The 72,089-nt window shown below is 37.2% G+C and overlaps 1 protein-coding gene across 1 annotated transcript; it reads right to left on the bottom strand.

Moving 5' to 3' along the window:
* Positions 1–43,997: 43,997 nt before the first annotated feature.
* On the bottom strand, positions 43,998–45,116 carry LOC137259360 (uncharacterized). The gene has a single exon (XM_067797036.1). The coding sequence runs from the start codon at positions 45,114–45,116 to the stop codon at positions 43,998–44,000; it is 1,119 nt and encodes a 372-aa protein (XP_067653137.1).
* Between the last annotated feature and the right edge of the window lie 26,973 nt (positions 45,117–72,089).

Below are 72,089 nucleotides of genomic sequence, written 5' to 3'. Positions count from 1 at the left end.
AAACAAACATGACTCAAAAGAAGATTGATTGCCATCAAGCAACAACTCAGTATCATCCGCATACTGACTCATATAATCCTTACCTTTTATCTGGATACCCTTAATACTTTTACTTGAACGGATCATGTTAGCCATTATTTCAGCACAGAGGATGAAGATGTATGGAGACAAAGGATCCCCTTGACGACAGAAAACGTTGGATATTGAACCAAGAATAGACATGCAAATATGTACTGTAGGTTTCCTTTAAAGCACCAAAACGTGAAGCATTTGTATTTAAAGGACTAAGAGATGAGTCAAAGGTTTTTCAATATCAATGAATAAAAACATACCTGGTATATTGTACTTATCACAACAGATCATAACATCATAAATTAAGCAAAGCTTGTCACCAGTGTATCTTCCAGACATGAAACCAGTTTGATCTTCACTGATAATAAAAGGGAGCTTTGCTTTAATTCTGTTAGCAATACATGCTGAAGCCAATTTATATGAAACATTTAATACTGAGATTGACCTCCAAATTCTTAAAAAACCCTTCGGCCCTCAAATACAAACGATAACACCCTGCTTCTGTGGAACAGATAATTCACCACAGGAGAAACCATAATTTAGAGATGATAAGAGAAAATGACCAATGTCTTTCCCCAAAAAAATTATACAATTCTGTGGGAAAACCATCAGAATATGCACTATTTCCATTAAGCATATTCTCAAGGCTTTTAATAACTCATCTGAAGTTAATAAACCTTCCATTTTCTGTCCTTCATCTGGCTCCAGAGTTGGTAAAGTGTCCCTATCTATCACAGAATCAAGATCACAAACCTCCACACAGTCCTCTCTACTGGCATAGATTATCGAAAAATGAGCAGCCTCAGCAAAAATTTGACTTTGCTTTGCTAAAATTAACCTATTTTTAACGCCAGCTGTGACATATTTACTGACAAAATTCTGTTTTTCTAGGTTACAAACACACTTGCTAACCCTTTACCCTTCCATTATCCATATTGTCCTTGACCTTACATTACACCAGCCATTTCGTAATTCCTTATGTTTTCCAACTCGTTACGTTTCTCCCCTAAAGCATTAAAGTCAATCTTAGCAGACTTTTCAATTGTTTCTATTTCCTTGATGGGATTAATTCTTGATTATCATTCCTCTTTTGAAACTAGTACTGGAATAAGAAATGCTTTTCCCTCGTATTTCCATTAACAGACCTTCAAAGAAGAGTTTATAATTTAATGAATTGAATTTCCTTGTCCGAGACATTTTTGAATTACTCTGCCTCATGCTGACCGTCAGCATTCAACCCTCAAAACTGTATCCTGAACTAACTCAGCATGCTCCTTGTCTTTTAGCAAAGAAGTGTTAAATTTCCAATAAGTGTTACGTTTTTCAAGGAAATAGGGACAGGTGGCGCTGATTTCTACTCTATCTGTCGGCCCATATGTTAACTCGCGAGTTTGGGGAATCAGCTCGCTTGGCAGCTAGGAGGTGTAACTATACCAACCCACACACAACACGAGAACCTGAGTAAATAAACAAGGAGTTTATTGCGCCACAGTCACAGGATGATTTTTACATAATTAGGTACAAATAATTCTTAGAACATATTGACAATCAGTAATCAGTTGCCGAGATACATTATCATTACATGCTGATATACAAAGTACACAATCATCATACGTCGATGTACACGACACATACTACATAAATCAAGATATATTTCTAACACATAACATCAACACAATTTCGTTCATACATCTTATAATACTAGCATATCCAAAACAACATTACGCAGTACATAATGAAATGCACAGTGTCGAACACACTCTATACATTATACCAGGATCATTCAACACGGGAAAGTATTTACTCATAATACAATAATTTAAACAATACACGACAAGCTCTACGACAGCCACGAAAACCACTATTATCAAACAGACAAAACATTAACAGCAATACAGGGTGCGATTTGGGTTTTACAGCGCTTTTAACAATATTTCAGCAATAGCTTAGGACACCAGAAATGGTTTAAGACATTGTGCCCACGTGGGGAATCGAACCCGGGCTTTCAGCTTGACGAACAAACGCTCTAACCACTAGGGTACCTAGCCGCTCCTGAACAGAGCAATAGAGAGTAATACAGTCTAAAATATATTAACGACCACGTTCCACCTAAACATAACGACCTTGCCAAGGATCTTAACATGTGGTCACTATAGCAAAAATGTTTTACAGAAAACATTGAACAGTAATGGTAACGATTTGCCAAGGTAGAAGAAAGTAAAGGGTCTTACCTGAGTAAATAAACAAGGAGTTTATTGCGCCACAGTCACAGGATGATTTGTGACTGTGGTCGTCCCTGTTTTATACCCTTTCCCAGTTGTCATAGCTAATCGGGTTTACTGATAATATTGCTGATAAGTTGTTGTATCTAAATACTATTGCCTAATTCGAGTACCGATAACGTACCTACTGCGAAGTTAAGTTACTCTATCTGTCAGAATTACATAAAGATTTTCATAACGTATTTGACCACAACGGCGTTGACAAGCGAAAGACACGATGCATCTGCTGACACATACAAGATATTGGTCTTGGACATTCCATATCAGTGTGACCACGAGTGAAGTACACGATAAATTGGATTAGCCTATCTCTATCTGTTGACACTTACAAGATACTGGTCTTGGACCTTCGTTATCAGTGTGACCCTTGGCAGACTGAAGATGTGGCACGTGTAGCATTTCGATATTTCAATAAAATATTCTGTCATAGAATCTTTATAAAATATTGTGCATTTCCACCATGTTAATACATATATTTACACAAAATGTCCAACACAAGGAGGGGTAATAGGGGTAGACTACATCCGAACACCATGCTAACTCGTCTAGAGGAAGAAATAACGAGATTGTAACCTCAGGGGCCTTATCTGATGCAGACGTTTTAACCAACACAGCGAGCACCCCGGCGGGTAGGGTTGCCATTACGACTGACGACAGACAGGTCAGATCTCAAACTTTCCATAGCCTCTCATCTAAAGGAGCAAACCTCTGACCTCATAAATAAGATGGACAGTGTGAATTTGGACATAAAGGAGCTTCACAATAAAACCTCCAATGTCTTCGCGTCCGTTCAATACAAGGGTGAACAGATAGACAGCATAAAGAAGGAGATGAGTGAAATGAAAGCTGAATTTGACAAACTTATCCTAACTCAGGAGCTAAACTCTAGAAAATGTAACTTAGGCACGGGGGGGGGGGGGGGGGGGGGGCAGCTGCTGTGTACAGAAATTTTAGGGGGGTCAGCTATTTTGCTTTTAATTTATTATTAAATAGGGGGTGTCATGTGTTTTGTACATAAATCCTCATCGCCCCCGCCCCCCAGTGATGAATTATGAACGGCCCCTTACTTATGTATGGGGTGCGACAAAGACCCAGGGTCCGCCTCCAGGGAGATATTTCGGGAACTACGGGTGGAGGCATCCGATAGCATTCAGTTCGCGAATGTACACAGGCTTCCACGCAAGAGTACGGACTTTGCCAGTTTTCGAGCAACGATGCCCAAACCTATCGTTGTTACATTTGTGACAGCTGAAGACAGGCAGAAAGTCTTTCAAAGGTTGGGCATCCCTTAAAGAGAAAACGATTAGGATTCGGACGGATCCCCCTGTTACTCTAAGAAACAAGGGGTCGCCTTGCAAACCGGGCATTCGAGTTGAGGAAAACCCATAATGTACTAACCAGGATCCAGGAGAAGGGGACATATATATTCCTACAGATCAGGAAGAGCGCCAGTGATCCATGGAGGACAATCGGAATCGATGAGATCCCATGATTTGGATATTGATGATGGATGGTGGGATAACTAACCTGAGCACGTCAGTGCTTGATACATATTACAATATCCTTTAGGACTAGATTGAACTCTTACACAGTGTTGGAAAGGTTAGTAATGCCGTAATCAAGTGTGCATATTTTTAATTAGGATGATCAACCGTGAAAGTGAGTCTAATTTGTCACTGCTTGTGCATTGGTGAAAGGCTACGACTCTTCTGTGTTTTTAAACATTACCACGTGCAATTCTATTTTTAGCATATATTCACTGCGGATATAACACCCGGAAGCTTTTGAGGAGTGTGTAAATAAACAGTCCTTACGTGAGTTGATAAGTAGCGTATAACGTCTTTGACAGATTTACATCTCCCATATACATGTATGCATTGATATACTGCTTTCTTGACTTGTTAGCGGACACGCATCTGTTTGGGTTTAAGGGTGAGTTGGTCAGACTAGCAATATCAATTTTGTTTGTCAGTTATGTTCGATCTCCACCCTGAGGTATGTTTATGCTTTTATCAGCTGGCACGGTTGTTGCCACTGGCTTCTATTTTGGGTATGAGTGCAGCGTCAGTGCCTCCACTGTTTTCTATTTCTGTACACGTTTTGGTTTGTACTTCTTGTGTTTACTTCCAAAAAGGGACAGGCCCAGTGTTTCCACAACTTTACTTTTTTCTTACACTTTGTTATGTTAAAGCAAAACCCTGTTCCCGTTGTTTGAAAACTGAGATTAGGCATAACCAGTCATTTTTTATTTATGGGAATTTTTCAACAAAATTTGGTGTGTTACTACAATGAAGCTTCAATAATAACAAAACACTTTGATTTTCATATTAAAATAATTATTGAAAAGTTCTTAGATTTACAAGAGACCCACCCAGAGAAAAAAAATGAACATTTTTTATTCAGCCATTTTTTTTTGAGTTAGGAACATACTAAAAATATTTCGGCGCTTCAAAAAATTTGCTTTAGTATTCTAATTCTGTAATGGTATCTTGACTATCCATTTTGGTGATGGAAGTCACATAACATATTTACAACATACAGTATGGAAATCTGGCCTTGTAAGAGTAGCCTCATATCAGTAATTTTCTAAACGTTTTTGCATTTTTTGTACAAAGTTGTCATGATTAATGTCTAAAGGTGAGTAAAACATCATCAATATAGGCATACATATTCGCTGTCATTGTACAACAGGCCTTTCTATCCCTAAATGGTGACAGTAAAATTTAATAGAAAAAAAATACAGCTTTTATAAAAAAAATACGTTCGACCTTAAAATTTGAAGGTCATATGATACAAACATATGTAAATGTATTTAGATAAATATCTAGTGATATACCTGTAAAAAGTTTACGTGGAGCTACGGCAAGGGATAGTTTATCAAAATACACTTTGTTTTCGACAAAAAAAAAATTATTAGCATTCAAACAGCCGTTCCATCAGAGAGTTACCTCATTTCTTTCCAGCCACGTACTTGCTAAGGTAATTTTAAAAAATATTTATACACTTCTGAAAAATATTGGTATGAATTGTACTTGTTTATTGGCACCAAAGACTGTATTTTCTGCAACAACAGTAATATATCAAACACATACAACTGCGAAATTCGTAACTGACAGAGTGGTACCCAACTCAGCTGTTTCAACACCATCAAAAAAATGTAGTAATGACTAGGAAAAGACAGTAACTGTATACAAGGCAAGTTTGATGTTTACTAAAGTTTGTCAAAATAAGTAACAACCACGTAATACATCAGGACTTCCTTGCTCCTTTCTTAAGACAGAAGCAACCACATAAATTTTCTGCAGACAACATAGTACCACAAAAGTTGAATAAATAAAGTTAATCTCCTACAACATAATCCATAAAATATATATCACTGGGTTAAAAACTTTTGGCCCCAGTGACAAACCAACCCCAGGTAAACCCCTTTAATATCATTTAAAATATCACATACATGATGGATTAACACCATATCTGATATTTAGGGGGTCAGACTTGTTCTTTCAACTCTATCACAAATTATCAAAAACAATGTAAAGCAGGTATAAATGCCTCAAAGAAAATTAATCCTAACGACAGCATACAGGTCAAGTTGCATGTTAATCATGCAAATCTGATGTAACACTAGCCAACAATTCTGTGTCATTCTGCAAAACATAAGTAGCCTGCCATTTCCTCTATCTTCTGTTCAGCCAGGCCCATGCAACTGAAAATGGAGATGATAAATGTACAGCAGGAAATGTCCTCATGCTCATCTGTCAAGTGCTACTAACTTGTGTATACAAACAGTCAATCACATTTTAATTCACTCACTGTCAATAGTATTTAATTTTTGATAACCATGTCAATTTCATAAAAAAGTACGTCTACTCCATCAGTGTGCACGCTATTTTACTTATACCAAATATGTGATAAAAGTGGATTGATAGGCGGTAATAAATAGCTTACATTCGGTCATTAGTTCAGGATGTATCATATCGCAAGTATGAAATATGTTGTCACTCACCTATTTCGCACCAAAGATGATATATCCACACTTGTTGACAAGTGGGATCGTATTTGAATTACAACCTCAGCTGGCAGGCTCTGTATGCATCCTTGTTCCGGAGTCTTTCAACATTAACGGGTGGAACAGCTGGGATGGTTGCTTCTTCGCAAGCGAAAGTTACTTCCTGTATAGACGGTTAGGTCGTTTCCAGTTTTATTTCGAAATCAACACGTTTTCCCAAAAATACAATTACTAGAGCAATTTGAAGTTGAATGATTCTTCTAACTATGAAATTTCTTACCAACATGTGCGCTATGCATAAATATGTTTTTTTACACTTCGGAAGCTTTTACCTTCACAAAGTCAACATTTGACGTCACATTTCTCAATTTATGAAAAAAAGGGGTGTCTGGCTTTGTTTTCCTCCTTTCCATTGGTTCATGTTTTTTGTGCTTACGAGAAGAGCTGCTTCGATACTAAGATGACAAATAAACCGCGAGCAGCTTTTCCCTATTTTTTTGAAAAAAGGTGCTAGCATTTGACTGTGGTTAAAACTAAGAAAATTAGAATGATTTCAACAAACTGTAGCGGCTTGGCTGACACAAAAATAAGGACACAAGTCATGAATCTGTAGTGAAAAAAAATCATATTCAATGAATTGTTTTCATGACATCCATGTGGCTAACGAAGATGCAAATTGAATTAAAATTGAATGGGTTTGCAGAGTATAATCGCACCATTTAGATCTAACTCGAGAGGGGTGGCTATACCTTTTTTTATAGTGACAATGATTTCACCATACACAGAACGTTAGAGGAAGAAAATGGTATTTATATCATTGATGATACAATCGTTAAAGATAAAAGATTCACTCTTACAAATCTGTATGGAACTAACAATGATGATCCAAATTTTTATGAAAACTTTTTGACAATATTTACAGTTTTGATAATGAATACATGGCTATTGTTGGGGACTGGAGTTTGGTTACTGATCCTGCCATTGATTTAGAAAATTATAAAAAATATCAACAATCCTCATGCCAGAAATACTGTGTTGGACAAAATTGAACACCTTGATCTCAAAGACACCTGGGGAGAACTAAATTCTGATCTAAGAAAATGTACCTGGTCGAGAAAAAAAACCCAAACAAGCAAGGTTGGACTTTTTGTTAATTTCACAAGGCTTAGTTAATATGTCACCAGATTCTGATATCATACCTGGCTATAAAACGGATCATTCAGCCATTAGCTTTCTTTCTCAAACACAATTAACCAAGAAAGAGGGAGGGGCTTTTGGAAATTTAATACATCTTTACTCTTACATCTTGAATATGCTGATTTAGTAAGATCAGTCTTGAGGGATACAGTTGAAGAATACTTAGATACTGAATCTGCTGGTGAAAATGTTGATGATTCTGATATTAAAACTGAAGATTGGTGACAGCTTATTTATTCTTGGAAACATTTCTGATGATAGCCAGAGGAAAATCAATTTCCTTTTCATCCTTTCTCACAAAGAAAACAGCAAATACGACCAGTGAATTGGAAATTAAAATCAAAGATTGTCAAGACAACATTAGAAAGGATTTCCAAAATGTCACTAAGGCCGTCCTAGCTGAACTTCCAAAATTACAATTGGAACTGCAACAAATTGATGAAGAGATAAGAGGAACTCAACTTAGAAACAGAATCTTATGGTATGAGGAAGGAGAGAAAGCAACAAAATACATTTGTCATTTACAAATTAGAAACTATGTTAGCAAATCAATAAATTATATTATTACAGATAAGCATATGGAAATTACTGACAGTAAAACAATCGTAAATGAACTGAAAGAATTCTATAAAATCCTTTATTCCTCTGACAGGATTTGTGGCAAAGAAGTACAATTTTGATGACTGAAGATGTCAAGAATGAAATCTTTTTCCTTTCGCAGAAACGAACGAAACCAGAGCTAGTGTGAGAATGTAACGTAAATGGATTTCATAAAAATTAATGACTGCTTAGAAAATAACTGTCATCGTCTTTTTAGACATTAAAACAGCTGAACATCACATCTTTTGTTCACGAATTTGGAGTAAAATTGAAATTATTCTGTCACTTCAAAAAAGCACAGCTTTCGGAGTTCAATTCTACCTACTGTACTGCAGGTAATGTTTCAGATCAGTTTGTTTGACATGTCTGCCTAGTTGTATCAAAAACTATTTCATGTGTCTCAGTCCGTGGCTCCACCAGTACAACTTTTAGATATTGCACCAGTGCAACCTGAACTGCTAAATGTACCTCATGTTTATGGCCATACTTTTACATACTTGCACACTGTCTATGTTTATATTTTACTGTTAAAACAGACTTCGTCTGGGAAACAGACTGATTTTATGAAGTAATATGAAATCATCATACCAGACCCAGAACAATTTTGTTGCAGTGATGTTGTGAATATGGATAATCAAAAGTGACAGGTAATTAATTGTTGAGCAGGAGGTGCAACCTGTGTTAGTCTGTGACATCAAGGTAATCATGTAAGATGGCACAAGGGACAATTAGATTTCTTTTTCCTAATACTGAGCTCTGCAGTGAGTGGTATGTGTTGTCCAGTTTGGAGCTATATCATTAAGATATCAATTAGAAATTTTTCATTGCCATGTGTATATGGCAAAGACATATTTATCAAATGCTTCCAGGTCCCAAACGAAAGATTGCTCTGTCCTTGGCATTTTGTTATTCAAAGAAGACTGCTCTCGACATTTCTCGTTTTATGATGGTTTAGGCTATTGAACACTAAATAATTGGAGTATATCATTATCAGACACTTCAAACAGAAACAATCCTTGAAAGTTCAGTAGATTCATTTCATATTGTGACATTGCTCCGAAACCCAGGAAAAGATAACATAAGGTAGGGTATTTTTCGGTTTACAAAATATGAGGCCTGCTTACTTTCACCAGAGACCATATAAATTATTACATATTTATATATATATGATAACATTTTCTGATAAATATACTGTTACTCCAACATCATAAATGACTTGTGATTTAAAATTATTCACCAAACAAAAATATCTCATCACCCATTTGTATTTGATGTACATGTTAGCAAGATATTATAAAGAAATAAAATACACAAAATAATATGAAACATCTATCCATATATTTTATGGTATACATTTAGTTGTATTAAAGTATTAAATTGTCAGTTTTCCACATGACTGAAAGACATTAATTAAAATTTGGTTATTTACACGTTGCTGATGCAGTGACACATCCTGAGTCTTTGTCCATGAGTATCTGGGAGAGAAAAATACTTGTCACATTATTAATATCAATAAAGATATGAAAATATATTTTTAAAAATTAAAGTTGTAGCCAGCTTTGAAACATAAAGCATTGACAAGTCCTTCATAATTATTCAGCAAGAACGTTAATTTATTCCTAATTCTGAACTTGTTCTGAAGTGAGACATATAATTTTTGCATACATGTAATATGAACGCAATATTTAATAAATCATCCCCGATTTCACGTGACACTATAACTAAACATGTACTTTTAATTTATAAATCGTGTATCTTGCAGTTGCTACTACACTACATCGCCATAACAAAAAGAAATGCATGAATGTTACATTGAAACACAAACGCCTATATCCTCGCACCGGTTGTTGAGGCTGAAGTTTTTGTGTCGGAAAATGTGAAGAAAAGAACAAGCGAGAATCAACACGCATCACAATTATATCTTTATATTCAGTGGACAATAAAGTAATGTGGCCAAAATCAACAAAAATTCAAATAAAAGATTCTGAAAAAAATGCATCTTTGGTCTTCATAGACTACTGTTTCCGGGTCAGGGGAGCATACAAGGTTATACTGGTTCGAATTAAGTGCGAATTATGTAGTCAAAAATACTCTCAGAAATTGCTATGAGCTCTGATTATTCATTTTAACAGGTTAATTGTGCTAAATGTGGGTTTGCTTGACGAAATATCTCAAACTTTTCTGTTAATATTCAACAACGAATGAATTTCACCAGGCAATCCCTGTCTGTGACATCACATCCAGTGACTTCTGCACTTACAAGTTAGATTTCACGATATGAATTTTCGTCTGTCTCTAGTCATACTAAACGGAAAATGATAAATGAAACACTTGAAGAATGAGAAATTCTCCCTCTTCCGCCAGATCTTACACGAAAGAGTCCTGTAAACATTCTTCTGACCAAAAGAGCTATGGAGGTGGACGAAGAGCGCCATGTTTGTTTTTCGTACGCGTAACACGATCTGACACCGGCTTTTTGCAGTCTTGTGCAAAAATTAGTGAATTATAACTGTTAGCACCCATGAATGTTTCTAAATCATGTATTGTAATCTGCTTTTTCATGACACGTTTAAATAAACGTTAATAGTGCCATTTCAGGAAGACCTGTGGTGACATCGAAAAAAGGATTTGTTTACGACGAACGTTTTCGATTATTTTTTTCAAAATTAATTTTTAATTTGTCGTCGCGCGGATATTTGCCGACACAAATATACGAAATTAAAAGTCAGATACTTATGAAATATCAGTAATAAGAATACTGAAATCGGTTTGCGCTATTTGGACGCGTTATTCGGTTCGTAATATAAAATGTATCCAGCTGTCAATCGAGGAATTAAGGTAAATTTAGGAAAATTTACTTTATGTTGGTCTTGTAATTAACCTCCGTAGGTTTGAAATTATCTGGGTATTTTTTTTTTATAATAATGCTGACTTTTCTATCTAGTATTAATGAGCCGAGTATTTTTTTTCGGTTGTTTCTTATTTAGTGACACACTGACTGTTTGAAATCACCCACCTCTTATCAATTAATGCCTTTTGTTGAAATTAATTCAGCAGGCTAAAGATTAAATAACTGGAGGCCAATTACTTTATTAAATGCTTTGTATAAAATAGTTAGTGCTCGTATCTCTAACAGGTTGAAAATCACCTTAGATTCTTTGATACACAATAAGCAAACTGGGTTTATACCAGGTAGAACACTTAGTGAAAATACAAGATTATTTTATGAGTTTATGTTTGAAACAGAGAAGAGAGATATCCCTGGTCTGCTGATTTTAATTGACTTCGAAAAAGCTGTAGACACAGTTTCTGCAGATTTTATCAACTGTGTTTTACAAAAAATTGGTTTCGGACCGCAGATTACACGCTGGATTAATCTATTAACATATGATACATCGTCACATGTTATTCAAAGTGGACACCTCTCCGATTTCTTCCTTAATGAACGCTGTTGCAGGCAATATTTCTATACTTGTTTCTTTTTGTATAGCTGAAATTCTTGGATGTATGATGAGACAAAATGATGATGTAAAGGGTATTGTAATTGATATTCAAGAATATAAGTCAGGACAATATGCTGATGATACGGAATTATTTTTGGATGGCTCGGATGAAAGTTTGTACACTGCTATTGATACAAATAATACTTTTTATAATATGTCAGGGTTAAGGATAAACATGCATAGATCAAATTACAGAATTAAGGATAAACATAGATCAAATTACAGCAATCTGGATAGGGTCAAAAGCAGGTAGCACAGATATAATTTGTCATGATTTTGATCAGTGATTGAAATACTTTTTCAACTCAACCTGACAGCCGGGCTGGTGGCTCATACTGCCCATCTTGAAAGTTGCTGACTCACCTTTAAGTAACCCTCTCTTTGATTGGTTCTTATTAAACCATGTGACTACAGAGAGCGAACTGAAAGTAGGTCAAGCTTCAAAATGTCAGGCTGGTGGAGAGAATTTCTAGGCAGCCCGACTCAAACTTTACCGGCCACAAGCAGTCGGGATGGCAAAGAGAGGAATTTGAAGTTTTGGGTATTAAATTCACTCCGGATTTGAATGACTTATTTATTTGGAATGACAAATATGACAAAATTAAATGGAGTACCTTAAAAAGGGATTTTACAGAAGGGGGATTACGCATGATAGATACCTTTATTAATGCCATGAAATTAGCTACTCTTAGGGTGTACCTGAGAAAAACGAATTTGTGTAATCCATGCAATTTCCCATTAATTGATGTATTAAAATAGGGAATAAGTCTTCAGAACATTGTTGAAATTGATAATCTTGTGTGGAAAGATGTTTTATAGGCACGGAAGTTGTATTTTAGTTTAAACATCATTGAGGCAGACAACATTCAAGGAATTTTATCACAACCCTTATGGTTAAATGATAATTTCAAAAGCCCAAATTACCTTATTAGTCTTTGGGCTAAATATGGAATTTTAACAATTAAGGACCTTTGTAATGAAGATGGTTTTAAGTCTTTTGAAGATCTGAAGCTGAAATTCAACATTTAGAGGTACATATATATGGATCTCAGATCTGTTTGGTATGTCAGACCTGATTCATGGAAAAGGACCATAAGACAATGCACACCTATACATCAAAATGATCTAGATATTAACTTTTTTTCATAAAAACTTTATGGATGCCAAAACGGGTTCAAGATTAGTTTATGATAAGCTCTTATCTGATGATACTAAACCTCATATTTGCCAAAATTGGAAAGACTTATTTCATGATATTGATATGGATTGGCATATGATTTTTAAAACTTGCAGAAATAATTTGAAGGATGTAAAACTTTTAGATTTTCAATTCAATTTTTTTTGCACAGAATTATTTATTACAAAAAAAAAAGCTTTTCACTATGAAACTTGTTGACAATACAATATGTAGCTTTTGTAGTATTGATTGTGAATCTTTATGTCATGTATATTGGGAATGCGATGCAACCCAAATCTTCTGGAAAGAACTTGAAAATTGGACAATAGAAACCATACAGAAATTTGAAATACCAAAGACTCTGGTTTCGTTTGGAAATAAACCATTGCTAAATCACATGAACCTTTCTGCTAAAAGACATATATACACTTGCACTTTAAAGAAACTTATTCCAAAGGTTAATGATTTCTCAAAAGTATTGAAACATATTTACATTGTTCAAAACTTCATTTCCAGATGGAACAATACTTTCGATAAATTTTCTGACAAAAGTGGTTTCCTTTATCCTCAATTTTCCAGCTCTGGTGTAATCTGCAATGTAGGTTGAATATATCCCGTTTGTTTTGATTATAATCGTTTTAAGGATAACAGCTGACGAAATTTTGTCTTGAATATGTACACCTATGGCTTTACTCTATATGCTTGAACTCAATCATGGGAACAAATAAAAAAAATTAAAAAAGAAAAAAAATAACGACTGAAAAAAAACAAACCCAGAAACTAATCAAGTCTTGCCTGTCTTAAAGGAGACGTTCTACGTCACGTGAAGCGTTTGCAATCAGGTTTAAAACCTCTCCACACATCAACCAAGTACAGGTCACCAATTATTTCTAAGATTTGTCTCTTGCCTTTGGATTGTTCAATTTGCAATAATTATCAACATCAAGTGAATCATTTAAAACTGAAGTCTGATGCAAATATGTAATCTTCATTATCCACATTTCTTGCCTGTTCAGTTACTTTCTCAAAAAACATTGGTGAGTCTGTATTTGGACCGTAAATATTAACGAGTGTAACTCTGACCTGAGATTGTAATGTCAAGAATAATATAATGTTCATTATCATCATTGATAATATTGTGAATTTCAATCCACATTTTTGTTAAAAAAATAACACCCTTTGACTGACAGTTTTTAGAGTTAAAATAACAATCAAATCCCCATCGCGCTCGTATGATTGGTTCATGATCTATAACAAAGTGTGTACCTTGTAAAAGATAAAAAGAGTAATGTTTAGATCTTTAAAAAAAATTAATACATCTTTTCTTCTAGCAGTGTCTTGGAGTCCTCTGCATCTTATAGAGCAGCAGCTAAAACCTAAACCAGCCATAGTAAAAAATACTCAAACCCAGAACGAAAAGGTTTTGAGAAACCTACACAAGACTATTTGCATTCATTCCACACACATCGTACATTGAATGAACAAAAAGAACAAAAAAAAACAACACAAAAACTCGAAACTTCAAGCATATCATCACACCTCGAATACCGTATTCCAAAAATATACACTGATAAACGATAACTGGCGTGAATGGCAATTTGAAACAAAATGAAGAAAAGTATGCGTACGCGAAATATCAGCCATGTTTGTTTACACATTCCCTATAAGGGTAGACACGGGATTAGTAGTAGCCAAGTGTTCCAAATATGTCCATATACGTGACCTGAATATGTTTGTTATTTTTAACCGTTTTGCAAAAAAATTTTAAAAAACCCCCCAAACAATAAACGTGCAAATAATCATTCCCAACGCTGGATGTCAAGGACCTGTGCACGTCACATCAGCCATATCTATTAACATAGACTTTATAATAATTTACCCAGTAGCTGTAGTGGTAGAAAAGTATTTGAACGTTACAATTTCCAGGCGAAGGGGTATTTCTGTTTTTTTGTTTGATTTTTTTTTCTAAACTGATTATATACATCATTTATCTAGAGAACGTGTCGGATCAAGTCGGTACTGTAGAAATTCAAACATTCCTTTCTCATTTACGGGTTTGCAGTTGTTCGATATGTGAACGTAAGCTGTAGGTAGGCTTTTGCCTCAAGTTGTCCTCGCAGTTTTTCGAGAGGAGGTAAGTCAGTGCGAACACGTATCTCGTATTTAATCAGGTGAGGAACACACAGTCTCTGTTGATCATCGAGACAAATATTACGATGATCAGTCTTCTGATTGGAAATGTCATGTATCAACAAGTTTCTCAACAGTTCCTCGGTACTATTTATCTCCCCTGCAACCTGTGCGATACGTTGATTTTTAAATTCCAAGGATTCATCAACATCTTCCAAATGTTTGGTAAGTTTGGATATTTCTGTGGATACAAGGTCTATCTTCATGCAGATCACATCTGTATGATTTTGGTGCGTTTCCGTGAGGAAATCTTTTGAAATAACGTCGCTGTCAGCACTTGTCGCCATTTTTTCTGACTGTGAAACTGGCCGACTCGTTGAACTGTCCAAAGTAGGGACAGGGTAGATTGGGCTGAGAGCGACGCTGGCTTGACGCGACCTCTCGTGGAGCCAAACCAGAACGTAAATTTGGATTTTATTTAAAAAACCAAATTGAACTAAATTCCAATATTATGAAATTTCTTCAATATGTCAAGGTTTGAAACACAACAGTTTTAATACGAAATCCACTCACATTTGGTGAATGACATGAAAGACTAACAAACGGTGATAACAGGTCTTGTTAGTTGTTAGGAAAGCACAATATAGATCTACACTACACCGCTACGTGAAAATGAATGCTACGCCCAGACAGCATGGGTTCACCTACTAGTTACATACACTTGGCCATTAGGTTTAGAATGTGCATGGCAAAAGTGTTGTAGCAACAATTATGAGTGGAATATAAATAGATTTCAATGACTTGACACAGCACAATTTGTCATGGATATCTCTCAAGACTGAAGTTCCTAAGATAACTTCACATCAACATGTTTAAGACTGGTACCACCTGTGGGACAGGATGCAGTCACCTCTCCATGAACACCTGATATCGTCCCTGTTTCATAGTGATTCACAAGCACATCTGTCATTATATTGTATTTTGATAATCACTGGATTGTCTGGTTGTTATACAGAGATGTAAATTATTCCAAAAACCCTTGACGTCCAGACAGTCAACAGATTTAAGGTGTCCGTGCTACAGAAACTGCACAATCGACTCTTCCTTTTTTGGAAATGAGTGGGTGTGTCACATCGGTAGTATTTCAGTCATATTGTGACTAAGCCAGTTCAACATTCATAACACAGAATGTTAAGTTATAAAATTGTCAACGGGGACAGTAACAACAACTAGAATATCAAAAATATGAATATAAAATCAGCATGTAAATAGAAAACGTTTTAAATATTCAACATCATAAAACAGACTCCAACAACTGGAGTTGAATCACCATAAAAGGACCGTGGTGACTTAAAATACGTTTGATGTCAGCTGGATTTACACCATCTCTTGCGATGATAGCGACCCGTGAAGATCCGGAGTAAAATAGATCTTCAGCAGCCCATGTTTCCCAAAATAATAATGGTTAACTCGTGTCGTCAGTCCCCAGCTGCGCAAATTGGAGCTCATGCAGTTCATCACTGGATTGTCTGGTCCAGACGTGATTGTTTAACAGACAACCACCGTATATCTGGAATCTAACTTTATTCACTCACTCACTCAGATGTTAGCAGTTACAGTCAAATCTGGCGATAATAATTCTTATTCCCTCAAAAAAAAAATCTTAATCTTTCTTAAGAAAAAAAATTATGGTTAAATAAATTCTTATGGCAATGAATTCAATGTTTCAGTGTAGATACAAGCATTGTTATGCAGCATGTGATACACACCATTATGGACAAAAGAATGTATACATGAATAATATTTGAGTTTATACAATTAACGAGTTGTGATAATGGATAATAGTTATGAAACCAGATGGCCGTGAAAGGTGTGTGTAATATTTACATAAAACGTACCTGGAAAACTTACTTAACATGGCAACTACGGCTCGTTTCCAAAATATCACGAACTGAAAGGATGAAATATTTTGAAGTTTATTTACTATGCTGTTTTGCAATCAAATGTTTCACCCCAACAAGTTCTGGGATATGAACAGTCTGTAGAAGGTACATGGACAGCATGTTTCTTAAATTCATTAAATCTGGACAAGACGGCACAGGAAATAAGGCATAAGACAGCAACATACAGTGATTCAGAAGAATTACTATGGACAGCATAAACCTGTCCCCCCGTCTCAGTCGTATAAGGTTGCAAAGGTCATGCACTCGTGTGTTTGGATGTAAACTTTATGTTACATTGCATGCAAGTACGTTTGTTTGTTTCTTTGTTGTTTAACGCCGTCAATACCAATATTCCAGCTATGTGGCAGCGTCTGTACATTACGGACTGTGGACCAGACAATCTGGTGATCACCAGCACAATCTACACTACTGGGATTTATTCAGACGTGTGCGCCCATCGACGCACCTGGCCGCCCAGCTCTTTGAGTTGCCTTTTACATGCACTGGTTTCCAAAGACCAATTCCATCCCTGATGTTCACAGGCATGTAAGCAACGCACTCTAAATAATTGAGTCTGTAGTTTTGCTGCCATGTCTCTCTTCTAAATCACCTCCATGTAAATTCAGCTGAAATCCCGGATAAAAAATGTCAGTTTTACTGCTCAGTTTGTGTGTGTAATTGCAAATTACGTTGATGCTGTCCTTAGATAAGGATTGAACCTGTAGATATTCTTCACTTTCATAGCATGAAGTATTTATATCGGGAAAGTCTTATTTAATAAATTAAAGTGTTGCTTTCTCAGAAACTTCTCTATGTGACATTTCTTCCACCAAACGATGTAATACCCATAACAGTTCTGTCGGGTGAAGAGTTGATGAAAACTATGTTCATGCAATTTCGTGTTTCTGTATTTCCGTCTTGCTGTCTCGCCAGACCAGGAGTTTCTCGAAATGGACCCAGTTCTGCAGGAAAATCTTCTGACCACCCTCACTTCAATGTAAACACAAAAATATATCACGTTTATCGATTGGTTCAAAAGGTGACTCGCACTTGGGTGTTTAACATAGAAATGTGCCTTGTGATGATGGCTACCCCGCGCAGTTTCATACCAGTCGATAAATTACATTGAAGTGACAGCGCTTTAGCAATACACGAGAGTAAGCAAGAAGTGAAAGATAGATATCTTGCCTCAAAGCTCTCATTCATGGGAAGTGTTCGATTTAATAAGGTATCATAAAGAATTCCTTCTTGCAAGAGATAACGTTTAATGGAATCAATGTACTTTTTCCTGTTTTTGACTTCGTAAAGTGTTAAAGTAACATAACTATTCTACACACATTGCAAAATTTTCGTAGCTTTCCTAGTTTTCGATTGTGAAAATGTAAATTTATTCCACAAAATCAGTTTAGTGTAACGAAAATATGTGAATTAGCTGTTTTCACTTCTTTTCCAAGATTGGAAGGATAAAGAAATAATAAAAAATATCCCTTATATCAACTGACCAGCTTCTTTCAGTTACAGTTGTTTGTTTCGACTGTTTCAAAGGGCAGATTGTGTATTGAAGGAAAGGTTATGTTTGGATCTTTCCAAAATACTGGTATTGCCCTTTACTGTAGCTTGTTGTATTGGTACAACCCTTGAAAAGGCAGTTGATAACAACTGAGACTTAAAACACTTTAATCATTTCATGTGGTAAACATTTCTTGATCTCGTGATTTCTACCTTCAGCAGATTATTTTCCCTTCCTCGCTGTACTCTGTTCTTTTTGGCTTATGTGCATTCTAACCAATATCGTTCCCGTCAGACCTCAGTTTCATGCGACCTGTGATTTTTGACGATTTGTCAGAATATGTACTATGTGGTGAAGAGAATAATTCGACATATCCTACACAAGCAGGCTGTTTGATGAATTTGTAATCATCATGCAACATGACATCATTATACAAGCGCCAAACTCCTCCTAAATCCATCAGCAATCTGTCAAAAGCAGGGCGAATTGTACAGTCCTCACTGCATTCTGAGTATCACGTTTCCAGCAACATTACGGCTGTACGATGTGGTTTGTGAAGAATAAGTCACGACCAGACAATCCAGTGATTGTCACGATTCCGTACGATGGTAGAGCATTTGGTTATGAATTGTTTAAAGGACAGTGACTGAGAGAGTTCATTTTAAAAAATAACGCTGCACCCAGTAATGTTCCAGCTATATGGCGGCAGTTGTAAATAATTGATTCTAGACCAGACAATCCAGCGATCTACAGCAGGAGCTTCGATGTGCGCAATTATGAACCATGGCATTTGTCAACCAAGTCAGCGAGCCTGACTACCCAATCGCCTCTTGCGACAAGCAGAGTCGACTTTTATAGCAAGCATAGGTTACTGAAGGTCTATTCGACCCTGGGTCTCATCTCAAAAGAAGGCCAGATGCCTACTTCGACACTGGTACTGCAATGTACCAGGTTTTACACAAGGTTTAAAATAGATATGCATGATTGTGTAGTCTAGCTGCTTCTAAGAAAATGTATGCATCTGTAAGTGTCTGTTCTAATACACATATAAAACATACACATATGCATACCGTTGCTATGAGGAAGTAAACATGGATAATAAAGACACAACTCCAAACACACTGTAAAGGACGCTTCAGTTGGTGTCCAGGGAAACGGTACAAGAAAAGATGGCCACAAGGACCAAGTGGGAAGTCGGAACTACACTGATCATGAAATATGAAGAAAACTGAACCTCTTTTTCCCCCTTTCAGTTACACGGGCCTCCATATAATACTGTCATTAGTTGCTAGGAACTTGGTCCACAATAATGAAAAAATAGCTGCTCACTTTTCCAAGAAATGTTTTTGCTAATGCAATTATTCATGCAAGAGTGACATTAAAATTCCAAACATTTAGACCGCAAAATAGTCAATAATATTTCAACACTTTCAGAAGTTGTGAGACACCCACACTATATTTTTATGTCATGGCAGGTGTCCAAGTGTTAATTTCAAACAGGACCAAACTTAAATTAGATGTGTTCTCAACTGACATTTCTTGAACGTTTAATAACATTTAAATCACATTTTGAACGGTTGTGAAAATATATATAGTTCTACAAAAAAGAATATTTTATGGCGAAAAATATATTTAACACAAATTGCTTTGCAACCATACGAAAATGTTTGGAAATAGGATTTTTATGACATTAATTGGGAGGAGTACTTTAGAAAGTGATGAGGTTTAATTAGAACTGTGATTAATGGAAATTAATTCTGCGCGAGACTAAACTTACAATGTTAGACTCAGACACGACCTCATCACTGCACCAGAATAATCCATATGAGCCCTCAGTCGATGAGAAGCCCGTGACGTCAGAGCAGGCGATGATGACGTCATGACATTTGTACTTGAACTCTGACCTTGGTGCGGTGGCCGGTTAGAGTGTCACTTGATGTGACCACATTTCAGAGGACTTCTGTAAATTTTAGACAGTGTTTTCTACCCAGTGTGTCAGTGTATGTTATACAATTTGGAGTCGAACAACCGCCATAATTTTTCTCCTATTTTTCGAGTATAAATGTAGACACGGGGTGATCTTTAAAAGGAGCTAGATACTGAAAGAGAGTTATATAACGCTGAACGTTCGATCTACCGAGTCACGTGACCAGGGCAATACTTGAGAACCAGCGAGGGGGCCACAGTCAGGTGATAGCAAGTTTGACAATAATCATTTCACATTTCAAACACTGACGAGTGAGTGAGTTCTGTTCTATGCCACACTCCGCAACATTCCAACTATATGGCAACAGTCTGTAAATACTTAACTGAGTCTGGATCAGACAAATCCACTGATCAACAGCAGGATGTGTCAACAAAGTCAGCTACCCCTGATCCCGTTAATCGCCTATTACTACAGGCAGGGGTTTCTGAAAATCAATATTCTAACCCGGACCTTCACGGGTTTCAAACTATATGTCACTGGATATAAATTATCTTTGTTTTAGTTGCAATGAGCAATGTGTAAACAGCATCTATTGATACAAACTCGCGTTCCTTTGTAATTTGAGTGCTATGATATTTTTTGTTTACAAACTAAAGAACCTGTAACTGATGGGAAGTGAAAAAATACATTAACACATTTAAAGTTTCTGTGCTACAGAAACTGCACAATCGACTGTTACTTGTTTGAAAATGTCACATCGGTAGTATTTCAGCTTGTGGCTAAACAAGTTCAACATTCATAACACATAACGTTAAATTATGAAAAACGAAGGACAGTGAACAACAAGTATATCACCGATATTTATGTAAAATAAGTATGTATATATAAAACTTTTTAACTATTGAATACCATGAACACAGACTTCAACAACTGAACTTGGATCACCATTAAGGGACCATGGTGACTTAAAAGTACGTTTGGTGCCTACATCGACCCCACCTGGATTTACACCATTCCCTCAGATTTTAGAAGTTGCAGTCAACGTTATCTATCTACAAAATAATTTACTCAAAAATTTGATATTTTCATTCCTTCAAAAAAATAATTAATCTTATGAAAAAATATGGAAAAGCATACATTTTTTCATATTATTCTAGGTGGGAACCATGGTAACTTAGTACCATCAGTAGTCTTGAAACTGGCATAGGAAACAAGCCATAAGCGTAAGAAAACAAATTACAGTGACCCCATAGTAATGTTATGTACAGCATAAAACCGTCACCCTAGGTCAGTGGGGAAAAGTGGAAACGACTGGGCTTACTCCGAAGAACACAGGCATTTGTGCGTTTTGATTTTAACTTTATGTTGCATTGTATTGTAACGGACCAGACAATCCACTGATCAACCGCACAATCTCCTCCCTTCGGGGATTTCATGAGACGTGTCTGCCAAATCAGCGCGCCCATTCCCTGAAGTTGCCTCTCACATGCATGGGTTTACAAAGACCAATTCTAAATCAGATCTTTACAGGCATGTAAACAATGCACTACTAATAAATAAGTCTACAATTATACTGCCATGTCTCTCATCTAAATCAACTGCAAGTAAATTCAGCTGAAATCCTGGTTGAAAATATTACAGCTACATGGCTATATTTGTGTGGATAATGGCAAATTATGTTGACTGTATGCTTCACTTTCATAGCATGAAGTATGTATGTCACGAAAGGTTAAACATAAAATCAAGTACTGTGGACTTGCTTTCATAGAAACATCTACATTTCTTCCCACAACGGAATATGTGTTTCTTTGTTCGGGAACAGGTAACATTAGACAGTCTTACTGTAGCTGAGAAGGGTGGTCAAAAGTGTAGTGGTATCTATTATTAGCGGTCTGCAATGTCACCAAGGGGCGACAACTGTGGTTGTCTTGACTGAGTACGGCAATAAAACATGGCTCCGCTCACAACGGCTCGTTAGTGGTAATTACGGCTAATTACGGCCCTACATCCTGATACAACATGGTGTCAGAACTGGGATCTGGTGAGACAACGTATGGACTCTCAATCAAACTCAAATTTTGAACTTTTTGATCGGTCGTCACTCATTGACAAAGCTGTAACTGTGTGTAGCGTGAAATCGTGCTGACTATCGTCCTCTTGCACAGATTATAAGTTGCCGCGCTCTCTGCACACACGTTCTCGCCGTTGAAGAAAAATCGTCCTGACGCACGGTCCTATAGTGATAAACTCGTATCGGCGAATGTTCAGTGTTCATCATGAATAACTTGAAGCCACCGCCTCCACTGGAATTAATTGACAATATTTCAGAGAATTTCAAGATATGGAAACAGGAATTTGAACTTTACAAAATTGCAAGCGGACTCGAAAACAAAGATGCAAACGTTATTGCTTCTACATTTCTGCATGTGATCGGCAAGGACGCTAGACAGGTTTATAACACGTTTGAGTTTGCAAACGAAGATGATAGGGGAAAATGTGAGGTATTGATGGAAAAATTTGAACAATATTGTAATCCTAGAAAGAATGTGACATTTGAAAGGTATGTATTTGGAACCAGAAATCAACAAAGTGGAGAAAAGTTTGACTCTTTCTATACTGACATTCGAAATAAAAGTGCCAGCTGTGAATTTGGAGATCTGAGAGACTCACTATTTAGGGATAGAATTGTAATTGGAATTCAGAGTGAAGAAACTAGATCAAGACTATTGAGAGAGCAAAATCTCACTCTTGAAATGGCATTAAACATATGTAGAACAGCTGAAGCTACAGAAAGTCAAGTAAAAAGCCTCCAGGATGATAAAGCTGCAAGTGTTGGATATGTCAAGAGAAAAACACCATCTGCTAGAAAACAAAGTCATACCAAACCAAAATTGCCGAGTAGAAGTAAACCTCAAGCACAAAATCAAAAACTTCAAAGGGAAAATTGTCCATATTGTGGTAAGGAAAAACATGACAGGAAGTTTTGTCCAGCTAGACATGTTTCGTGCAACAGTTGCAAGAAACGAGGACACTACGCAAGTGTATGCCAGTCTCAGAAAGGATATGTGCGAGCTATAGATGAGGATGGATATGAGGATGACTATGACTGGGCAAGACGATTCACAAGAAACAGTATTTCTTGGCTCTATCAGCAGTGATACTCCAAAACAGAGAAGTCGTCGTTACTTCAACTTGCAAGTTGATGGCAAAACTATCACTCTCAAAGCTGATACAGGGGCAGATGTTAGCTTAATATCTCAGGACATTTTCGACAAAGTGTTCCCAGGTAGACAACTTCAGAGTCCCAAACGAATTCTGAGAGGAATTCAGAACCAGCTGAAAGTAGTCGGGTGCTTTCATGCTACTGTGAAGTGGAAAGAGAGAACTGTGAAAGAAACATTTTATGTTTTGACAGAAAGTAGTCACTCACTTCTGAGCTGTGATGCCAGTGAGGACCTCGGATTACTCCAGTTCTGTTCAGCAGTCACAAAGGAGGATATGGTTTCAGAGTTCCCAGGTCTGTTTGTGGGTCTAGGTGAAATGGATGGTGAATATGACATCAAGTTGAAGACTGATGCTCAACCGTATGCTGTCACTACACCGAGACGGGTACCCATACCTCTGCTGCCTAAGGTTAAAGAACAGCTTGAGAAACTGGAGTCACTGGGAGTTATTTCGAAGGTTGATGCTCCAACAGAATGGTGTGCACCTATGGTGGTTGTACCTAAAGCCAATGGAGATGTCAGGATCTGTGTTGATCTGAGAAGATTGAACGAGTCAGTACTCAGAGAGAGACACACCCTCCCTACGGTGGATCATACTCTCGGACAGTTGAAGGATTCTCAAAGATTTATGCCAATTCAGGGTTTTACCAGGTGAAATTGACAGAACAGTCCTCTTATCTCACAACTTTTATGACTCCATTTGGACGATACTGTTACAAGCGGTTGCCATTTGGAATAACTTCAGCGCCTGAGTATTTCCAAAGACAAGTGTCACGGACATTGGAAGGTCATGAAGGAATTAAAGGCATCATGGATGACTTTTTGATCTACGGGATTAATGACACAGAGCATGATGAGCGTGTTAGACAGATACTCTCCTCTCTACAGAAGGCAGGGATTACTTTGAATAAGGACAAGTGTGACTTCGGACAGTCAGAGGTCCAATTCTTAGGACAGACAGTGGGAGAGAAAGGTATCAGAGCAAGTGAGGACAAAGTTTCTGCTGTAAAGAACCTCCCAGAACCTCAAAATGTTCCAGACTTACGCCGGTTCCTTGGAATGGTTAACCAGTTGGGCAAGTTTATCACAAACCTTGCAGAGTTGACCAAGCTACTCAGGGACCTCCTCAGTAAGAAGAACTCCTGGTACTCGGGTGAGCAGCAAAGAGAGGCATTCTCAAAGATCAAATCAGCTGTCAGCAGCAGGGCAGTTCTCGCTATATTCAACCCCAACCTACCAACGAAAGTAACAGCTGATGCCTCATCATACGGGCTAGGAGCAGTCTTGTGTCAACGCCACTCTAGAGACTGGAAACCTGTTGCCTATGCGTCTCGTTCTCTCTCTGACACAGAAACTAGATACGCGCAGATTGAAAAGGAAGCACTGGCTCTCACATGGGGTTGCGAGAGATTCCAGGACTACCTCATTGGTCTTCAGTTCACACTGGAGACTGACCACAAACCCCTAGTTCCACTTCTAGGTCTGAAGGATCTTGATACTTTGCCTCCAAGAGTTCAACACGTTAGGATGAGGTTGATGAGGTTTGCATACACAATCAACCACGTGCCAGGTCGTGAACTCTACACTGCAGATACACTGTCTCGTGCTCCAGAGAAAGGTTCATCACGTTCTGACCTGGAGGAGGAGGTAGAGGCCTTCGTGAACGCAATCAGTTTTCCCGCCTCAGACAAGAAATTGGATGACATACGACGTCACCAACATGAAGACGACATCTGTAGACAGATTCTTCAATACTGCATGGAGGGCTGGCCGGAATGACATCAACTTAAGGGCATTGTGTCACACTATTGGCCTTACAAGGCAGATATCACTGTCTGCAATGATCTAATTCTCTGTGGTGAGAGAATTCTCATACCGGAAACGATGCGCCCCGGAATTCTGGAAGCACTCCATGAAGGACATCAGGGCATCACGAAGACACGAGAAAGAGCCAAGCAATGTGTATGGTGGCCGAACCTGAGCAAGCAAATTGGTGAATTTGTCTCTAAGTGTCATGTATGCGTTAAGAAGTCTGACAATCACCCTGAACCTCTGCTGCCATCAGAAATGCCAGAACGCCCATGGATGAAGGTTGCTTCAGACTTGTTTGAACTCAACAAACAACCTTATGTGCTAGTTGTGGACTACTACTCTCGTTTCATCGAAATTGCGAAACTCAACAGCACATCATCGAAAGTGGTGATCAGTCATTTGAAAAGTATGTTTGCCCGACATGGGGTTCCTGAAATACTTGTATCGGACAATGGTCCTCAGTATTCTTCATTGGAGTTTGCAGAGTTCAGTAACGAATATGGATTTTGTCACGTCACAAGCAGCCCAGGTCATGCATCTGGAAACGGGGAAGCAGAGCATGCAGTGAGAACGATCAAAACTCTCTTGAAATCAGCAGACGATCGGTATGCTACACTCCTGAGCTATCGATCAACACCCTTAAGTTGTGGATACAGTCCTGCTGAGTTACTCATGTCCAGACGTCTCCGGACGAAGCTGCCCATCCTACCACAGAAACTCATGTGTAGCCCGCCTGATGAAAAGAAGGTCATGGACCACGAATCATCCCGCCGTGAAGATAGCAGACTACACTTCAACAGACGCCATGCAGCACTACCCCTCCGACCACTGTGTAGGGGAGATGAGACATGGATGAGGGACAGAGGTGAGAAAGGGACTGTAGTCGACAAACTGTCACCTCGTTCCTACACGGTGCAGACAGACTCAGGAATGTACCGTCGCAACAGGAAAGACTTGAACTTCCTTCCTAAACAGGAGGTGGTGAAGTCTGAGATGTCCAGCACTCCAGAGACCAGCGCACCAGCTCCAGCGCCTACTGGTGTGTACCACACAAGATCTGGCAGGCCATCCAAACCACCTGTCAGATTTGATGACCAGTACCAGTGATGGACACTATTGATCCAGTGTTGAATTCAAAGTGTTAATGAACGTTATAGTTTATAGTTAATAGTAAGTTTTATCATCTCTGCTTTGGACTCTAATGGTAATGGTAATTATATAATTTACCTTCTCATTTCCAAGTTTGGTTTTTCGTTTAAGTTAATGAGTGAGCATCATTTCCATCCCAAAGGGAGATGTAGTGGTATCTATTATTAGCGGTCTGCAATGTCACCAAGGGGCGACAACTGTGGTTGTCTTGACTGAGTACGGCAATAAAACATGGCTCCGGTCACAACGGCTCGCTAGTGGTAATTACGGCTAATTACGGCCCTACATCCTGATACAACAAAAAGAGCATCCCTAACAGTTATGTCGGGTGGATTATTAAAGAAAGCTAGCAGACTTGGGCCACTTGACGTTACATGTATTCCCGTGCGTAGACGTACATGTTAAATTAGTGTAGCATAAATAAGTTTCATGAATTTAATTTTCGTAAGATCCATGTCAAAGTTTGCCTGAAATCACATATTTTCTGTTTAATTTTCCGTTGCTTATTTATCTAATGGCAACAAGTTAATCAACAATCGTTCAGAACTCCTTTTCACATGGCGGCCATTGGTTTTGTGCATTGTGAAACCATGCGTAAATTGATAAATGTGGTGCCATTACTTAAAGAGTGGTCGGAAGAAAATTGAACTGAAATTATGTGCGGAGAGCAGAGATGATTTCACATTTGCCTGTCAAATTTTACAAAGATCGATCCTAAACTCACTTCATGACAATTATTGATGCTACACTGAAATAGAATATATAGGGCCTATTCTCACGGTAAACACATTTTCTGCCGAGGTCGCCGATGCATGATACTTAGCGGTTGTTTACATCTTTGACCAGTAACTAGGAAGTGGACCACGTCTGTGAATTATCAAAATTTTAGAGTGTAACGAATATTCGTGAGTTTTAACCAACTCGGAAAAAAATCGCAACTTTCCCCCGCCCTTCCCGATAAGATTCCCCTACCTTTCACATAATAACGCCACTTTCTCGTACCGCGAGAACAAGGAGACGCCTCGAAAAGTCAGCGGCGGACGACCAAGTTCTTTCTTCGAGCTCAAGTGAGATAATTCACTTGATGGATCAAGAAGTTGATAGAAGCAGATGTTAGAGGGGAAATCTCTTCATTAAAAAACAACAAGCATACATACGAAAAGAACTGTGTGTATTATTTTTCTGCTGATATTCAATGTATTCTGACTCAATGTAACTGGCACGGGTCTGTGTGTTGGTGCTAGTAGAGCTATGTTGATGTACTCTGGTGTTCCTATGTTTCAATCTTCTTGTGTGTGCCAGACTTGGAGTTACTTGAAACGGACCAATTTTAGCACAGTTAAGTGTTCTGACCACCCTGATTGCAATGTCAACCGAAAATATCTCATATTTATCGATTGGTTCAAAAGGTGACTCGCGCTTGGGTGTTTAGCACTGAAATGGACCTTGTGATGATCGCTACCCCGCACACTTTCATACCAGTCGACAAAATCTAATGATTTGACAGTGTTTACCAATACTCGAGAGTGAGCAAGATATGTAACTTGCCCTACAGTTCTCGTTCATGCGAAGTGTTCAGTGGAATCAGACATCACAATGAATTCCATCTTGAAAGAGATAACGTTTATTGTTTATTGGTATCAATATTTTTAGTTTTTGACATTGTGCAGTGTTAAAGTAACAAAACTTTTTCACACACTGGATAATTTTCATAGCCTTCCAAGTTTTCGAGATTTTAAAAGTAAATGCTTCTGGACTAAAGATAAATGTGGAAAAAACACAGTTAATTTGGATTGGCTCAAAGAAAAGATCACGATGTAAACCCTGCAGTGACTGGAAATTTGACTGGACTCGGACAGAATTCTCTTTACTGGGAATACATTTTGATATTGATGTTGAATGTATGGGTTGAAAAAAATTATGATGAAAAATTATCTCATATTGAAAAACAAATGAACATTTGGTCAGCCAGGAGTCTTACTCCTATTGGAAGAAATACTATACTGAAATCATCTATTTTCATCATCGCCAGATCCACCTAAGGTCCAACTCGAAAGTCTTCAGAAAAAAATGTTTCAACTTTATACGGAGAGGTAAACCAGATAAGGTAAAAGGAGATATCTTTGTTCTTAACCCGGAACATGGAGGCTTAAAAGCCCCCAGTATAAGAGAAATAATAATGTCCCCCAAACTGAGATGGATAGGCCGATTGCATCGTGGAAATCTTAAGTGAATTATGTTGTTCATCAACAGACTCAGAAATGGGAAAAAAAATTATTCCTGATATGACAAATGTTTTTGGGAGGGATACACTTCTGTCATATTCCCATTTTCTAAGAACCTGTAAAATGTTAGATATACTAAAATCCTAACTGCTCAGTCAGTCAATTTAAAATAATGACGAAATTACAAATGACAATCTACCATTTTTCTACAGTTCATGGTATAAAGAGGGAGTTGTATTTGTAAATGACCTAATTAGTGAAGAAGGTAGAGTTTTAAAGTTTGATGAATTTCAGATGAAGTTTAAAGTTAAAACAATTTTTTTGACTTTCGAAAGCGTAAAAAGAGCAATGTCAGCCAATATCAACACACTAGAACATAATGAAAAAGAAATAAAGGTTCTTTTATGTAGAATTTTGCCTTTCAGTTTTCATCTAATTGATAAAAAGTTCAAAAGTAAACATGTGTATGCAATATTGCTTGATTATAAGTTTCAACAATTGTCTTGCTATAAAAAATGGGAAAGAACTTTAGGCCTACAATTTCCAGATGAATACTGGAGAGTGTTCAATACCATTGCACAAAAATCTACTTGCAGTACTGATCTAAAATGGTTTCAATGTAGAATAAATCATCGTATTCTTCCGATTAACAGTTTTAAGTTTAAGATAATGTTATCAGATTCGCCTTTTTGTCGTCTTTGCAATGCAGAAGTAGAGACCATAGACCACCTATTTTGGTATTGCAAAGAAACTGTGGAAATTTGGAAACATCCAGAAATGTTAAAATCAGTTCAAGTAAATGTAATATTTCCGATTTCAAGATAATGTTTGGTTTAAAAGGATAACTAAACAATCCTATAATTGCTATAATTTTATTAGTCAACCTGATCTACAAATTCTCGGTTAAAAAGCAAAAAACTGATATCGCTTACATCAAGAACCAGATTAAAGAGTACTATGATTCCTCAAAATATTCATACCGGTTATCAGGTGAAGAAGACATGTTTGTTAAATTCTGCTCTTCCCTACATCATTTATTGAGAGTACTATGTCTTTTATTGCTATTAATTATCTCTGCTGTGCATCAGAAGCTAGTCTTTATAACTTACTGAGAATGCATGTGTTCGTTTTTGTGAATCATGTCTGTATGTTGAAAATAAGAAAATAAAAAAAAAATAATAAATTAAAAAAAAATGTTTGTGATATCCATAGCCTAAAGAGTCTGGATAAAGGTTACATTGTGTTAACCTGCAGATCGGCTGAGCAGTCCAAAAATGAGCAACATTCACACCTTTACTATCTGACAACTTGTGGTACAAATATCGGTTTCTTATTTGCAGTACGAGAAACGATACAGCAACAGGAAATGGAAGACCCTTTCACTGCCAAAGCGAAAAACCAGAGACGACTGAAAAATGGGGCAAAAGAGCCATATTGACACTGGTTGCATGGTGCACTGAAGTCCATTTCGAACTTTTGCACTTGATGCACATATGCCTAAACCATCTGACAACTTATGGTGCAACTCTCAGCTTCGTATTTGCAGTATGAGAAACGATACAGCAACAGGAAATGCAAGTCCATTTCATTCCCCATGCAAAAAACTATACACAACGAGAAAAATGGCCAAAATGAGACCTATCAACATTGGTTGCATGGTGCACTGAAGTCCATTTCGAACATTTGCACTTGATGCACATGTGCCTATACCATCTGACAACTTGTGGTACAAATATCAGCTTCGTATTTGCAGTATGAGAAACGATACAGCACCAGGAAATGGAAGACCCTTTCATTGCCAAAGCGAAAAACCATAGACAACTGAAGAATTAGACAAAAGAGCCATATTGACACTGGTTGGATGGTGCACTGCTGTCCATTATGAAAATTCACACTTGATGCACATGTGCCTATACCATCTGACAACTTGAGGTACAAATATCGGTTTCGTATTTGCAGTATGAGAAACAATACAACACCAGGAAATGGAAGACCCTTTCATTGCCAAAGCGAAAAAACAAAGACGACTGAAGAATTGGGCAAAAGAGCCATATTCACACTGTTTGCATGGTGCACTGCAGTCCATTATGAAAATTCACACTTGATGCTCATGTGCGTATACCATCTGACAACTTGTGGTACAAATATCAGCTTCGTATTTGCAGTATGAGAAACGATACAGCACCAGGAAATGGAAGACCCTTTCATTGCGAAAGCGAAAAACCAAAGACGACTGAAGAATTGGGCAAAAGAGCTATATTCACACTGGTTGCATGGTGCACTGCAGTCCATTATGAAAATTCACACTTGATGCACATGTGCCTATACCATCTGACAACTTGTGGTACAAATATCGGTTTCTTATTTGCAGTATGAGAAACGATACAGCACCAGGAAATGGAAGACCCTTTCATTGCCAAAGCGAAAAACCAAAGACGACTGAAGAATTGGGCAAAAGAGCTATATTCACACTGGTTGCATGGTGCACTGCAGTCCATTATGAAAATTCACACTTGATGCACATGTGCCTATACCATCTGACAACTTGTGGTACAAATATCGGTTTCTTATTTGCAGTATGAGAAACGATACAGCACCAGGAAATGGAAGACCCTTTCACTGCCAAAGCGAAAAACCAGAGACGACTGAAAAATGGGGCAAAAGAGCCATATTGACACTGGTTGCATGGTGCACTGCAGTCCATTTCGAACATTTGCACTTGATGCACATGTGCCTATACCATCTGACAACTTGTGGTACCACTCTCAGATTCGTATTTGCAGTATGAGAAACGATACAGCACCAGGAAATGGAAGACCCTTTCATTGCGAAAGCGAAAAACCAAAGACGACTGAAGAATTGGGCAAAAGAGCTATATTCACACTGGTTGCATGGTGCACTGCAGTCCATTATGAAAATTCACACTTGATGCACATGTGCCTATACCATCTGACAACTTGTGGTACAAATATCGGTTTCTTATTTGCAGTATGAGAAACAGTACAGCACCAGGAAATGGAAGACCCTTTCATTGCCAAAGCGAAAAACCAAAGACGACTGAAGAATTGGGTAAAAGAGCCATATTGACACTGGTTGCATGGTGCACTGCAGTCCATTATGAAAATTCACACTTGATGCACATGTGCCTATACCATCTGACAACTTGTGGTACAAATATCGGTTTCTTATTTGCAGTATGAGAAACAATACAGCACCAGGAAATGGAAGACCCTTTCATTGCCAAAGCGAAAAACCAAAGACGACTGAAGAATTGGGCAAAAGAGCCATATTGACACTGGTTGCATGGTGCACTGCAGTCCTTTATGAAAATTTCACACTTGATGCACATGTGCCTATACCATCTGACAACTTGTGGTGACATTTAAATTATGGAACACTGCTTTAGGCTGAAATATTCCAGCCAACTGAATTTATAAGTGTCCCTTGTATTATTTACTTACATTAACATGCATATGGTTTTTGCTGGACAAACCCGACAACCAAGTGAGAGGATAGAAACCTGCACTAGGATGGCAGTTTGTTTGAAACTTTTTTTTCAATTATAAAAGCAAACATTCTGGTGTTTAGAAGTAACTAATACCATTTCAGGAACACAACTGTGTAACCTGAGTAACAATATTGATTTCAAAATAGGAAAGAAAACACATATAGATACCTTTATTCAGTTATGATGTGACATTTCAGAATAGATCACTGGCAAGGAAGCATTTAGATATGAATCTATATTGATAGCTAAGAATCTATAAGAGGGGCAATAATGTCTTTGAATATACAGGTGCTTTGAAACGTCCATTATAAAAAGGGTGGGACGTGGTGGTGAATTTTATTCACAGTTTTCTTTAGCCATTTTAGTCGTAACAAAAGACCAGGATATCATGTAAGCATACATCTAATGTGTGATATGTATCCTGTTCTTTATCACTAAATTAGGAATGAAGGTGTGCTTATACTGCATGCATTGTAGTCTTTGGTACAGTTTTCCTAATGTAAGCCTTACAAATGTGTTTAAGTGAATCACCAGATTACGTATATACTTGGGACACGTCTTCAAAATGTCAAAACTATCCTGCTTGTCAAACCAAAACAGAGTGGCTCCACACCAAAAGGTGAAAATTTGGAATACAGTTTACATATAACACAAGATGTCAGAGAAGCACAAACACCAAACACGACACAATGGCCATCTTCATACATTTCTGTATGGTCTGGCATAATAGGAGACTTTTAAATTTCATACCCTTTTTCTAAACAGACAGATGCATAATAATATATCATGTCAGACACTCTCAGACAAATTTCCCATGGAAAATGCCACTCCAAAAGCAGTGTTTAAAATTACTGCCTACCCGACCATCTGGAACTGTCTATTTTCATCTCGGATGGTCTAATTTCAAAAGTTGCCAGTCCGGAGGTCTGGTAGATATTTTGACCCCTAAGACCCTTACCCTAGCCTACCTTACTACGAGTATACTGTTCATAGTATCAGCAGACAGGTTCAGATGGAATCAAAATCATCACAGAAGACCTGACTTCTTACCCAGGTCAAAAACAGCTTTGAAAAGTGCCGTTGTGTTTCAACAGCATTTAGCTGCAGATGATGATGACGTCCCTGCTGCTGAAAACAATTCCACTGCTGACTCAGACAATGACTCCGATTTTTCCGATCTTGATTGTAAGTGTGAGGCAGAAATGAAACACATTTATAAACCAGGCCATGTAGCTTACATGCAGTAAAGATAGTATTCAGAAACCTTATTGCTTTCAATTGTTATTGGAAAGGCAAGTTTGAATCTGGACTGGTAATATTTTCAAGTTACCAGGCCAACTGTCTGGTTTGAAATTTCGGTAGTTTCAGACACTGCAAACGGAAACAGGTTCTGCCCAGCATAAGTTGACTTTTCACTATGGATCACTTCCAAAACCCCCCAAAATGCAGAAAAGAAAATGCAAATCACTATTAAAGAAACTGCAACTTGGGCTTCCTGCAAAATTGTCAGAAGATGACAATTCTCCTGGGCCCCTAAATATACGAGAGAACAAAATTCTCACAGTTACTTAAAGCCAAGCGTGATTTTTTAGACAAGTCAGAACTGTTTCCATGGAAAATGGGAAAAATAAAATGACAAAAATCTGCATACAGCAAAAGAACCACATATTTTGCCTATTTTTGCTGAAAGATATTTAGGGGTTTTCGAGTTGTGCTCCAGAAAGCAAAGTCTAACCCTCCCTTTTGAGACGGAGTCTGAGTTGTTTCCAAGGGAAAGAGGGAAAGATAAAAATGACAACAATCTGTAAATAGCTTCACTTCAGGATATGTTTCATGTATCTCCCAAGTTCTGTTAAAAGGTTTTTGAGCTGTGTTCTAGAAACGAAGCGCACACCTCCCTTTTTGAGTCCAAATCATTTCCATGTAAACCGAGAAAAATAAAAGTAACCAAACCACCTTAGGTTCTGTTTGCTGTATCTACTAATTTTTGCTGAAAAGTATTGAACAGTTTTTTAGTTAAACCCTGGAAATAAAATGATGGACAGACAAGGCAACGAAATGCCAGGGGGATAATAAAATTCTTAGGGGCTACATTTTACCCCCCCCCCCCCCCAGTGGTCCCCATCTCACACAACCACAACCAATATATATTACATCAAGTACACCCACAGCAGAATTAAAAGCAATATTATCATCATTATAACAAGCAGAAAACATCAAACATCAACAACGTATCATTCTGTCATGTCTCCCTGTGCTCATTCAAACAAATACAGAACAAACACTCAAGAACTTGCACTGAAATAATCCACAACATTAAAGCAGTGGACACTATCTTTCATGCACAAAACAAATGTGTTACATTTATGTGGATAAGCTCCTACTCGCACCTACACAGCTATATTACTCCATGGACCAGGCAGCAAACAGACACACCACATCCATCACCTAAGTTACTATTCTTATCTAGAAAATGAGAAAATAAATAACTAGGTCAAAACATCAAAATTCATTCAAACTCTTTCCAAAAACTCTTCTTCCACTATGTAATAACTCAACACAACAGTGGCACAGCATTTGCTAACTCCTTATTTCACGATGATTAGGAGATTAAGGTGCTCACGAACACTCTGTCTGTTGGTGTCATGAATTTTAACATTGACCTTATGTCTGAGCGCCATCATCAGAATCATTCTGCATATGTTCTCTAGCAGTTACCAGAGCTAAAACTCGATAGACGTCAACTCCTTCAGACATAATTTAGTCTGTACCAACAATCAACAAATTCTTTCTCGATGAAGTATGCAAACTCAGCTTCAGTAAATGTGTCGTCCAGTCTTAGATAAAAAGACAAAAACTGTAGAGAAGAGAAGTATGCAATGTTAAAAATTGAATGCAATCATCTAGAGTGAACTTTAATCCAAATGCCTTAAGGTTATAGTATTTCTTGTTGAACTGGAAATTGTCATCAAGCAAGCTCCTGGGCGTGACCTGTTTTGTTTAACAGTTCCAGATTTGGTAGACTCACATGAAAGCCAAGAGTTGAAATCTGCATGTGATTTATGTTCAACCATCGTAATGCTTGAGCCTGCAGTAGACCTGTTACAGATATGTAATCTGTAACTGATAGTGGGCAGTCAAGATGAATGAATGGAAGTAACGTGACCTTGAAAGGAGAGCTTGTAACTGAGTATATGTCAGTTTGAGACCATGAAATTCAGTGTCTTTCCACATTCGTGAGGAGTTCTTGATTAGGTCCTTAAGGTATTTGCACACCCTACACACATTCAAAAGTAAATCTTGTATTTGTATAAACTTAAATTTGAATAATGATCTCTTCCGATAGTTTTGTCAGCATTTGTCAACATAACTTCAGAACTGCAAAAGATATGAATGTTGTTGTTTTTTAAAAATCCGAAAACGACGCTCTATGTCTTCCTCTAACACTCCATTTATTTAGAACCAGAGTCTTCCAATTCCATTTCAAATGTTAACGGGATGTTTCTGAAAATCGTATATTGATAATAATAATTATGAGAAGTTAAAGAGCATCCTTAATGTTAATAATCACTTATGCAGTATTTTCTTTACTTAATATTAATGTTTTAAGAAAACATTGCCACAATGTTACTCACCATTTCATTGTCTAGAAAAGGTCTTAGGTCCAGAGTGTCCATGTCACGTGATGAAATGGAGCCTTTCAATTAGTTAATGACATAGAACACTCTTGAACTGAATAGCTATTTTATTTCTGGAGATAGAACCTATGTTATTTGTTGAAACAACACTTTCTAAGGCACATACGGCCATGAAGATTTATTTGGAGATAGAATACGCCCCAATAATTATCCTTGACATCCTAGCTCAATATTCACCAAAAGTGGAGATAGAACACTGGTTATCTCTCAGGCGACGAATAAGGTCATGCAGTTCATCACCGGATTGTCTGGTCCAGACTTGATTGTATACAGACAACCACCAACCTTACAGCTGGAATCTAACTTTATTCACTCACTCACTCAAATGTTAGCAGTAACAATCAAATCTAGCGAAAAGTTGTCATTCTAGAAAATATAGTAATGATTCTTACACCTTCAAAAAAATGGTGATCTTGATCTTTCTTAAGAAGAAAATGTGAATAGTATGCATTTCATGGTATTATTTTATATATATATATAATGGATAATAATTGTGAAACCAGATGGCCGTGAAAGGTGTGTGTAATGTTTACATAAAACGTATCTGGAAAACACAAAATATCACAAACTGAAAGGATGAAATATTACGAAGTTTATTTACTATGCTGTTTTGCAATCAAATGTTTCACCCCAACAAGTTCTGGGATATGAACAGTCTGTAGAAGGTACATGGACAGCATGTTTCTTAAATTCATTAAATCTGGACAAGCCGGCACAGGAAATAAGGCATAAGACAACAACATACAGTGATTCAGAAGAATTACTATGGACAGCATAAACCTGTCACCTCAGCTCAATCGTCAAAGGTTGCAAAAGTCATGCACTCGTGTGTTTGGATGTAAACTTTATGTTACATTGCATGCAAGTACGTTTGTTTGTTTCTTTGTTGTGTAACACCGCCAATACCAATATTCCAGCTATGTGGCAGCGTCTGTACATTACGGATTGTGGACCAGACAATCTGGTGATCCCCAGCACAATCTACACTACTGGGATTTATAGACGTGTGCGCCCATCGACGCACCTGGCCGCCCAGCTCTTTGAGTTGCCTTTTACATGCATGGGTTTCCAAAGACCAATTCCATCCCTGATGTTCACAGGCATGTAAGCAACGCACTTTAAATAATTGAGTCTGTAGTTATGCTCCCATGTCCCTCCTCTAAATCACCTCCATGTAAATTCAGCTGAAATCCCGGCTTAAAATGTCGTCACAGTTTTACTGCTCAGTTTGTGTGTGTAATTGCAAATTACGTCGATTCTGTCTTTAGAGAAGAATTGAACCTGTGGATATTCTTCACTTTCATAGCATGAAGTATTTATATCGGGAAAGTCTAAATTAAAGTGTCGCTTTCTCAGAAACTTCTCTATGTGACATTTCTTCCACCAAACGACGTAATACCTATAAAAGTTCTGTCGGGTGGAGAGTTGATGAAAGCTGTGTTGATGCAATTTCGTGTTTCTGTATTTCCGTTTTGCTGTCTCGGCAGACTTGGGAGTTTCTCGAAATGGACCCAGTTCTGCAGGACCCTCTTCTTCTTCTGACCACCGTCACTTCAATGTAAACACAAAAATACATCACGTTTATCGATTGGTTCAAAAGGTGACTCGCACTTGAGTGTTTAACATAGAAAGGGACCTTGTGATGATGGCTACCCCGCGCAGTTTCATACCAGTCGATAAATTACATTGAAGTGACAGCGCTTAAGCCATGCACGAGAGTGAGCAAGAAGTGAAAGACATACATATCTTGCCTCAAAGCTCTCATTCATGCGAAGTGTTCGATTTAACTAGGTATCACAATGAATTCCACCTTGCAAGAGATAACGTCTAATGGTATCAATGTACTTTTTCCAGTTTTTGACTTTGTCAAGTGTTAATGGAACATAAAATATTCTACACACATTGGATAATTTTCGTAGCCTTCCTAGTTTACGACTGTGAAAAAGTAAATTGATTCCACAAGATAAGTTTAGTGTAAAGGAAATATGTGAATTAGCTGTTTTCAGATTTTCCCAAGATTGGAATAATAACCAAATAATAAAAAATATCCCTTATATCAACTGACCAGCTTCTTTCAGTTACAGTTGTTTGTTTCACCTGTTTCAAAGGGCAGATTGTGTATTGAAGGAAAGGTTATGTTTGGATCTTTCCAAAATACTGGTATTGCTCTTTACTGCAGCTTGTATTGGTACAACCCTCAAGAGGCAGTTGACAACAATTGATACTTAAAACACTTTAAACATTTCATGTGGTAAATATTTCTTGACCTCGTGATTTCTACCTTCAGCAGTTTAATGTCCCTTCCTCGCTGGCTTATGTGCATTCTAACTGACTAATATTGTTCCCATCTGACTTGTGCTACATCGGACCTGTGATTTTTGACGATTTGCCAAAATATGTACTATGTGGTGAAGAGAATAATTCGACATACCCTACACAAGCAGGCTGTTTGATGAATTTGTAATCATCCTGCAATACATGTTATGGAGCATGCACGTTTGATAGACTGTTGGTGTTCTTCATCAACATCCTTCTTCCTTGTCGTTTTATGACATCATAATACAAGCGTCTAACTCATTCTAAATCCATCAGCAATCTCTGTTAAAAGCAGGGTCAATTGTACATTTCACTGTATTCTCAGTATCAAGTTTCCAGAAGCATTACACCTGTACGATGTGGTTTGGGAAGAATCAAGTCACGACTAGACATTCCAGTGATTTGTCACGATTCCGCACGATGGTACAGCATTTGTTTATGAATTGTTTAAAGGACAGTGACTGAGAGAGTATATTTTTTTAAAAATACCGCCGCACTCAGTAATACCCAAGCTATATGGCGGCAGTATGTATATAATTGAGTCTGGACCAGACAATCTAGTGATCTACAGCACGAGCGTCAACCTGCACAAGTAAGGAACCGATGCCATGTGTCAGCCAGCCTGACCACCCGATCCCGTTATTTCATGGCAAGCACGGGTTACTGAAGGTCTATTGTACCCCTGACCTTCATTGGTCTATTCAGGGACAGATTGATAAAGGGGTGGTGCTTAGCGAGCCACGTATTGTGAACCAAACGTCCTCTAAACGTGGTGTGTTATTGCTGGACTTGCGTTTTAAATGAAAAGGAAGATATTATCTTGGGAGTAATGGCCAATATGTGTGGATGGCTACGGGGGTGAGAAGGAGCAGCAGCAGCGAGCGAGAGCATAGTATTAATGCATAATCACCTTTCCACTGTGACAAGCAGGCGAGTTGAGCGTAGCGAGCGATGAGTTCCACCTACTGTGAAGCAGGCTGGAATTACGATTTTTTGGTTTCTGCTGTGAAAGCGGACAACCAGCAGCATAGCGATTGATAGCTTCTCACCCCAAGCAGGCCACCGCGATATAAATCGCCGGCCATCCACACAGCAACATATAGATATTAGAAAATAGTGGATACGCGAACAGCATAAACGACTTACACTGTGCTGGGAAATAATGGAAGCGCGTGCTCACTTATTGCCGTTATTTTTATTTATCCGAGTTAACCTTTAGCCTGCTGAATTAATTTCAGCATAAGGCGCTAATAAGAGGGTGGGTGATTTCAAACACTCAGTGCGTCTCTAAATAAGGGACAACTGAAAAAATATTCAGCTCATTAATACTACATACAAAAATAAACATTATTATCAAAAAATATCCAGATAATTTCAAACGTACAGATATTAATTACAAGACAAACATAAATAGAGTAAATTTTCCTGAATTTACCTGAATTACTCGATTGGTAGCCGGATGCGTTTTATACTAGGAACCGTATAAATTGTCCAGTTATCGCAAACCGATTTCACTATTCTTACTACTGATATTTCATAAGTATCTGACTTTAATTTCGTATATTTGTATCGGCAAATATCCGCGCGACGACAAATTAAAAAATAATTCTGAAAAAAAATAATCGAAAACGTTCGTCGTAAACAAATAATATTTTCGATGTCATGACAGGTCTTACTGAAATGGCACTATTACGTTTATTTAAACGTGTCATGTAATGAAAATAGCAGAATAAAATACATGATTCATAAGCATTCATGAGTGCAAATATCAAGTGTTATGGTTCATTAATTTTTGCACAAACCCACAAAACGACGGTGTTAAATCGTGTTACGCATACGAAAAAACAAACATGGCGCGCTTCGTCGAACTCCTACATAAAATATAGCTTTTTTGGTCAGAAGAAAGATTACAGAACTCTTATGTGTAAGACCTGGTGAAAGAGGGAGAATTTCTCATTCTACAAGTGTTCCATGTATCATTTTCCGGTTAGTATGACGAAAGACGGACGAAAATTAAGATCGTGAAATCTAACTTGTTTCTAGTAAGTGCAAAGGTCACCGGATGTGATGTCACAGACGGGGATTGCTTGATGAAATTCATTCGCTATTGAATATGAACAGAAAAGTTGGAGATATTTCGCCTGAATTTAGCACAAATAACTGTTTAAAGTGATTAATCAGAGCTCATAGAATTTTCTTGGTGTATTTTTGACTATATAATTCGCACATAGCCGAACCAGTTTGACCTTGTATGCTCCCGTGACCCGGAAACAGTAGTCGATCAACACTGCAGATGCAAGTTTTTCAGTATCTTTTATTTGAATTTTTGTTCATATTTAGGCACATTGCTTTATTGTCCACTGAATATAAAGATAGCAAAGATATAATTGTGATGCATGTTGATGCCAGCTTATTCTTTTTTTCACATGGTCCAACACAGAAACGTGTACAAAGATCATTCTCAACAACAGGTGCGCGGATATGGGCGTGGCATTTGTGTTTCAAAATAACATTCATGCTTTTCTTTTTATGACGATGTAGTGTAGTAAGAACTGCAGTATACATGTTTTATAAACAAAAGTATATTTTCAGTTATAGTTTCACATGAAATCGGAGATGATTTGATAAAAATTGCGTTCATATTACATGATTGGGAAAATTATATGTCTCACTTTAGAACAAGTTGAATTACATTCATAATTTTATGCAATGAATTAACGTTCTTGATGAATAATTACGATAGATTTGTCAATGCTTTATGTTTCATAACTGGTTACAACTTTAAATCTTTTCATATACTTTAATATGTTAAATGATATTAATAATATGACAATTATTTTTCTCTCTCAAATAGACAAAGGCAAAGACACTTAAAATCTGTCAATGCATTAGCAACGTGTAAATAACCAAATTTTAATTAATGTCTTTCAGTAATGTGGAAAGCTGACAGTTTTGCACAATTTTTTATTACAACTACATGTATGCCATAAAATATATGGATAGATGTTACAAATTATTTTGTGTATTTTATTTCTTCATAATATCGTGCCAAAATGTACATCAAATACAAATGGGTGATGAGTTATTTTTGTTTTCAGCAGTACCACTTTGTTTGCTGAATTATTTTGAATCGCACATGACAAATAATGTCATTTATGTTGTTGAAGTAACAGTACATGTAAATTTATCGGAAAATGTTATCATTTGATAAAAAAGAAACCATATACATATAAGAAGTTATATTGTCTCTGGTGAAAGTAAACATGCTTCATATTCTGTAAATATATATTATTCTACCTTATTGTCTTTTCCTGGGTTTAGGAGCAATGTCACAATATGAAATGGGTCTAATGAACTTTCAAGGATTGTTTCTGTTTGCTGAAGTGTCTGATGGTGATATACTCCAATTATTTAGTGTTCAATAGCCTAAACCATCATGAAACAAGAAACATGAAGAACAGTCTTCCTTGAATAACAAAATGCCAAGGACTGAGCAGTCTTCCGTTAAAGATCTGGAAGCATTTGATGTATATGTCTTTGCCATATACACATGGCAATGAAAAAAAATCCAAATTGAAATCTTAAAGAATAGCTCCAAACTGGACAACAAAAACCACTCACTGCAGAGCTCAGTATTAGGAAGAAAGAAATTTACTTGCCACCACATGATTACCTTGATGCCAAAGACTAACATAGGTTGCACCTCCTACTCAACACTTAATTATCTGTCACTTGTAGTTTTGATATTCCATATTCAAAACATCACTACGACAAAATTATTCTAGGTCTGGTATGATAATTTCATATTACTTCATGAAATTTCATCACAAGAAAAAAATGAGTCTGTCTTTCGATTACTGTCAGTGTAATCACTGCCCCAAGAGTTTGGATCATCAGTCTGTTTCCCAGATGAAGTCTGTTTTAACAGTAAAATATGAACATAGACAGTGTGCAAGTAGGTAAAAAGTATGGCCATAAACATGAGGTACATTTTGCAGTTCAGATTGCACTAGTGCAATATCTAAAAGCTGTATGGAACCACGGACTGAGCCACATGACATGATCTTTTTAATACAAATATGCACACACGTCAAACAATTTGATCTGAAACATTACCTGCATTATACTAGGTTGAATTAACTCCAAAAGCTCTGCTGTTCGGAGTAACAAAATAATTTCAATTTTGCTCCAAATTCGTGAACAAAAGATGTGATGTTTAGCTGTTTTAATGTCTAAAATAAATACTGATTCACAAAGACGATGATAGTTGTTTTCTAAGCAGTAATTAATTTTTATGAAATACATTTACTGTACGTTACATTCTCACACTAGCTCTGGTTTCGTTCGTTTCTGCAAAAGGAAAAATGATTTTTTTTCATGAGATCTTCAATCATCAAAATTGTACTTCTTGTAACGATATACACAGAAGAATATTCTCTTATTGTTACGACACACTGACAATTTATATGTCTCCCCGTGTCAGAACATTCTTTGAAAAAAATAGACCGCGAAAATCATCGACTTCGGATTTGCTAAACTAAAAGATCAACACATCGACGGCTAACTTCAGAAATACTACAACACAAGCAACAAATGACAACTGCTATTGAACACAACTAATAGTAAATGACTGAGGATGACTGAAAGGTAATTCTGGTGTATAGTATGGATCTTACGGGAATTTGAATCAGTTTAGAAAATGTATCAATGGTCGTTTTCCAACTCCTTCACATTTTACTTCCACGAGTGCCATGCCGTGTACGTGCTTCCGGTTTCATCAAGGGTGGGTACAATTACAAATATTGTGATATTGTTTCATGATCTGCATTATATAGGTATTGAGTCGTTTTCTTTCAATGTATATGTGTTCAGATTCTGCTTATGAACGCATATTTTCAAACATCCTTCGTATCTTGTCACTTAGAAAGACCGCGAGTTTGGCCACGCCCTTTCGGGTCACCAACGGCTGTCAACTTTGTGAATGTTGGAAGGTTTATCAAACCAAATCAAAATAAAATCGCTAAATCTGGTAATTTCTGTGCAGAGGCAATAACATTTACCTATTCACACCGTGTAATTAATTCCAGATAAAATAATTGGATATGTCAAAATGATGGCACATTTTCTTCGGCATCACGATACATGTGGAGTTGTTTGTTTACCACCGTTGCCATGATCGTTTCTGTTCGTCCAATCGATGATATAACATTGAGATTGGTTTTGTTTATATTTATTTGAGCCGAAAGTTACTAATTTTTAGAAAATGGGAAACTTATGAGCTTTCTCTTCGTCAAGGAACAAAAAATATCGACTAAACTATCAAAAAATATTTCATTATGAAGAAAATATTAGACTGGGTACCACACGGCGTGGTGCGCTGGAAGTCAACAATGGCCGTTATTTTCGACTGCGTGCCGAGAAATTCGGCGATCTCATTTTTAATTCGCGGGCGTTTCGTTTTAAGGTATATAAACGTATTGAACATTACATATTTAAAAAGGTGAGAATTAGTACATTCCATACATAATTCATATGACACGTAAATCCGACTCGTTGAATCATTATTGCAAGTTTTATTTGGAGATGTCATTATCCTGCACTCCTGTCGAATGGGTTCGACGATAGCATTGAGAGGATTAACTAGCAGTTAAAGCACTAACAATATTGTGCACAAAAATGTCCATTGCAGTGGTTGAGAGGTGCGTCGTTACTTTATTAGATCCTAATATAACCCTGGTATGCACAAGATGTCCATCTACCATACTGCTGAATTATACTTTCATCCAAACCATTAATCGCCGCAGTTGTAGCAGCGCCTATTCTGAAAGAATGTGATGTATACTGGGTCGCGTCATAACCGACATGGGATAGCGACTTATTGAGAATCGCCTGAAATTGATAGCGCGTTAATGGTGAGCCGTCAAAATGGACAAACAGCTGTGAGCTAGTGCGTGGTCTGGACGCGAGATACAGAGAGAGAGCTCTAACGGGGCATAGCTCTGAGGCAGTAGGAGAAATTGAAAGCAGAGTTCCTCTACCGAACTGGTCGGTTTTAGAAAATCTTATGCGCAAGGTTAATCCCCCGCCTGAAAATGAAACATCATTAATTTGTAGTGAAGTTTTTGAATCGTCGGCTTGTGAACTGCAAACCAACTCGCTGACCCTCAGGAAACCAAAAAAGGCTAAGGTAAATGCTGACTTAAAAACCTGAGCCTCGTAAGAAGAGCTGCAGATAGCAGGCAAAGCACCTACGATGCGCTGAAGAATTGGAAATGTGATGGGCTTTCGTATGTCCCTCCTAACTTTAATCTTGTGCATCCCAATGATGGCTTTTCTAACCAAAAAATGTTCACAGTGATTGATAAGGTTATTTAGTCTATTCCAGGTGGATAAGGCTGAAATGTAAGCCCTTACAGTACGAGGGGATTTACCTTGAATTGACATGTAGCCTATGAATTGCAGAAGTTGGTCTAGGCAAATGGGTCCTCCTAATGGTAGACTAAACGTTTCGAGACATTGCAGCGCCGTGTAATAAGTGCGTCTAGTGTTGCGTGATAAAGAAGACACGATAAGTATATGAGATTCTGTCATACAATCTCCCAAATGTCTCTTGGTAAGCTGGTCTGTGTCGGGTCCGCGTCTGGAGCCATTTGGTGAAATCGGTGCCACTTGCATTGGAGCGTTCCTAGGAGGATCGAAGGTCGTCCCTTGAATATCCACTGGCGGACTTGATGTGCTGATGGTACTGCTACCCCTTGCTGATCTGCGTTTCTTTCCAGCTGCAGGTGCCGGGACTAGCCTGTGCTGTAATGCTGCTCTTCTTTTTGGTCCCATTACAGATTGGCGACGTTAACCTGCTTATCGATGTTAATATGGTAGAGAGCGACGGTAAGTAGTGTTCGGCGGAGACGCGAGAATTGAAGCACCGTTATGTGTCGCGTGGTGTGATGATGTAACAACTGATGACGTCATGATTTGACGTAATGTTTGCAGCTGCGCGAGCCAAGGTAATGTTTATGAACAAAGGCACGTGGTATGGCCACGCCATCAATAACACAATTTAGCGGTTAACGCTAAATGCGATTATTACGTATCTTCGCATTTTCAAACTGGTTTTTGTCACATATGAAAGTAATTTTGACACAATGCACTCTTCTTTGGGAGAACGGACCCAAAACGCAATTTAACCTAAACCTGTATCTATCTTTGCTGCAAGGATCTGTGGGTAGTTAAGGATTGACAAATTGAACTCCAGGAAGGGCTTTAGTCTATGTTTAAAAATATAACATGCCTAAGCCATAATAAGATCTACAGTTGCAAAGATTGGTCGTTCAAGCTGCTTTGAGAAGGAGACGTCCATGCAGCAATTTGTGGTGCAGGGTAAATTTGCCAAATGGAATACTGTCATTCAGGTGCGCGAAAGGGAAGGGGCCTGGTATTCCTGCATGGATATGACGGATCTCTTTCTGTCTTACTGTCATCTGTGGACTAGTCATGTGAACACTTCTGATGCTACAAATTAATAATCAATGCTAAAATAAAAAATGAACAAAAATGTGTATCAAACTAAGGGAGATGTATGGATTGTTACTTGTCGTTTCACATTGTTTCATACACTCTCCGGAATCTAATTTTCTCACTTCAGTAAAACAACCAAACTCAGAGTTGGTTCTTTACAATACGACATCAAAACATTTTGTTGAAATGCTGTAATAATGCCAAACATGACATTCTGAATGTCTTAAAAAATTTGTTAGCCAAATAATGCCAACTGTCTCTTAAAGGTTTCATAAAGAGAAAGTGGAATTTCAATTGTATCACCTATTAAATTTTATACTATAGTGGACAAATAAAGTGTCACATTCTGCTACATAGTCAAAACTATCTACAATATGGGTGATGCCATTAATCAACGGTACAGTCTACTAATCGTGGATACAACGAACTAATAACGAGTGTCTACCTTGAATCTTACTAACTAGAGGTAATATAGTTTGTGCATGTTTTGAATGTATACATAAGAGGGAATTAATTATTTTTCTTTTTACTTTTTCATATTTTCTTCTTATAATTTTATTAATCAGTGATCATTCTGAAACGTCGCAGGTAATTTAGGAGTCACTAAGAATGCCTCAAAATGCTTCCAAAGATACGCCAAATGGTATTATGGCCATACTGTTGTTTTCTTATTTGAAAATCACCTATTTTTAATCATTAGAGATTTATATGGACTTGAAAGGTGTTTTGAAACATGCTTATTATTTTATGTAACTGTGTCAGAAACACTGTAAATGTTTCTTGAGCCTTCTCCAAGCGGTGCACAGGTGTCCAGCAAAGAGACAGAGAGAGTGAGCTTAAATTGAGTTGCTGTTTCATGGATAGAGCCCAAAGTGAAATCAGTTTGAAGAATGTATTGCTTTCTATGCGATAGTATTGCTAGATTTGTACAAACGTTTCAGGATAGGTGGAAAATGTTGAGGAATAAAAGAGACGTTGATCCAACGTTGGGTCAAGGTTTCTTAGCCGATGCTGGGCAAACGTTGGACCTAGAGACCTTAGAAGCGTGTGATCTTGGGACACCCCCAAAGGACCTAGAGACCTTAGAAGCGTGTGATCTTGGGACACCCCCAAAGGACCTAGAGACCTTAGAAGCGTGTGATCTTGGGACACCCCCAAAGGACCTAGAGACCTTAGAAGCGTGTGATCTTGGGACACCCCCAAAGGTTTAGGTCGACAGTTGGGTTTGTGTCTTTGGAGCTCGTCCATTGTATGTTCATATAGATATACTATCTTTCACCTCAAAACGAAACCCACGTTTCTGACAAGTCTTTTAACTGCTTATAGTTCTCTTTCGCTAACATGTCATTTTGAACTTTGCATATTTTCTTCGATTCCTAGGCTCGTATTAACAATATTGTGATGTATATTTCAAATATACCTTTGAGGCATCTCAAAAGAGTGAGTTGAGTTTTATGCCGCAGTCAGCAATATTCCAGCTATATGGTGGTGGTCTGTAAATAATCGAGTCTGGACCAGACAATGCAGTGATCAACAATATGAGCATCGATCTGCACAATTAGGAACCGATGACGTGTCAACCAAGTCAGCGACCCTGACCACCTGATCCCATTAGTCGCCTCTCACGGCAAGCATAGTTGACTTTTACAACAGTCAGACTAACGCCCACTTATTGTCACATTGCATGCTCTCGACACTCTTTGCCCCAGCTCTCGCGTGAAGTCTGTGATCGCTTAAGGCTGGTCCGTATTGTATAGAGCACTGTACATGAGTCAGTCATTCTCAAAAGTTGCAGCTATTTGGTGTACTAAAGACAACATAATTCAAATACAAAAACAAAATAATCAATCACTATTTACACAAATTACAACTACATTGTTAAGGTTCACATATCAAGAATATTTGAGGCTTAATTATGTTCAGTATTGTCATGAAGACTAATTAAACTAATTAGGTCAAAGCCACAATGTTTTTCCTGTAACAAAAGTTATACTTATATTTTTCTTACAAATACATTGATACCTAAAGATATTGCATTGTAAATTCTACCTTGCCTGTTATTTTGTTACAGGCACTTCTGTGACTGCATGTTTATGAGATAAACCTAATCTACATTGTGTCAGATGAAAAAGTGAAATCTGCTGGTACTTTTCAATGTTCTTGATATCCCCCTCAACTGTATGTCATCAAAAAATATTTCACTGAACGCGATTTGAAGAGAATATTTTGATATTTCTGATTGATTTCTGACAATGTCTTACTCTTTAGATCATAAAACTTTTACTTTCAAGTCCTGATATATGAAAGACAGTATCGTTATGCCAAAATAATTAAATTTTTATTGTGTTCATTAAAATTCTGGCAATCTGATTGGTTAACTGGGAACATTTCTTTTGAGTTCATTTCCCAATGAATCTGAAAAAAATAAGCCACGCCCACCGCACCGGACTACTTTCGGACCCTTACGCAGCGAGGGAATTCCCTTGTACCTTAATGAACTTTGGGTAAACATTGAAGTGATACATTGTGGTTAACAAACAAACAACTCAAAATTATCCGAGAACGTTAATAACGTTGCAACGCCTCGACAAGAGCATGCGCACGTTGGAACATCAGTTCATGGCATCGCAATCCCAGTCACATCACATCCTCTTTCTGCTTGCGCAAATACTACAATCTCAGTTCCACTAACTTCTTATCATCGGGTTTCATTTCCAATTGTCACTTTTCAAACTGTCTCTTTCAGTTCGCAGGTAGTAATTCAAACGTTTGAACTTGAAACTTTGCCGATACCGGGACGCGTCACGTTGAGTTGTTCCACTCTGATTCGCGGACCCATGTTAGCTTGGTTGATTGACAGTTGTTACGCGGATTCATACAGTCTGCACATTGGTTTTTAGTTTCATACTTCAATGCAACGAAAGAAATACACAATCAATCCTTAACACACTCTATGTTATTGGAAACAAAGTATGTGAAATAAATTTGAAAAACTATTTAACTGTAACAAAAATCTGTGATCTATCTGTAATATGTTATTGGAAACAAATTATGAGAAATAAATTTGAAAAACTATTTAATTGTAACAAAAATCTGTGATCTATCTGTAATATGTTATTGGAAACAAAGTATGTGAAATAAATTTGAAAAACTATTTAATTGAAACAAAAATCTGTGATCTATCTGTAATATGTTATTGGAAACAAAGTATGTGAAATAAATTTGAAAAACTATATAATTGTAACAAAAATCTGTGATCTATCTGTAATAGGTTATTGGAAACAAAGTATGTGAAATAAATTTGAAAAACTATTTAATTGTAACAAAAATCTTTGATCTATCTGTAATATGTTATTGGAAACAAAGTATGTGAAATAAATTTGAAAAACTATTTAATTGTAACAAAAATCTGTGATCTATCTGTAATAGGTTATTGGAAACAAAGTATGTGAAATAAATTTGAAAAACTATTTAATTGTAACAAAAATCTTTGATCTTTCTGTAATATGTTATTGGAAACAAAGTATGTGAAATAAATTTGAAAAACTATTTAATTGTAACAAAAATCTTTGATCTATCTGTAATAGGTTATTGGAAACAAAGTATGTGAAATAAATTTGAAAAACTATTTAATTGTAACAAAAATCTTTGATCTTTCTGTAATATGTTATTGGAAACAAAGTATGTGAAATAAATTTGAAAAACTATTTAATTGTAACAAAAATCTTTGATCTATCTGTAATGAAAGAAAGAGTTCTTTGCATGTTACCCTCGGACGTATAGTAAGTGTTACATGTTACATCCATATCTCCAAATAAGGTGACATGCTTCTTACAAAGAAGACAATTCGATTGTATATTTAATTAGGATAAGAATAAATCAGTGTCACTGATGAAACGCTAGGTTCATATCAATCAGTTTCTAAAAGTATTTTACCACACTTGTAGACCAAAATATATAGTCTATATGTTAGAACTTTTCCTATTTGTTAGGCATGTCTGTGTTACTGGAAAGCAATGAAGAATTAAAAACTATAGACTTTGTGCTTTAAATCAACAAGAATTAAAGTAGCAGTTACCATCTTGAAATTTGTTTCTTTTAGGAATTCAGAAAAGAAAATAAATGACATGTTTGACAGTATTTGTCATGAATTTATGAAACTGCCAATTAGGTTTACAAGTAACTAAAGAATCCAAGTTTTGATCATCTGCCTCAAACTGTTCAACAGGCTTGCTACTAATAAAGTATCAAACTTTTGATCATCTGCCTCAAGCTGTCAAAGTAAGAAATAAATCAACAATTTATTTCACGGATCTTTTGTTCTAGATTATCACCAATTAACTTTATTTAGGATAATGGATGTTCAAAGTTTTGATTGTTTTTGCAGACTGATTATTACAGTGTCGTAATTAGTATGATCAGTCACACACTGTCTTTCTAATAACAGTCTTTAAAATGGATATAAGCAGGGTTCGATCTTTACGCTCGCCCGCACGCCTGTGGCGAATAAATGTTTTGACGGGCGAATGGAAATATAAATGCACTAGTCCGGCGGACTACTTGGGTTTTTTCAGCGGTTACTATACTTCATCTGGTACTGGAATTGAAATCATGCATTTTCTACTCAAATCACCAGACTAATGAATCTCTATCGTTGCAAAACTCAAAAGTTAACATATACATCGTGTCACTTCTTTCAAATCATGTTATCGCTCCTTCGCTTTACCTCACGGTATAGGTTGAAAAGAGTTACACGGCTTACAATTTTAGTTATCCCTTTCCATTTCTTCAGTTCTTCACAGCTGGCCCTGATAGAGAATAAATATCTGACAAATCACAGCCTCGCACACGCCCCTCAACATCTGGCAAATTCAGTTATACATTTCCACATGTTCAGCTCTTTACTACTGGCCCAGATGAAGTATAAATAATTGGATCATTGTTGGTTTCTAATGAAGCATTCCGCCTGTCTGCTATAAAGATCGTGATTGGTCCAAATCATGCACGTGACCTAAAACTTGTAGCTACAGACGCAAGTTTTAGGTAAACTCATGCCAGTTGAATGTTTTACTCAAAACCTTGCCATCTATACGTAAATTATGGAACTTAGTGGACGCATCGTGCACAAGTTACCTGCAATAAAAATGCTTCGTGCACACATTTTAGCATTAAACATCGTCGTCTGAGCGTGAAGGTCGAGATGTCACATGACTTTCACTAAATATTTACGCAATTACATAAAAAGTATTAAACAGCAACTCGATATACCATGGTGTAACGTGTTCTCGGGGTAATAGCGCTAAAGATGATCATGAATATTACTGCGTATCAGCAGATTATCAAAACTGTAAGTCCGTAAATAAATATCACCTCGTCTTTTATAAATTTATTCTTAGAATGTCATGTCGTCCGCTGGTTTCCAATACAACATACATTTCGTGTCTTGTCCGCAAGCACGAGCGCTCGAAGTGACGTACCATGTTTTCGGGTTACTAGTTATTGCGCAGGGTCACGCCCTTGAGTGGAAGCGCATTCTTCTCCACGGAAGTCAACAAATACAACGTATCATTTTAATTAGAAGCCACGCAAACTGGTAATGTTGTTTTTGATTTTTTTATTATTTTTTGTGTGTGTAACATTTGTTAAAAATAAACATATTTACAGGTAAGTTATTCAGTCATTTGCACATTCATTCTTCTTGTCTGCATGGTCCGCCATGGCAGGGACAATAAAACGTGTTATGTCTGTGCGGTATAGTATCATCGCAGTAGCATTTTAAATGAAGCCAGAGGTCACATGCCTGGTGTGAATTCTGCTGCACGAAAAAAATATTTGTAACAGATGACCAATTCGGTGTTTGAACAATGTTGTTGTTTTTTATTACATCAGCAACATTCCATTCGAGTCATGTGATATTTATGTTTGGCTTTTCACTTGAGCAGACGATGGTCCGCTTGACAAGTTGCGAGCGTTATTTCAAAAGTTATGATCTCATTTACGAAGGTTTTCAAAGTGCATTATGTTCTATGGTAGATTTTTAGTACTTTGACAGAAATTAGGCCACAACTTCCGTGAAATCTGAACATTTCAAACATTTTGTGTTCAGATTGCGACGGAAGCTTCTGCACACGAGACGGTGTTTACAGGTGGCACTGTCATGTCACTGTACGCAAGAAATTACAATGAAAAGAAATATCCCGAAAACATGGTACGTTTGACAACTTTCATGAGTACTGTTGTTTATTTTATTTGTTTGTTTATTTAGTTTGCTTATTTATTTCCGCCAAACAGTGTTGCTTCATCGGTTTTTTGTTTTTTTGGTTTGGTTTGGTTTTGACAAATTTGATGTGGACACGTTGCTGATCCATGAGTTCGATAATCGTGTCTTTCAAATTAAAATAACACTGCAAATACAAGTATTAAATCTGTCAATAATGTATGACCATCCATCTGAAATGCCATAAGTGTTGTCAGACATTCTGACATTCAGGTTGGTTCCTAAAATTATTCCTATCATTTTGATGTGCACTCTGCCTCCGTTGTCTGGGGACCTGCTATTTTCGGTAGATTAAGAAATCAAAAAAACGACTTCAGGCGCTCCTGATGTTGATGAACTCAGAAAGATTGAAGCAAGAGCCCATGACCTTCTTTCAGCAGCCATGTCACTAGTGAAGCAATCTTCTGTGTCAGATGAATGTAGACAGTGCCACGATAATAACAATTCAGTGAATAACTTTCATTCCTCCGGACCACTTGTTTTGTGTCCGGGCTAGTGACAGTTGAAGGTTACTAGCCCGGAGGGCTAGTGGCCATTTTAAGTTTAGTTCTAACCCTGTATAAGCATGCAAAGTTTCAAGAACAGACTTCTCTGTTAAGCATAACGTAATTTTGTCTCATATCTTAATGCACATCTGAATAAATCAGGTGAGAAAAACAAATATGAAAGATTTATATTAATCTGTGAGCGAAGACCTAAGTATATTGGGTATTTTCAAATTTGTATTGAATTGTCTTTGCAGTTACATAACTTGTCTCTCCAGCAACAACCTTTTACAAAAATAAGTATAGCTGCATTCAGAAGAGAAAGTGTAAATCATGTTTCAGTTTCTGCATATATACACCTTAGACCTTTATCACAATTAAGCTGTTAATGACACTGACAGTAAAATAAAAAAAATATGTGATTAATTAAGATAGTTTTCTTTGAAGTAACATTGTTGGTCTTTCCAATAACAATTGTTAATTGATGTTGTCTCATAGACACCCATACAAAATACTTGCAAATGTTTACCTTTTCTACTTGATTTTCCTTAAAAGTTTTGTCTTGAACTTTACGCCTCGTGTTTGTCACTCTCAACCAGAAGAGCATGATAGGGAGTTCCACTTTCACAAGATGAGAGATCACTGATTATTTGATGCTTTTATGGAACTATAAAAGGAAAGACATTTTTCCTGTACGTATACAACAGAAAAAGATCGTCTTTTACTTCGAAATTCACAGGGGTTCAAACTTTTTTTTAAAAGCCACTTGCCACAGGGCAAGTGACTTCAAGAAAGTAACTTGCCCTGACTAATTTTCCACTTGCCCTGATTTTTATGACATAATTGTGATGATATTGTGAAAGAATAAATCAACATGGTATTTGATGTTATTGTTTACTGTTTGGACGTCTTTTTTCTCTCTTTACAGGTAATAATTGGCACTGTTTTTATACAGAACAGTCTCTGACTCTCATATTGTTAAAACGTAATTTAAATCAATACCAGTATGATTACTCTAAGGCTTTAAGCATTTCTGGACTGGTGGCGGACTTGAAACAGTGTGGATATGGCAAAGATATGCCTGCTTGCTCGTGAAGACCATGCCCCTTGACATGTCTTGTACCTTTACAGCCTGTCGTCAAATCTTTGATTGCTGACCTGGGGTCGAAGTCTTTGAGGGACTTGGGCCCATGTGTCATAATTGTCAGGATATTGTTGAGGTTATCTTGACTGAGAACTGATCTGTGAGAGGATTTGACAAGATTCATAGATGAGAACAGCCTTTCACAAATTGCGGTGCAGGGGCTGATTGTAAACATAAGTTCAACAATTTTCAAGAAAACCTTGAAACACTGGGGTCTACTAAACAGCAGGTTTAAGTAGCAATCATACACTGTTTTTTTTACAGTTCTTTAAGTATCCTTTAAGAGTGAACTCTTCTTTGATTCTTGTCTTCTCCTCATCTGTGAATAGTAGATGGTAATGTATCTCCTCACACCCATACACTGAAACACTGCACCTATCAGTGGGCCACTCTGTGTAGTCTAGTACTTTGAAGTATTTCAGTGGAGCTTGACTGAAACATTCAAACCTTTTGTCAATATATTTCACAATTCCATCAATGAGTGAATTGAAGAACATGTCCTGTTTGAAGTTTACATGTTTTGATTGTCCAATCAGTTGAATTACACCATCAAAAGTACCATCTTGGGGTGAGTAGAGATCCATGAAGGCTTTCAGGTTTTCTCCTGTTTCTGGCTGTACCTTTAGTTGGGTAAGTTTCAACATAACACCTTCAATTTCCTGGGACACTGTAGTGACAAGAAGGTCCTCCTTTTGGAACACAAGAGATACTTCAGTGAGTAAAGGGGCACATCCAACAGAATAAACAAAGTCTTAATGAAAGTCACATTTTTCACATCACTCAAATGAACCAAATCTGTTTCAAAGATCTGAGAAATAGTTTTAAGTTCTCTTCTCATTTTGGGGCTATTATGGTAGAATTTAAGTATCTGTTTCAATACCTCTTCAAAATTTTTCAATGGCAATAGGCCCTTTACTGCATCCAACACTGACAATTCTAGCTTGTGTGCTACACAATGAACAGGTACAACGTAAGGAGCTTCTCGTGTGATCTTTCCTGCAACTCCAGAACGGTTACCCATCATAACAGATGCACCATCAAAGTTTGCAGACACTACTTTGGGCCCCTCACAGTCATGTGATACAAGCTTTTCATAACTAATAGCATTCATTTCAAGAGCAATTTTTATTCCATCCAACACCCCATCAGCAGTAGCATGATCTAGAGTTACAACTGCAGCATGGAATGAAACTGGAACACCATGGCTAACATAACGAATAAACACAGTTTCCTGTTCAAGAATTGCCGAGTCAGTACTCCCATCACTAAGAATGGATACATAGTTTGCTTCATTAATATCTGATTGGAAGTCTTTTTTCAAACTATGTGAAATTGCTTGAATAAACTTGCTCGCACCATCAATGTTTCTGTAATTATGCCCTATGTCCACACCAACCCTGTCAAGCAAGTCTAAGTGCATTGCAAAATCACTTAGTGGTTTTCCTTTGCTGGCAATGAGAAATGCTGTCACAATTAGTTTCTCAATTTGATCGTAATTCTTCTTGTCCATGTTTTGAAAACACTTCAAAAGTTTCCCGTCTCTCTCTACTTTATCGCAGCTTGCCCCAACCTCCAAATCACCGGTTTCACCGCTATGAATATAATATGACAAACGCTCGGCATGAACGGCTGAACTGTCATGGATTTTCAGATATTCTACTCTGAATTTTGAACACACACTGACAAAAGTGTTCTTTACCCCATGTCTCGTGGATACAGACGGAAATCGCGCACAATATTCACAAGTCATAATGTCTTTTTCTTCGTTGTAAAGTAACCACGGCCATTTTGAACACCAAGACTTCTGAAACTATCTACACTGTTTCTCGTTGTCGTACTTTTTATTTTTAGATTGTGTGGTGCAAACCTCGGCTTCGGTGTCATCACCCAAGGCCTTCCTTTTCACCCCTGTGTCCGATTGTAAAAAACTGTCCATCAGTTTCTGTGACATTTTTTTCCCCATAAAACACGAGGCAGTCGTCTGCTATTCAGCCGCGGTCTGACAGTTCACTCAAACGTGCCTGCCGGCTCTCTTGTCAGTGATTGGTCAGTTAATTATAAAAATGCTCGCTTCGGTTTCCAATAGCTTTACTGCGAGGCCCCGATCGGGGAGGGATAAATAGCAAAGAAAGATAACTCTAGTTTATTATCATTGCGAAAGTTCCCTCATTTTGCTCTCGTATCGTCTCACATTTACCTGTTGGAACCGTAAGCATTGCAGTAATTATCAGGTAGCCCAAGGGCAAGTAAGATATCATTATTTATACGCCCGAAATGAAATCTCCCTTGTCCCGGGCGTCGGGCGATGGGATTTTTGAACCCCTGATTCACCTTGAAAATAGATCACAAACATCTGCCAGGAATGGGAAAAATGTCTATTCTTTCAACTACTCTAGAAACAATATTTTCTAAAATGAAATTTTGTGCACAGCAGACACCCGAAGGTAGGTTTCTGCACCCGGATACAGGACAAAATGCATATCCTTTGTTACAAAAAGGAATAAAATAAAAAGTATTTAGTCATTTTGATTAACATAAACAATTCCCAAGATAGATTAGATATTGCTAATGAAGTAGAAATCAGATTTTTAACATATTGATAAAATTTGAAAAATCTGCATCTTTTGAGAAAGACTTTTAGATAATTTCGTATATAATTTCTTGTTTATTATAATGTAATAACACATCTACGCACGTAATTCAGACTTGATATACTTGGAATATAACATATCCTATTAATATGTGTAATAGGTGAGATATCAGATGACTGTGGTATAGCAATTTATCATATAATGGAGACTGATATCGCTGAAATATACCCTTATATGAAAGTTGGTATCCAAATCTAATAAATATGCAAATTGGTGAAAAACGAGAACTACTTTCACAAAACTCCATACAACGTCATGCGAAACCACAACTCCTAACACACTGTAATGGACGCTTCAGTTGGTGTCCAGAGAAACAGTATAAGAAAAGATGGCCACAAGGACCGCGTGGGAAGTTGGAACTACACTGAAATATGAAGAAAACTGAACGACCTCTTTTCCCCCTTTCAGTTATATGGACCTCCCTACAATACTGTCATTTAGTTGCTAAGAATTTTGTTCACAATGATTGAATTTACTGACAAATTAGCTGCTCACTCTTTCAAGAATTGTTTTTGCTCGTGAAATTATTGATACAAGAGTGACATTAAAATTTCAAACAAAAAATAGTTTAAATATATTTAAACACTTTCAGAAGTTGTGAGACAACCACACTATATTGAATTGACATGGCACGTGTCCAGAATGTTATTTTCAAACAGGACCAAACTGACCAAGATGTGTTCTCAACTGACATTTCTTGAACGTTAAAAAAAAACGTTAAAATTTTAACCACATTTTGAACGGTTGTGAAAATATATATAATTCTACGAAAACGAAAAATCTATTCGACACAAACAAATATGCAACCATACGAGAATATTTATTTAGAAAATGGGATTTTTATTGGGAGGAGTACAACAGAAAGTGTTGAGGTTTAATATTAGAAAACAGTGATTAATTTTAAATAAATATGTTGAATTTATAACAAATAGCGATATTTGGGACGCTGCGCGAGACCAGACTTACAATATTAGACACAGGCACGACCTGATGTCATCACTGCACCAGAATAATCCAAGAGCCCTCAGTCGATGAGAACCCCGTTACGTCAGAGCGACCTTGGTGCGATGGCCGGTTAGAGTGTCACTTGATGTGACCACATTTCAGAGGACTTCTGCCTGAAAACTTGTACATTTTAGACGGTGTTTTCTACCCAGTGTGTGTTGAACAGCTGCCATAATTTTTCTCCTATTTTTCGAGAATTAATGTAGACACGGGGTGATCTTTCAAAGGAGCTAGATACTGAAAAAGAGTTATATAACGCTGAACGTTCGCTCTACCGAGTCACGTGGCCAGGGCCAGAGTCAGGTGATAGCAAGTTTGACAATATTCATTTCACATTTCAAACACTGGTGAGTGAGTGAGTTCTTTTTTTTGCCACACTCCGCAACATTCCAACTATGTGGCAACAGTCTGTAAATACTTAACTGAGTCTGGATCAGACAAATCCACTGATCAACAACAGGACGTGTCAACAAAGTCAGCGACCCCGATCCCGCTAATCGCCTATTACTACAAGCAGGGGTTACTGAAAATCAATATTCTAACCCGGACCTTCACGGGTTTCAAACTATATGCCACTGGATATATATTATCTTTTTTCTTGTTGTTGCAATGAACAATGTGTAAACAGCATCATCTTTTGATAGAAACTCGCGTTCCTTTGTAATTTGAGTGCTGTGATATTTTTTGTTTACAAAAAAAGAGCCTGTAACTGATGGGAAGTTTAAAAATACATTAACACATTTAAAGTTTCTGTGCTACAGACACTGCACAATCGACTGTTACTTATCTGAAAATGTCACAGCAGTATTTCAGCTTGTGGCTAAAGAAGTCAAACACTCATAACACATCACGTTAAATTATGAAAAACGAAGGACAGTGAACAACAAGTATATCACCGATATTAATGTAGAACAAGTATGTAAACTTTTAAAAAAAACCCATTGAATACCATGAACATGACTCCAACAGAACATGACTCCAACAACTAAACTTGGATCTCCATAAAGGGAACCATGGTAACTTAAAGTATGTTTGATGCCTACATGGACCCCACCTGGATTTACTCCATTCCTTCAGAATTTAGAAGTTGCAGTCAAAGTTATCTATGTACAAAATATTTTACTCAAAACTTTTTTTATTTTTTCACTCCTTCAAAAAAAGTAATTAATCTTATGAAAAAATACGGAAATGCATACATTTGGTCACATTATTTTAGGTGGGAACCATCGTAACTTTGTGCCATCAGTAGTCTTGACAGAGAAGGAACAAATATTTATGGACAGATATTAATCCTGCATAAAACGGCATATGAAACAAACCATAAGCCCCAAAAAACCAAATTACAGTGACTCCATAGTAATGTTATGCACAGCATAAAACTGTCACCCTAGGTCAGTGGGGAAAAGTGGAAACGACTGGGCTTACTCTGAAGAACACCGGCATTTGTGCAAGTTGATTATAAACGTAGTGTTGCATTGTATTGTAATGGAGTCTGGACCAGACAATCCACTGGTCAACAGCACAATGTCCTCCCTTCGGGGATTTCATGAGACGTGTCTGCCAAATCAGCGCGCCTGACCGCCCATTTCCTGAAGTTGCCTCTCACATGCATGGGTTTACAAAGACCAATTCTAACTCAGATCCTTACGGGCATGTAAACAACGCACTTCTAATAAATAAGTCTACAATTATACTGCCATGTCTCTCATCTAAATCAACTACAAGTTAATTCAACTGAAATATTGCTTAAAAATATTGTTACAGCTACATGGCTCCATTTGGGTGGGTAATGGCAAATTATTTTGACTATCCTTCACTTTCATAGCATGAAGTATAAATACCACGAAATGTTAATAATAAAATCTTGCCTAAAACCACATAATTTGTTTTTTTTTTCGTTGCTTAGTTATCGAATGGCAACAAGTTAATCAACAATTGTTCAGTGCCGAGAACTCCTTTTTCACATGGCGGCCATTGGCTTTGTGCATCGTGAAACCATGCGTACATTGAGAAATGTGGTGCCATTACTTAAATAGTGGTCGGAAGAAAATTAAACTGAAATTATGTGCGCAGAGCAGAGATGATTTCACATTTGCCTGTCAAAGTTTACAAAGATCGATCCTAAACTCACTTCATGACAATTATTGAAGCTACACTGAAATAGTATGTAAGTCTATGGAAAGTACGTCAAGCGACTCCGTGTAACTGGCACGGGTCTGTGTGTTGGTGCCAGTAGAGCTATGTTGATGTACTCTGGTGTTCCTGTATTTCCGTCTTCTTGTGTGTTCCAGTCTTGACCACCCTGATTGCAATGTCAACCAAGAATATGACATATTTTTCGATTGGTTCAAAAGGTGACTCGTGCTTGGGTGTTTAGCCCTGAAATGGACCTTGTGATGATCGCTACCTTGCACACTTTCATACCAGTCGATAAAATCTAATGACGTTACAGTGCTTAATCCTCTCAATGCTACTTTGGAACACATTCGACAGGAGTGCAGGATAATGACATCTCCAAATAAAGCTTGCAATAATTATTCAAAGTGTCAGACGTACGTGTCGTATGAATTATGTATAGAATGTACTAATTCTCAGCTTTATAAATATATAATCTTCAATACGTTTATATACATTAAAACGAAATGCCCGCGAATGAAAAATTTGATCGCCAGATTTTTCGGCACGCAGTCGAAAACAACGGCCATTGTTGACTTAAGCACACCACATCGAGTGGTACCTAGTCTAATATTTTCTTCATTATGAAATATATTAGTTCCAATCAATATTTTTTGTTCTTTGACGAAGAGAAAGCTCATAAGTTTCCCACTTCTAAAAAAATAGTAACTTTCGGCGGTAAAAAATTATAACCAATCTCAATGTTACATCATCGATTGGACGAACAGGAACGATCATGGCAACAGCCGTAAACAAACAACTCCACATGCATCGTAATTCCGAAGAAAATGTGCCATTCTTTTGATATATCCAACTATTTTAATTGGAATTAAGTGTACGGTGTGAATAGGTAAATGTCATTGTCTCTGCACAGAAAATACCACATTTAGCCAGTTTACTTTGATTTTCTTTGATGAACATTCCAATTAATCCAAATGTTGACAGTCGTAGATGACTCAAAAGGCCGTGGCGAAACTCAGAGTTTTTTTCGCGTTCATAAGCAGAATCTGGACTAACATGCATTGAAAGAAAACAATTCAGTACCTATATTATGCAAATCATGAAACAATATCACAATATTTGAAATTGTACACACCTTTGATGAAACCGGAACCACGTACACGGCGTGGAATTCGTGGAGGTAAAATATAAACGAGTTGGAAAACCACTCTTCAATCGTTGAGACGGCAAGTCATGAACTTATTACTCGTTGTATTTAATGCATACTTAAAGAATATCGGGCACTGATGTCGAAATACAGCTTGGTGAGGCTTCGTTAACGAAGTTTGTTACTGTTATACTTATGAACTCTGCTACCTAGCAACCAGTTATCGCCATTTATAAGCGGTTTTTAACGATTTGCTCCATTATTTCTTCACAGAATGAAATACAATTTATCTTGATGATAGATCAGCTTTTCACCAACGTTTTCTGCTTGTTCACTGTTGTCGATCGTGTTTCTGCGCGGTAGTGTAGATTCTGCTTTCCCTGCAACTAAGAAGACCAATTATCACCATTTCTGAAGTGTTTATGCTATTTACTTAATATGACCTAAACTTGGTAATAAAACTATTGTTTCGAACCTTGACATATTGAAAAAATCTCATAATTGGAATTTGGTTTTAAAAAACAGTTTAAAAGAACAAAACTCGCTCTCATTGTGAATGTTGACGGATGCTGATGGGACGATGGAGATCTCACCGTGGGGTTGAAGTTACCAAACTTGACATTTCGAGTAGTTGTTTGCAGTTTTGGCAATGTTTGAATTCTCGGGGGAAACGTGAAGATAAAGGTGAAAATAGTTATACAGTTATAACTTGACAGTATAGCCCAGCGTGAAGATCAGTTACAATCTCCTCCACAGTGCAGTGCACTTGAGAGCTGCCTTCGCGCATCTGCATCGGTTTGAACAATTTTTGCACATGCATTTCAGCAACTCCTGGCAGTGCTTTGATGCCTTCGGGAGGGTTGTCCCACGGGGAGTTGTTGCCAGCCCCAAGTCCAAAGGGCTCGGTAAATCCTGTGATTTCTTCAGGGCTTGTCCCAAACATAACTCCCCTGATATACAGCTCTCTTTAGGTGTTGTATTAAAGCTGATTCTGTAGGGGGCATATTCTCAAGTGTTCTCCCCTTCATGGCAAACAAATGCTTTCTTGCCTCATTCACTTTCATGAGGTTGCTTGCTCTGTCATACAGCAGCACAGCAAATCTTTCAAGCTGATTAATATGTGCAGTACTCATATCAATTGGTGGACAAGCGAGGGAAAGGAAGGTGGCTGTAATTTCAGGAAAGGTGTTCCATACATTCCATGAAGTCTTCTTTGCAGTTCCACCCAAGGATGACACACTGTCACAGCCTATAGAGCTGTGAAACATTGGAAGGGATCTACCTTTATCAGGACCCAGATATGCTACGAGTTCATGAACTGCAATATAGCGAAAAGTGTTTTCCGGTACCAAACGCCACCCACACTTCTTCAAGATCAAGAGCGCTTGCTGTAGCACAACTACATCAGTGTCATCATTACGGGTGTAAAACCGCTTCCGTCCTGTAAGTGTGGCATCACACAAGTGAAGCAGCTTTCTTGTATCTGCCTCTTCACAGTCTTCAGTGCCAATTGTAGGTGCCAATTCCGAAAGGTCTCCTGGCTGATTGGACACCACATGTTCGCAGATAGTGCTGATGACTTGATTGTCTGTTTCAGCTAAGACTGTCTTCTTTGCGATGGAGAGCCAAAGGTTCTTTCTTGTTGTCATCACACCTCACAAATTATTGTTGCCAGCTTTGAGGTACACAGGAATTGGATTCAACGCGTTGTCTTTTTCCACTTACTCGTTTTGTTGTAGCACTAGATTTTATGGTGTCCATTTTGTGTTCATCCCAGACAACATCCCCTCTCTGATTGGAGTCCACAAGTGACTGCATATACAATAAGGATAAAAGCGTTTTCATGAAATGTATCCATTAAAGGGCTCTCAAAGGCTTATTAAATATATTTCTCCAGTTTTTGTTTTTTTTTCAACATTACAAAACATATATCACATACTCCGTTAAAATATTGATTTACCTTTCCTGTCAGAAGCTGTGCTGGCTGTAGATTCAGTTTAACAATCTCTTTTATTGTTGGAAGTATTTCCCACTACTGGAAAATTCCAAATTCCAAAGTATGGCATCTTGTCTGAAAGCTAAAAGAACTTAAATCATGGTGTAATGCAGAACAGAAACATAGAACTATAATTTTCTCATGTTAATTTTCACATTTTAAATATTTTATTACAAAGAGATGATCAACAGAGATCCTGTACTGGATCCTAAATTTAACTAGTTGAATGGAAATAGTCTCTCACTGAGAATGTTACTTAAGAAGGATCTTGGACATGTTATTTTGGGGTCATAACATTTGTAAGACCAATAAGGGCATTTTGCAATTAAATATTTGGCTTGAATATATATTTCAAAATTATGTATATGTGTTCTGGTATTTGTTATGACTTTCGAGGACAATGGCAAATTTGAAAACATTTTTTGTGAAATTATCTTACTTTTGTTTTCCTTCAGTGTTGACATCTACATATAAATCAAAATCTCTTACCTTGCTTGACAGGTCTTTTTCTTGAACAAAAACTTCCTAATAGCCGTAATATTTACATTGTGCATGTAAATCAAAGTCTAGAGGTCAAGCTGTAATGAAAGGTGGCTCCATTGAAAAAGTCCCGGGAGATCACTCTAGTGTCCCTTGTGGTACAAGTCTTTGTTATTAGGATCAGTGAATCAGGCCTCCGGTGAATACGAACAAAAGAACATTATTATGACTTAAAAGGTTATTTTGGCAATATCCATTAGTTTCATGAGGGGTAAAAACAATACTTAAAGAAAGTTTAAGAAGAATTAAATAAGCCATTTTCCCAATTTCCTTGAAGTGACTCCCCAGGTAATATAAATATGTGTCTGGAGTCCTAACCGTTAAAGACAGAACACATTCAAATGATCAGCTTATGAATATTCTGCAATTTGATGTATGATTTGTGAGAATTGGAGACTTTTTTTTAAAAGTTATGACGAAAGTAGTAGAATTGGGTTTTTTTTACTTTCCCCCCAAATCAAGGAAAATATGAAAAAAATCTGTGAGGCCTCTCGATCTTTATTTCATAAGAAGGGGTATAAGCTACAATCGTACCAAATTTCATGCTTGTAACACAAAGTGCACAAATCACTGAAAAAACTGCACTTATCCGCTGGGCTAGTATGGTCTGCATGGTATCTTTCGAGTCCATAAAAAGGAGGGGGAAATTTGTGTCAATGCAAAGTTAAGTGATTGACTGTTGGCATTATGGGTAGGTTCAGACACATTAAAATCTGCACTTTTTGTGGACAGAATTGTCAAGTCATAGATTCACAACGCAGGCAGGATGATTTTCATTCAATTCTCATCGTTTAAGAATTTTTTATTTAATGTGTCAATATGTGAAATACTATGGAAGTACAAGTAAAGCTATCTGCGCAAGCGGTACAGCCAGGTGTTGGCAATAATTGGTACGCGACGGAACTGGTCGCTAGCCAGTACTTTGTTGAATATGAAAGACATCTGTTGTGATTCAAGAATCTTAGATTAGTAAAACTTCGTCAAATTCAAATCTAACTATAATTTTAGAAAGTTATCGTTTGTTTGGATTCTTCACTAGAATTTTGACTACTTTATTATTAAAGGTTGGTCACTATGCACTTGGTGGCAGTTTCTGCAGCGTTGTTGGCAGTGCAGCTTCCTCCACCGGCTGTCTTTTGATGCATTACCCAAGAAAGGTATGCTGTACTATGTATATTACTGTAGGGTGTATTATCTGTATTCTTAAAGACCAAAGAGTAAAACCCCGCCTTAACTAAAACATAGAATTGGAGAAAGTGTTTCTCAATTTCTATCATTAAAACGAGTAGGAATTATTTCTTTGAGTGGCACTTTTAGAAGTTGGATATTCTTTTCAGCATGTTCAGATGCAATGAAAGGAACATGTTAAAACTAATGCTGATCAGATGAGAAATTATATATTCTGGTGAATATGATTTTGCAGGAATGAAGTTTCAGGGGGTATATGGGCAGGATGGTATTTCCGACCAAAGGTCATATGTGAAATGTTTTAAAATAACCTCTGTATTTAATTTCATCAAAATGTTTTCATTCAACTTCCATTGTTAGAGATTAGAAGATCGAATTGTGTTAGCCTGCTGGCTTATATTAATTGTTTACCATTTTCACTGATGCAGATGTTCTCACTCAATGTCTCCAGGAATTTGAGAGAGGAAGTTAATGCATGGAGGACTGCCCTCATTTTGTCAATCAACCGGTCTGACAAGTCTTTTAATTCAGATACTGCCAGAATATGTTCACAGCATTTTATGTGAAGACTGCTTCATAGTGCATCGTAAGTGTGATAAACGTCATCGTCCATAACTTAATAAATATTATATCAAAAAGATGTGAGATATATGTTTATGAATGTTTCATAAATTTGAATTAATGAAGACCTGTTGCATCTTTCATAGTATGGCACCAATTTTGTTTATCATCCAGTCTTGCATTTTATTAATCCGTAGAACCAAGTGGACACAGGACCTTAAAAGTTGGCAGTATCCCAACTCGTTTCATGCCACTTAGATCAGTAGAAATTCCTCCCCAAAAACCGCCAGTGACAAGTTGTTCAATCATGTTGTGTTGTTTAGTAAGTTTGCAAACTTTTGTTCTTGGGTTATTTTCAAATTCCATCAGAGTGTGGGGCCAGGTGATCTACACAAGTTAACTTCTCGTCTCAGTAATTGCCTGTCTGCACTTTTAGCCCTTACTCCAGAAATATAAATAAAAATCCAAGAATCAAATATTTCAAATGTGCATTTAACTGACTTTAGAGCCTGACATTAAAATAGTTAGGTCACCTACCTTTTGACATGTTTTAAGAAAAGACAAATCATAATATTGCAATATTATCAGCATCAGGCTGGTGTTCATGTACGAGATATGCCTGTCCATGGAATGCAGGCAAGCGGTTAATTTGTTCATGGTCAAGTTTTAATTACGTTTGGCATGTTCATGTAATTATTCAGTCGGTTTATTCCATTGGCATTTGAGTTTTTTGACAAGTTTTGCTTCAGCTTTTTCGTTGATGTTGTCTTATGTTTAATGATATTATGCACTGCTGCCATGATTCAAAGTATAATAATGTGCCAACTGAAAGTAGTCCTAAAATTACCCTTAATTATATACTGACTGAAGAAATAGTACCTTGTTCACTTGCGTTTACAAATAAAATTCACATCCTTTCTATCAGCTTCTTCAACATTGGTATAAGATTTATAAATGAAAGACATGGTCATCTGAGATTAATACTCATATTACATAACTTACAGTGTCACGCGACTATATATTGTACCTTTCATGAAGACAGGCAGCAGATTGAAGGACATGATAACTGTGATGCACACCCTGATAATAATGCACAAACAACCCCATGCCCAGGGGTAACATGCAGATGGGAAACTGCAGTGCTATGCAAATCTTCCACAATCTTACTTTGGGCAAACTTACAATTCCTCCCTCCCCCTAATGCTGGAGTATTGCTGTAACAGTAAAACATATTATCGGTCCACATATTGTGCTTTGTCAGTTTAAGGGTTAATGACAACTGATAGAAAGAAAAGACATTTGTAGAATTAACACCTTGCTATTACTATTCCATTCTCTCTTTTTGAAGTTTTTCTGCATTGCAAAATGCACATTTTCATTTGCAGATTGCCATCTGAAGTGTGTTCTTCAGGATACTATCTGCATGCTGTTTATGAAACTAGTGATGGCATCGCCACATGTACCACTACCATTCGAGCACAAGCTTGTACAGGAGAAGGAGTGTTGGGTCCAGAAGGAGTATGCAGTGCCTGTCTTGCAGCAAAGCGGTCAGTTTTGCGGGAAGTTTTCACCACTGTCAAAAATCAGTAAGGCTCGAATGGCAAATTCTCTGAAGATAGTAAGAATGGAAAAATCTCAAGCTCCGAAGGAACTTGGTGCAATAAAGTCAAAATTGAGAGAGGAAAGTTTTCAGGTTACAGAATCAGCACATAAACGCTGATCTGACATACTCATTGATACAGAGTTTCAGAAAAGTTCATTCATACAGACGTTTTGGCAGGATCAACAAAAGGCTTTTTCTAGGAAAAGTGAAAGCATGAGGTGACATCCAGTGATGGTGAAGTTTGCCATTCTGATTCACAGTCAAAGCCCATCGGCATATCGCTCTCTCAGGGAAATTGGAATTACCTGCAGAGTCTACTTTTAGAGACTATACAAACTCTGTTCACCCCAAATCTGGTTTTCAGATGGAATTATTTGAGGAAGTCAAGATTGTCGCAGCCCAGTTTGATGACAATATGAGCGATGGGTTTACTTACTGCATGACGAAATTGTGATTAAATCAGGATTCATTTATGACCACAGATGTGGAGAGCTTGTTGGTTTCATTGATGAAGTTCAGAGAAGTAGCAAGTCCGATCAAGAAAACCATTTGGCCACCCATGAACTTCATGGTTGTAGGTATATCAAGTAATATCAAGATGAAAATAAGCTACTTTCCAACAAGCAAGAAATGCATCAGCAGTTGAGATTTTTTCCACTCCTGTGGTCAGCAGTTGGATTGCTGGAGTGTGTCAGCAACTTAAAGGTACTTTTTCTCTATATTATGTTGTGTTGTCATTTTTATAAATATAAAATTCCAGTTAATCGTGAATATAAACCGGTGTAGTTTGTACGGTCATGAGCATTTGAAGGACATGAAAGAAAAATGTCAATTTGTATTTGGGTACATTTAAAGACACACATGCCTCTTAAACTAAAAGCAGGGCTCCAGATAAGGGCCATGTAACAAACATGAGATGCCACACGTAACAATGTCAGAAAGACATTCAGTCAGACACTGGGGCTGGTGATTTCTGTCTGACCACTGGCGAATCTCCCAGATTTGTCAGAGGGTCAGACACTATTCTTGAACACTGTGTTACAAGTTATGTCATTTTTATAGTTTTAGGTCATTGCATCTACCAGTGCACAGTCCAAACCAGAGGTTGATTCGACTTCATGACAGCATATATAGGGCACAGAACTTGTTTGCTCCTGAGAGATATCTATATTTCTTCAGTGATGCTCCTCATTTGGTGAAGACTGTTAGGAATAATCTTGCATCGTCTGGCTGGGGTTAAAATTCCAAACGTCTATGGGTATGTCATGTTATCATTAAAACGAAAGTGAAGTTGTACTCCATATATTATTTCAGAAGTCATATTAAATCATACAATATGTTTGACTTTAATTGTGAAATAACTACAAGACAAATATGATTATATTTTCTCAGGTAGTGCAGCCACAATTGTTTTTCTAATTTCTACTTTACAAGATGAGCTGTATAAGGTACATCCCAAGGAAATGTAAAGGTTTTATTTATTTTATGAAATAGCACCAAATTTCATCCTGTTATTTCACTTAACTTGACAAGGACACATTTCACCTTGAAAAGTGTTAAATTCCTGAAATATTAAACATGCATCTGGGAATCACTGATAATGGAAATTTATCTCAATCAGAATGAAGGCTCTGAGCAGCTGTGGGAGCACATGCCCCGATTGCATGATGAGGACTGCAGGCGGCAACTGAGGCGCGCCCGTCTGACGGCGGAACATGTCCATCTCGCACCACAGTCAGTGAGTCCATCATCAAGTGTTTAAAACTTTGAAACAGTAGTTAAAAAATCGTTCATATTCGATTGCTTGGTCGTTTGGTCACTGCAACCAATCTTCAATTATTTCAAATTTTATGAACACCACTACTGAAAATCACATCAATTAAATTCATTTGATTTTTTGCCCATCTGGACAGATGGTCCAGCGTGCTTGTTTCATGTACTGCTAGTCTGTCATCAGCATCTGTAAACATCTTTTCCACAAGAAACTATAACAGTTACAAAAGTGAAACTAGGCAGACATGTTCCCATCATAACACCTGGGTCCCGTTTCACCGATTTTGTTATGTATCAATTTTTCCAGAAATCATTCCCTTGTTCATTGAAATACCAAGTAGATATTGGAATTACACACAGTATTAATGGTTCTTGCCGCTAACTCATTTTGACAGTTATTTCGTTTTCATTATTTTAAGTTTCCCAGCTGAGCTTCTGCCACTATTTTCTTGAATTAAATATATTGAAATTACTGCTTCCGATCAGTGACTGAAGGAGTAACTAAGGCAAATGCATATCTACTTCCTTTCAGAAGATGTGATGATGATTGCTTCCGTGTAAGTTTGTTTCACTATTTTCTTGACTTTCAGAAGAATGCTGTTGGATATAGGAAGGTGGTGCCTTTATTCAAATTCCTTTTCATTTTAGTTTCTAGCTGAAGAATTCCTGGGTTATATTGAAAAGTGGCGAGCATCTGGATTTTCAAAGTTAGAATAAAAATGTTCCTGACTCATCAAACCTACGAGGGCCTCAAAACGACAGTTTAAATTTTTTAAAACAGAAGTCATTCCTTCCTAATCAAATTTAATAAATGAAATGGTTATAAAATTCAAAATTAATTTATAACACAAATTATTGTTTCAGTCAACTCCATGATTGAGGCAACCCGATTCCTTCTGCAATGTGGTCACACTATGGTTCTAACAAACAGATTCTGTCAGGATCCACCGGAGTCTCACTTTGGAAGACATAGGTGCATGGGAATACGGGCTGAGAATCCAACCCTTTAGACATTCGAGTGCGTTACAAACAGTCATTTCAGACCTTCATATGAATGTTTATATAATACTTCAGACCTGTTTGTAAGGTATTTACGCTTTAAAATAACTCGAACATTAATATGGTAACCTTTGTACTATTATTAAGCTTTTTGAGTCCAATGTTGTCATAGTATTAAATGAAGAAAATTTTATTTTTAATTCAGCTATCAAGAAAATAAACTTCAGCCACGAGGAAATGTTCGCCATCAGAAGAGGACACATCATGTTTAAGTCGATGATGCTCCCTTGTCCAAAATAAAGAGAGAAAACATTTACTTCTGGGTGATAACAGTTTATCAGTCATTCATATATGACTGATTATATATTGGGCAACATACAATTAATTTCACATTAACGTGACAATGTAAATGTGTCTTCTTGTACTTGGTGCAAGATAGTTCAATAATAAACTCATGGTGATAACATAATTGAGGACTGAAATGACATTAGAAGCATTTTGGAAAATGAGTTCGATTAACTTTAACCCATTTATGCATATCGTCCGCTTTTTTTGGATCGGTAATTCAAAAGAGCATTTTTCTCCCATTATTGCAGATAGAAACTTATAGACATCAATGAAGCTAAGTTGTTAAATGTTGTAACCATTCACATTACTTGTAAAGTTCTTTAAGCTTGACCACTTCCACAGGCGAGGTAGGAAAAATTAATTTATTGGTAAAATGACACCTCGTACTTTTTTCATTGCTTGCCAAAAGAATCCAGCTGACAAAATTTGAAGAAAATCTACGAACCTATACATAAATGGGTTAATTGTAAGTTACATCTGACATTATCACTGACTTCACTAGTACTAGTGTTTGATCCTGGTTTCAGTGCTGTACAAAATAATGGTAATTAGACTTTCCACTAGCTTCAAACTGATCGTTCATCAACTCATCACATCAGCTGTCAAATGTCAGAAGTACTTTGATAGTTTAGCTCGCAAGGATCTGTCCTTGCTTGATGCCCTTGTCTTAGCGCAGACTCCATCCAGAATAATTTTACATCTATGAAGGACACGGATTTTGAAGTACAAGTGTATTATTTCAGTAAACATCCTTTCCTTTTCTGCCTAATCAGAGTCAGAATTATGTGTTATGTTATGGAAACAGGATTGAATGATCTGGATTTTCAGACATGCTTCATGATAATCCATTTCATTTGTGGATTTTTAGGTCAAGTCTGGGAAACTATCTCTAAGCACTTGTTCCATTTCTTCAAACATCGCCTAGGCTTCAGTGTTAATGTTGGTCAGTTTACCCCTAGATTTTGCAAGTAGCAATGTGTTTGGTTCTGGGGAAGCTTCACCTATAAATGTTGATAGTATGTTATTGTTTAATGTTTTCTAGTCAGTTTCTTAATGACGCAACCACCAATGTAATGAGCAATGTCTTTCTCTTCGTCTGTGATGGAACTGATATCCTTTGTCTGACAATGACTAGAATATTGATGGACACACTGCCTGAAGATTTGAAGTGCCAGCCACTGGGTGAGCTTGTGGTCTTGAGTGATAGCCTTCACTTCAATTAATCCACCTTGAGGCAAGAAATGTTGTGATGTAAATTTCAGGAACTTTGAAAATATGATTGATATGAAAGATTAGGGTGTTCCTTATCCAATGCACTCATTTCACAATTTTAGAATCTGAGATAAACACTGATGTCTTGGGGAAACATTACCTACATTTCATAAAGTTTTATGAGTTAACCATTTTATTTGCATTAAATAGTGTAATGATGTTATGTTGTATGGATTATGCCAACAAAAATGGTTTGGTTGAAAATAGAGGTGGTCTGTCGGCCTGTACTCATTGTTGGTCGTCATAGTATGTCAGAAGCAATAATTGCTAGCTTTAAAAAATGGATATGCATGACAACATGGACCCATAAATGTCTGACCTGTGCAGGTTGTAACTGATGTTCAGAAACCCATGCTTGTCGTAAAAGGTGACTAATGGGATTCAGGTGGTCAGGTTTGCTGACTTGGTTGACAGATGTCATTGTATACCAGTTGCATAGATTGATGCTCATGCGGTTGATCACTGGTTTGGTTGTTCCACATGCAATTATTTACAGACTGCCGCCATATAACTGCAATATTTTCGAATGTGGCAAAAATTGAACTCTCTGTATATGCCTTTTGGGGACTGGAATTAAATTTGAATTATAATGTTTGCAGTTTCTATGGAAACTTGTTTTAACTTTGAATCAGAGGAAGTGATTTTTTTTCTTATCCCTGGAATTATGTATGCTGGCGTGACCAATGTTCTTACACATGTCAATGTGATCCCTAGATTTGGTGTTTTTCAGTTAGATCTGCAAAGTAATTTTATTTTGTGTGGTTTCCACAGAAACATGAGTGAAAGCAATATTTGTAGGGCTGCCATCTTCTTTCCTGACCTTCTTCCTATCTATAATTACATTTATGAACATTTTGGGACATAGGGGATTTGTCATTACTTGCTGACTCTTGTTTAAATATGGGAAAGGCAGTGTTTATTGTTTTAATTTTCAACAGAATGATTGAAAAATAATAGACGTTTTCATAGATCTTTTGAGCTAATAGACAATAATGGAGCTAGGGAGGGGAAAAAGATCGTGGCAAATTAGGGTTGGTAGGCCCCGGGCAGTAAATGGTATATAAGCACCTATTTTTCCATGTACATGTATAAATAAATACCTTACCATGGGGTATTTTGCATGTAGTGGATTGCAATCACTCACACTCAGCGATTTATGGTATA

Source organism: Haliotis asinina, chromosome 13, assembly GCF_037392515.1.
Source record: "Haliotis asinina isolate JCU_RB_2024 chromosome 13, JCU_Hal_asi_v2, whole genome shotgun sequence".
In the NCBI taxonomy this organism is placed as follows: Eukaryota; Metazoa; Mollusca; class Gastropoda; order Lepetellida; family Haliotidae; genus Haliotis; species Haliotis asinina.
This window is presented reverse-complemented; position numbering and strand designations above follow the sequence as displayed.

Bases quoted from the DNA above. Each gene is read 5' to 3' on its own strand.
- LOC137259360 (XM_067797036.1), bottom strand. From the start codon at position 45,116: ATGGGACCAAAAAGAAGAGCAGCATTACAGCACAGGCTAGTCCCGGCA.